Below are 60,327 nucleotides of genomic sequence, written 5' to 3'. Positions count from 1 at the left end.
AATAACTCCTCACCCAGTTGCCCACTATACCCCTGATGCCGTAACGTTCCAGTTTTTTTATTAATATGTCATGATTTATTGTGTCAAATGCTTTTTTTAGATCTAGGAATATCCCTATTGATTGTTGTTTTTTGTCCATAGAATTTGTGATTTCTTCAAGTGATTCTAATAAGGCCATTGATGTAGATCTATTTGCTCTGAATCCGTATTGATTATCATTGAGCAGTTTGTGTTTATCTATGAAATTGTCCAGTCGATTATTGAATAGTTTTTCAAGAATTTTGGAGAATTGTGGCAGTAACGAGACCGGTCTGTAATTTGTGAAGTGGTGTTTGTTTCCAGATTTGTACAAAGGTATGACTTTAGCTATTTTCATTTTGTTTGGAAATGTACCCGTTTGGAATGAAAGGTTACAGATGTATGTGAATGGTTTTGTTATTCCTTCAATCACTTTTTTTACCACAGTCATATCTATCTCATCACAATCATTTGATTTTTTACCCATAAAATTCAAAACAATATCAACAATTTCCCTTTCGTCCACTGCTGTGAGAAACATAGAGAACTCATTTCTACTAATTAATTTTTCCATATTTTGCTCAGATGATCCTTGATCTGGAATTTTTTCCGCTAGGTCCGAACCAATATTCACAAAATAATTATTAAAGCAGTTGGCCACAACATCCATATTGTACTCCTCCTTATCATCAACCAAAAAATACTTAGGATAATTTCTGAGTCCAGAACCATTTTTTATAACACTGGTCAGTATGTTCCATATTCCTCTCATATAGTTTTTGTTTTTTTCCAATAAATTCCTATAGTAATCTGTTCTCAGCATCTTCAGTTTTCAGCCTTATAAAATTCAGGTACAGTGTATTTTTCTTTTTACAGGCATTTTGTAGGCCCTTCGTGATCCATGGACATTCAGAGTATTTAATTTTTCTTGTATATTTCCTTATTGGACAGTTTTTATTGTATAATGTTTTAAATATCCTGAGAAATTCTTCATATGCACTGTTAATGTCTATTTTCTCATATATTTCATTCCAATTCTGTGCCTGCAGTTCATTTTTAAAAGCTATCATCGATTCTTCAGTTCTAACTCGTCTGTAATCATTATTATTGACTGGCTTATTGATCTTATAGTTCCTGTCATAAACTGTAAAAACTGGTAGATGGTCGCTTATATCATTTATCAATAGTCCGCTTAGTGTATTGTTTTCAATGTCATTGGTGAATATATTGTCTATGAGAGTGGCACAATGTGATGTGATTCTGCTAGGTCTGGTAATGATGGGATAGTAGCTCATGCTGTACATTGTGTTTATAAATTCCTCTGTCATTTTATGTTTATTTGGATTAAGAAGGTCAATATTGAAGTCTCCACAGATGAAAATGGTTTTGTTACCCTTGTTGGAGAAAATGTCTTCCATCCAATCTTTGAACACCTCAATATTAGAGCCAGGTGCCCTATATAAACAGCTAATGATCAAATTCTTTCTCTTTTCTTTGCAGATTTCTATTGATATACATTCCAAAACATTGTCCACCACTGTTGTCATTTTGTCCAGCACCTTGAAATGTAATGTCTTGTCCACATATATGGCTACACCTCCTCCTCCTTTATTTTGTCTATTTATATAACTAAATTCATAACCATCCATGTCAAAGTCCAGTTCTCTATCCTTATTGAGCCAGGTTTCAGATATTGCGATGATATTGAATGGTTGTGAAAATGTATCCAAGTAATCCCTGATAGAAGTGAAATTTGCATACAGGCTTCTGCTGTTGAAGTGAATAATTGATAATTTGCCAACGGTCTTAATGCTCCGGTTGAACTGCTCCCCAGTGTACAACCCGGTATCACGCAATTGCGTGCTCCTGCGCACGAACGTTAATCTATTGAAGCGTGTTCCCGAGCACGATAGTCCGACTTTTTGCGTGTTACACAAAACGAAATGTAAACCAATGCATTCTGAATGGGAGTGTTCTAAGACAATTAACGTGCTCCACAAAACGGTACGAGAGAGAGAGAAAGAGAGAGCGGGAGGGACAGAGAGAGAGAGAGAGAGAGAGAGAGAGAGAGAGAGAGAGAGAGAGAGAGAGAGCGAGAGAGAGGCTTCAGAAAGGGTGTGCGCAGATAGTACAGTGCACCCTAGTTATGTTTATGCCAAAACCTATATATATAATTAGGCTGTGGTAATTGCAATAAGTTAAGAACACAACTTCGCACGTTCAGCACACAGCCGTGTGACTCGTTTATTTTGTAAAAAAGAAAACCGGAAAACAAAGCGTGCTGAAGGTAAACAAATCCAGCATGGTCTGTGACGTCATGAGACGCACGTAATCCTTAGGGACCGCGATCCCTGAACCACCAAGAACGTAAATGACATGCAGTAAACAACAACACAATTGAAAGAACAACACATAACGAAATACTGTAGGTGAATTATGTTACGGTCACTACAAGGCTATAATTATATTATTTAGCGTGTAATGAGACAATCTATAGCCAAATTGTCGAAGATGCCCGAGAATCTTCGGGGATATCAGCATGGGAAATCGGCGAATCAGACCCATGAAGGGGGGGGGGGGGGGGGGGGGGGACACGTTAGTTGAAGGGGGGGGGGGACGGGGGACGGACACGTTTGTTGAGGGGGGGGGAGACACGTTTGTAGGGGGGGGGCACGCTCGACAACGAGAGTTGGTTTTTATTGAACGCTCGACAACGAGAGTTGGTTTTTATTGAACGAGACTTCAACACGGAACAGCTGCACGAAACGATGGTCACGTCACTCTCGGTGACGGTGTCGACAATAATGAACACACGAACAATGTTAATAGAACAACACACAACCACATAACATCCCGAACCCATTAACCCCACTTAATCCTAACAACAAAACAAGTTAACAAAAGCCCCATTTGTCAACTGAGAACCCCAATTCCCAGAATCCCCCGCGGCTCCGGAACACGGCGTAGCTTATATTAATCTTTATTATCTGAATGGGAAATGCAATATTTTAGGACAGATACACCATTAAACGCGTTTCTAATGACATTTCTAGCGAGAAATGTACATTTTCCTTACATAATCTTCAGTCAGTGAATGTGTATGATCTTTATTAATCTTTATTATCTGAATGGGAAATGCAATATTTTAGGACCGATTCACCGTTAAACGTGTTTCTAATAACATTTCTAGCGAGAAATATACTTTTTACTTGCATAATCTTCAGTCAGTGATTGTGTCTGATCTTTAGTTTTATAGTTATTAGGATTTGATCGGCTCGCTCGCATGTTTCAACGACGTCAGGTTGCTTTCGCTAAACTAGCAGCTCACGTGCTTCCTGCGTTTGTGTTATTAAACTGTTACTTTATGTAACTTTTAATGATATCATCTTGTTAGAAACACGTATATCTGAGAGCCAACCCAGTCGCCAAAAGCATACGTTGACAGTGTACTTTTCGTGAACACTGGATTACGCCGCATTTCAACATAAAATAGCGTGTTATACACACACACACGCACGCACACGCACAGACACACACACACAAGCACACACACGCACGCACAGACACAGACACAGACACACACACACACACACACACACACACACACACACACACACACACACACGCACACACGCACACGGTGCATTTCGCTGCTAAAACAACAACAAAAAAATATTCCCTCAAATATTATTACTTTCAAAACGTTGGCCAAAATGGCCAATAATATCATTTTTTATTTGGGATGCTTCTAGGACATTTTGGGTGGATTTTGAACGGTATGTGGGGGGCACGTTTTGCAGGACCCGGCAACCCTGCGCTGTTGCCCGAGATCTGGTTCCACCCCGGCGTGGTGCAGTCTCCTTTTGACCTTTTGACCCCAGACTTCTGGGGGAATAGCTGAATCAATTCATTAGTCAATCAGAAGCATGTAAATATCGTCCCGGTGGCGTAAGAAGACGAACAAGGTGTCCTTCAACATCTACGCTTCCAGGAGATTGCAACGGTGCCACACATGAGCATATTCGAACATGTTTAATGGTAGTAATTAGCTGTCGAAATTGGAGGCCTTAATCAATACTGAGCAGCTATTGATTTGCTTCCCGATAAAGATTTGTCACAAATGACATGTTATTTAGCATCTACACGTTGAGCTGAGTCCAATGACACCAAGAACGACACTCTAGCTAATGGTAACATGTGTTTTACATGGTACACCTAGGTCTAGGACATGATCTCGGTGTAGCAAGAGGCCGAGCTTGATCTCATTGGACTCAGCTTAACGTGTAGATGCTAATTAACATGTAATTTGTCAAAAATCTCCATCGGGAAGCAAATCTATAGCTGGTCATTATTGATAAAGGCCTCCAAAATCGACAGCTAATTACTACCCCGAAACATATTCAAATATGATCATGTGTGGCACTGTTGCAATCGTCTCGAAACGTAGATGTCAAAGGACACCTTGTTTGCTCTGTTGCACTACCGGGAAGATATTTTCATACTTCTAATGGATTGATTCATATTTTAAGGTTCTCGGAGTGAGACTTTAAGTGGCTGCAGCAGAAGTGTTGAGACGAAAGATGATATCAAGAGATTTATAGAATATTCCCATTCACATTATGATTCTTCGTCGTAACATCCGACCAAACATCCTTTACATTCACAGAGCGAAGATTATGAAAGTCCAGGCTCAGCAAGTGCTCCATCTCGTTGCACCTGCACCCAGCGGCTCGCTTGCAAGATTTTGGCCTGAAGTTCTTCCCAGACCAACACCCTAGCCATCCAACATGCATATCTGAGAATCAGGCCTCTCTTTAATAATGACAAAAAGTTATGAGAGAAACACACATTAACTTTTTGTTATCTCATAAGCGGCGTGGTGCCGGCTCCTTTTGACCTTTTGACCCCCGACTTCAAAAACGTGGCCACAGGCCAGCTGTGTCTACACACCTTTAGCCACAAATGTACACCTCCATCCCACAAAAAATGGGGACTAGAAACTAACCTCTGTCTTATGTACATTTACTGTACTGTTGGAGGTCACGCCCCTTTGCCGACCTTTTCGAGATAGCTAGGGATGCTAAAATGTTTACACACATTTCCCGGGGCCCCGTGTACGACATATCCGAGATTTGGAGTTCTAGCCCTTAGAGAAAAAAGGTTTTCCCAAATGGAGTGTCATTTGGACAAAGCCCCTCAGAAGTGTAGCCTGCAAGACCCAATGGTTCAGAATGTGGTGGAAAAACAGTTTTTGAGATAGGAAGGTCCTACCGCCCTGAAATTTTAATACCTTATTCTAGGGCCTAACTGGGACCTCCGCACCGAAACTTGGCCCGGTCGGACCCCGAGGGCAGGAAGGGGGGGCCTGCCCTCGGGGTCTGACCGGGCCAAGTCTAGGGCAGGCCCCCCCCCCTACAAATACAAATATCTTCCCGGTAGTGCAACAGAGCAAACAAGGTGTCCTTTGACATCTACGTTTCGAGACGATTGCAACAGTGCCACACATGATCATATTTGAATATGTTTCGGGGTAGTAATTAGCTGTCGATTTTGGAGGCCTTTATCAATAATGACCAGCTATAGATTTGCTTCCCGATGGAGATTTTTGACAAATTACATGTTAATTAGCATCTACACGTTAAGCTGAGTCCAATGAGATCAAGCTCGGCCTCTTGCTACACCGAGATCATGTCCTAGACCTAGGTGTACCATGTAAAATACATGTTACCATTAGCTAGAGTGTCGTTCTTGGTGTCATTGGACTCAGCTCAACGTGTAGATGCTAAATAACATGTCATTTGTGACAAATCTTTATCGGGAAGCAAATCAATAGCTGCTCAGTATTGATTAAGGCCTCCAATTTCGACAGCTAATTACTACCATTAAACATGTTCGAATATGCTCATGTGTGGCACCGTTGCAATCTCCTGGAAGCGTAGATGTTGAAGGACACCTTGTTCGTCTTCTTACGCCACCGGGACGATATTTACATGCTTCTGATTGACTAATGAATTGATTCAGCTATTCCCCCAGAAGTCTGGGGTCAAAAGGTCAAAAGGAGACTGCACCACGCCGGGGTGGAACCAGATCTCGGGCAACAGCGCAGGGTTGCCGGGTCCTGCAAAACGTGCCCCCCACATACCGTTCAAAATCCACCCAAAATGTCCTAGAAGCATCCCAAATAAAAAATGATATTATTGGCCATTTTGGCCAACGTTTTGAAAGTAATAATATTTGAGGGAATATTTTTTTGTTGTTGTTTTAGCAGCGAAATGCACCGTGTGCGTGTGTGCGTGTGTGTGTGTGTGTGTGTGTGTGTGTGTGTGTGTGTGTGTGTGTGTGTGTGTGTGTGTGTGTGTGTGTGTCTGTGTCTGTGTGTCTGTGCGTGCGTGTGTGTGCTTGTGTGTGTGTGTGTGTCTGTGCGTGTGCGTGCGTGTGTGTGTGTGTATAACACGCTATTTTATGTTGAAATGCGACGTAATCCAGTGTTCACGAAAAGTACACTGTCAACGTATGCTTTTGGCGACTGGGTTGGCTCTCAGATATACGTGTTTCTAACAAGATGATATCATTAAAAGTTACATAAAGTAACAGTTTAATAACACAAACGCAGGAAGCACGTGAGCTGCTAGTTTAGCGAAAGCAACCTGACGTCGTTGAAACATGCGAGCGAGCCGATCAAATCCTAATAACTATAAAACTAAAGATCAGACACAATCACTGACTGAAGATTATGCAAGTAAAAAGTATATTTCTCGCTAGAAATGTTATTAGAAACACGTTTAACGGTGAATCGGTCCTAAAATATTGCATTTCCCATTCAGATAATAAAGATTAATAAAGATCATACACATTCACTGACTGAAGATTATGTAAGGAAAATGTACATTTCTCGCTAGAAAAGTCATTAGAAACGCGTTTAATGGTGTATCTGTCCTAAAATATTGCATTTCCCATTCAGATAATAAAGATTAATAAAGATCATACACATTCACTGACTGAAGATTATGTAAGGAAAATGTACATTTCTCGCTAGAAATGTCATTAGAAACGCGTTTAATGGTGTATCTATCCTAAAATATTGCATTTCCCATTCAGATAATAAAGATTAATATAAGCTACGCCGTGTTCCGGAGCCGCGGGGGATTCTGGGAATTGGGGTTCTCAGTTGACAAATGGGGCTTTTGTTAACTTGTTTTGTTGTTAGGATTAAGTGGGGTTAATGGGTTTGGGATGTTATGTGGTTGTGTGTTGTTCCATTAACATTGTTCGTGTGTTCATTATTGTCGACACCGTCACCGAGAGTGACGTGACCATCGTTTCGTGCAGCTGTTCCGTGTTGAAGTCTCGTTCAATAAAAACCAACTCTCGTTGTCGAGCGTTCAATAAAAACCAACTCTCGTTGTCGAGCGTGCCCCCCCCCCTACAAACGTGTCTCCCCCCCCCTCAACAAACGTGTCCTCCCCCCCCCCCCCCCCCCCCTTCAACTAACGTGTCCCCCCCCCCCCCTTCATGGGTCTGATTCGCCGATTTCCCATGCTGATATCCCCGAAGATTCTCGGGCATCTTCGACAATTTGGCTATAGATTGTCTCATTACACGCTAAATAATATAATTATAGCCTTGTAGTGACCGTAACATAATTCACCTACAGTATTTCGTTATGTGTTGTTCTTTCAATTGTGTTGTTGTTTACTGCATGTCATTTACGTTCTTGGTGGTTCAGGGATCGCGGTCCCTAAGGATTACGTGCGTCTCATGACGTCACAGACCATGCTGGATTTGTTTACCTTCAGCACGCTTTGTTTTCCGGTTTTCTTTTTTACAAAATAAACGAGTCACACGGCTGTGTGCTCAACGTGCGAAGTTGTGTTCTTAACTTATTGCAATTTCCCCAGCCTAATTATATATATAGGTTTTGGCATAAACATAACTAGGGTGCACTGTACTATCTGCGCACACCCTTTCTGAAGCCTCTCTCTCGCTCTCTCTCTCTCTCTGTCCCTCCCGCTCTCTCTTTCTCTCTCTCTCGTACCGTTTTGTGGAGCACGTTAATTGTCTTAGTACACTCCCATTCAGAATGCATTGGTTTACATTTCGTTTTGTGTAACACGCAAAAAGTCGGACTATCGTGCTCGGGAACACGCTTCAATAGATTAACGTTCGTGCGCAGGAGCACGCAATTGCGTGACTAACCCTAACCCTAACCCTAATTAAATGACCAAAATCGTGAGGACTAGGCTTGCGACCCGCACACACATGTGGAGCTCGCGCGGCCGTAGCTCATTGGCGCCACCTATTGATCATTATGTGCCAATGCACAGCCTCTCATTCAAATGACTTAGGGGTCATTTGACCCCTCTGTGGCGCTAGTAGTAAGTAAAAATGGCCCGGCGTTCCTAGTGTTAAATACACAATACACAGTGTGTTGGAATCATGTTAATGTGTATTTAAAGGCATTTCAATTTGTGGAAGAAATTGCGGGGGGGGGAATATAAAACAAATGTCTATCTACCAAAACTTTCGCGACCCCCCTGCAGTACCTCCGCGGACCCCCTAGGGGTCGCGGACCCCCTGTTGAAGACCTCTGGTCTAGCGTGCAATGGACGGTTCGTATCCAATTAGCCTGTCGTGGCGGGCTTTGGCCGCTGTCGTCACGTCTTTACAATTGAGGCCTAGCGTGCTAGCATTGTTCCCCGCGGTAGCAGATGGGCGAATGGATGTTTAGGATAATATGATTCAAATATGTATGATATAACCACTTACATTCACACCTGACCACTCTGACCCTGGTTCCATTAAATGTTGTGAACGAGACTGGACGGTTGATGACGGGATTCTGATGGGTTGCCAGATACTCCTTAATTGTGTTTCCGTAGTGTAGTGGTTATCATGTTCGCCTCACACGTGATAGGTCCCCAGTTCGAAACCGGGCGGAAACAGCATTACTTTTTTGAGATCAACAAAGTTAATGTTTAAATTCTCCAGCTTTACTATCAAGCAGCTATTCGGGAAAAGTCTATCTGGAAGAGAGCCTTCAGCAGTGTCTACTGGGCACCACGCCACCTCTTCAACCGATAGCCTCATCATATTATTAAGTGTTTAAACCTGCGCTGAAAACCTGTTCATGCGGGAGCTTCTGCTGACAAACTTTTCTAGGGTTTTGCTCAGTCTAACAGGTTTGCGTAGTGTAGTGGTTATCACGTTCGCCTAACACGCGAAAGGTCCCCGGTTCGAGACCGGGCGGAAACATGGTGAAAGTATTTGTATTTAGCGCTGTTGAGAGCATAGACTGTATGAAAGTTAAACTCTATCTCTAGTTGTGAGAAGTTCTTAGGAGTGTCTGGGTGTCAACCTCCTTTCCTGATTTGCCTAGCGTTACTGAGTCTTCTACGTGCACCTCTCTAGCATGGACTTCTGGGACTTTACAATTGAGGCCGAGCGTGCTAGCATTGTTCCCCGCTGTAGCAGATAGGATAATATGTTTCAAACATGTATGATATAACCACTTACATTCACACCTGACCACTCTGACCCTGGTTCCATTAAATGTTGTGAACGAGACTGGACGGTTGATGACCGGATTCTGATGGGTTGCCAGATTTACTGTGTATGTGTTTCCGTAGTGTAGTGGTTATCACGTTCGCCTCACACGCGAAAGGTCCCCGGTTCGAAATCGGGCGGAAACAGCAAAACGGTTTTGAGGTATACAAAGTTAATGTTTATTCTCCTGCTTTACTATCAAGTAGCTATTCGTGAAGAGTCTATCTTGAACAGAACCTTCAGCAGCGTCTACTTGGCACCACGCCACCTCTTGAACCGATAGCCTCGTCATATTATTAAGTATTTAAACCAACGCGGAAAAGCTGTTCATGCGGGAGCTTCTGATGACAACATTTTCTAGTTTTTTTTAAAATCTCACAGGTTTCCTTAATATAGTGGTTATCACGTTCGACTGACATGCAAAAGGTCCCCGGTTCGAAACCGAGCGGAAACAGAAAATTGTTTTGAGACATACAAAGTTAATGTTTAAATTCTCCTGCTTTACTATCAAGCAGCTATTCGAGCAAAGTCTTTCTGCAACACAACCTTCAGCAGTGTCTACTGGGCACCACGCCACCTCTTCAACCAATAGCCTCGTCATATTATTAAGTATTTAAACCTGCGCGGAAAACCTGTTCATGCGGGTGCTTCTGATGACAATTTTTTCTAGGTTTTTTTTCAATCTAACAGGTTTCAGTAGTGTAGTGGTTATCACGTTTGACTATCACGCGAAAGGTCCCAGGTTCGAGACCGGGCGGAAACATGGTCAAAGTATTTGTATTTAGTGCTCGCAGTTGAGAGCATAGACTGTATGAAAGTTAAACTCTAACTCTAGTTGTGAGAAGTTCTTAGGAGTGTCTGGGTGTCAACCTCCTTTCCTGTTTTGCCTAGCGTTACTGAGTCTTCTACGTGCACCTCTCCAGCATGGACTGCTGGGGTAACCGTCTCATCCTGGATCGTCTAGCGCAGGGGTCTTCAACGTTTTTCAGGCCACGGACCCCCAAACTGATGGAGAGATGGAGCGGGGACCCCCTACTTATATATTATATAAAATTGTGTTTTATATTAAACTGGTCCTATGGTGCCATGTACAAAATTAACCTTGTTATTGTGCATTCAATACTAAGATATTCAAATAATACGTAGGTTCATATGTTCATGTTTTTATTTTAAACATGTGCAAGGTACAGTAAGTAAACTGTAAACATAACAGACATTTTTAAAACATAAATGTGGAAAGGAAAATTGGTGATGCTTGTTAGTGCCACTGGCATGCATAAACATACCTGCTATCTTGCATTAAATACTGAGACAATTAGAAGTGGAAGAACAGCTCATCGGAATAGAAAAGGATCATAGATACGCCTCAATCGGAATACAATTCTCTCTCGGTTTGGGGTGGGTGCGGCTATTTTTTAACCTAGAGATGGCATAAGCAGCTTCAGTAGTTCGCAATTGGTCGGCCTATAGGCTACTTTTATGCACATCGACCGCTTTCAAGGAAAGTCGATTTTTTGCCTCATTCACGTCTTTCTTATCACTCTGCAGTCCGGTAACTTATCAACCCTGGCGAGTGACGTCAAGGTCTTTGGCGGAATATTTCTCTGCTTTCACTACGAATGGTAAAAATAAAAAAATAAAAAAAGACACACCGTGTGAAGATATATTTTCATTTTTGCAAATAAGCGGTATAATAGAACGTCGCCGGTCATTATCGAAAGTAATACCGTTCAGGGCGAAGCAAGACACCTCCGCTTCGCGTCAGGGTCCGGTTCGCCCTGTCGGGGCTTATTTTTCAGATAATGACCGGCGTTCTGTACATTATCCGCTGACATAACAGCACTCTCTCTCTACCAACAGTCTTGGCTGCGCACTCTCATCCAAATACGTATTGGTTGCGGCGGAGAAAGGGGTAGGCCTAGATATAAAGACCAGACGAGAAACTGACGTTGCTTTGCTGTCCTCCTTCTTCTTAATTGAAGGAGCAGGCAGAGAAAAGCTCTCTCCTGCTGGGCTTTCATCAAAATCAAATACATCAAAATGTCACCAAAACTTGAAAGCCGACGGCCAGAATTAAATGAGAATTAAATGACCAAAATCGTGAGGACTAAGCTTGCGACCCGCACACACATGTGGCGCTCGCGCGGTCGTAGCTCATTGGCGCCACCTATTGATCATTATGTGCCAATGCACAGCCTCTCATTCAAATGACTTAGGGGTCATTTGACCCCTCTGTGGCGCTAGTAGTAAGTAAAAATGGCCCGGCGTTCCTAGTGTTAAATACACAATACACAGTGTGTTGGAATCATGTTAATGTGTATTTAAAGGCATTTCAATTTGTGGAAGAAATTGCGGGGGGGGGAATATAAAACAAATGTCTATCTACCAAAACTTTCGCGACCCCCCTGCAGTACCTCCGCGGACCCCCTAGGGGTCGCGGACCCCCTGTTGAAGACCTCTGGTCTAGCGTGCAATGGACGGTTCGTATCCAATTAGCCTGTCGTGGCGGGCTTTGGCCGCTGTCGTCACGTCTTTACAATTGAGGCCTAGCGTGCTTGCATTGTTCCCTGCGGTAGCAGATGGGCGAATGGATGTTTAGGATAATATGATTCAAATATGTATGATATAACCACTTACATTCACACCTGACCACTCTGACCCTGGTTCCATTAAATGTTGTGAACTAGACTGGACGGTTGATGACGGGATTCTGATGGGTTGCCAGATTTTCCTTATTTATGTTTTCGTAGTGTAGTGGTTATCACGTTCGCCTCACACGCGAAAGGTCCCTGGTTCGAAACCGGGCGGAAACAGCATTACTTTTTTGAGATCAACAAAGTTAATGTTTAAATTCTCCAGCTTTACTATCAAGCAGCTATTCGGGAAAAGTCTATCTGGAACAGAACCTTCAGCAGCGTCTACTTGGCACCACGCCACCTCTTCAACCGATAGCCTCGTCATATTATTAAGTGTTTAAACCTGCGCTGAAAACCTGTTCATGAGGGAGCTTCTGCTGACAAAATTTTCTAGGGTTTTGCTCAGTCTAACAGGTTTCCGTAGTGTAGTGGTTATCACGTTCGCCTAACACGCGAAAGGTCCCCGGTTCGAGACCGGGCGGAAACATGGTGAAAGTATTTGTATTAAGCGCTCGCAGTTGAGAGCATAGACTGTATGAAAGTTAAACTCTATCTCTAGTTGTGAGAAGTTCTTAGGGGTGTCTGGGTGTCAACCACCTTTCCTGATTTGCCTAGCGTTACTGAGTCTTCTACGTGCACCTCTCTAGCATGGACTTCTGGGACTTTACAATTGAGGCCGAGCGTGCTAGCATTGTTCCCCGCTGTAGCAGATAGGATAATATGTTTCAAACATGTATGATATAACCACTTACATTCACACCTGACCACTCTGACCCTGGTTCCATTAAATGTTGTGAACGAGACTGGACGGTTGATGACGGGATTCTGATGGGTTGCCAGATTTGCCGTGTTTGTGTTTCCGTAGTGTAGTGGTTATCACGTTCGCCTCACACGCGAAAGGTCCCCGGTTCGAAACCGGGCGGAAACAGCAAAACGGTTTTGAGGTATACAAAGTTAATGTTTATTCTCCTGCTTTACTATCAAGTAGCTATTCGTGAAGAGTCTATCTTGAACAGAACCTTCAGCAGCGTCTACTTGGCACCACGCCACCTCTTGAACCGATAGCCTCGTCATATTATTAAGTATTTAAACCAACGCGGAAAAGCTGTTCATGCGGGAGCTTCTGATGACAACATTTTCTAGTTTTTTTTTAAATCTCACAGGTTTCCTTAATATAGTGGTTATCACGTTCGACTGACATGCAAAAGGTCCCCGGTTCGAAACCGAGCGGAAACAGAAAATTGTTTTGAGATATACAAAGTTAATGTTTAAATTCTCCTGCTTTACTATCAAGCAGCTATTCGAGCAAAGTCTTTCTGCAACACAACCTTCAGCAGTGTCTACTGGGCACCACGCCACCTCTTCAACCGATAGCCTCGTCATATTATTAAGTGTTTAAACCTGCGCTGAAAACCTCTTCATGTGGGAGCTTCTAATGACAACATTTTGATGACAACATTTTCTAAGGTTTTGCCCATTCTAACAGGTTTCCGTAATATAGTGGTTATCACGTTCGCCTGACATGCAAAAGGTCCCCGGTTCGAAACCGAGCGGAAACAGTTTCATTGTTTTGAGATATACAAAGTTAATGTTTAAATTCTCCTGCTTTACTATCAAGCAGCTATTCGAGAAAAGTCTTTCTGCAACACAACCTTCAGCAGCGTCAACTTGGCAACACGCCACCTCTTCAACCGATAGCCTCGTCATATTATTAAGTGTTTAAACCTGCGCTGAAAACCTGTCCATGCAGGAGCATCTGATGAGAAAAATTTCTAGGGTTTTGCTCTACCAGGTTTCCGTAGTGTAGTGGTTATCAAGTTCGCCTAACACGCGAAAAGTCCCCGGTTCGAGACCAGGCGGTAACATGGTCAAAATGTATGTGTTTAGGGCTCGCAGTTGAGAGCAAGGACTGTATGAAAGTTAAACTCTAACTCTAGTTGTGAGAAGTTCTTAGGAGTGTCTGGGTGTCAACCTCCTTTCCTGTTTTGCCTAGCGTTACTGAGTCTTCTACGTGCACCTCTCCAGCATGGACTGCTGGGGTAACCGTCTCATCCTGGATCGTCTAGCGCAGGGGTCTTCAACGTTTTTCAGGCCACGGACCCCCAAACTGATGGAGAGATGGAGCGGGGACCCCCTACTTATATATTATATAAAATTGTGTTTTATATTAAACTGGTCCTATGGTGCCATGTACAAAATTAACCTTGTTATTGTGCATTCAATACTAAGATATTCAAATAATACGTAGGTTCATATGTTCATGTTTTTATTTTAAACATGTGCAAGGTACAGTAAGTAAACTGTAAACATAACAGACATTTTTAAAACATAAATGTGGAAAGGAAAATTGGTGATGCTTGTTAGTGCCACTGGCATGCATAAACATACCTGCTATCTTGCATTAAATACTGAGACAATTAGAAGTGGAAGAACAGCTCATCGGAATAGAAAAGGATCATATATACGCCTCAATCGGAATACAATTCTCTCTCGGTTTGGGGTGGGTGCGGCTATTTTTTAACCTAGAGATGGCATAAGCAGCTTCAGTAGTTGGCAATTGGTCGGCCTATAGGCTACTTTTATGCACATCGACCGCTTTCAAGGAAAGTCGATTTTTTGCCTCATTCACGTCTTTCTTATCACTCTGCAGTCCGGTAACTTATCAACCCTGGCGAGTGACGTCAAGGTCTTTGGCGGAATATTTCTCTGCTTTCACTACGAATGGTAAAAATAGAAAAATAAAAAAAGACACACCGTGTGAAGATATATTTTCGTTTTTGCAAATAAGCGGTATAATAGAACGTCGCCGGTCATTATCGAAAGTAATACCGTTCAGGGCGAAGCAAGACACCTCCGCTTCGCGTCAGGGTCCGGTTCGCCCTGTCGGGGCTTATTTTTCAGATAATGACCGGCGTTCTGTACATTATCCGCTTACATAACAGCACTCTCTCTCTACCAACAGTCTTGGCTGCGCACTCTCATCCAAATACGTATTGTTTGCGGCGGAGAAAAGGGTAGGCCTAGATATAAAGACCAGACGAGAAACTGACGTTGCTTTGCTGTCCTCCTTCTTCTTAATTGAAGGAGCAGGCAGAGAAAAGCTCTCTCCTGCAGGGCTTTCATTAAAATCAAATACATCAAAATGTCACCAAAACTTGAAAGCCGACGGCCAGAATTAAATGAGAATTAAATGACCAAAATCGTGAGGACTAGGCTTGCGACCCGCACACACATGTGGAGCTCGCGCGGTCGTAGCTCATTGGCGCCACCTATTGATCATTATGTGCCAATGCACAGCCTCTCATTCAAATGACTTAGGGGTCATTTGACCCCTCTGTGGCGCTAGTAGTAAGTAAAAATGGCCCGGCGTTCCTAGTGTTAAATACACAATACACAGTGTGTTGGAATCATGTTAATGTGTATTTAAAGGCATTTCAATTTGTGGAAGAAATTGCGGGGGGGGGAATATAAAACAAATGTCTATCTACCAAAACTTTCGCGACCCCCCTGCAGTACCTCCGCGGACCCCCTAGGGGTCGCGGACCCCCTGTTGAAGACCTCTGGTCTAGCGTGCAATGGACGGTTCGTATCCAATTAGCCTGTCGTGGCGGGCTTTGGCCGCTGTCGTCACGTCTTTACAATTGAGGCCTAGCGTGCTAGCATTGTTCCCCGCGGTAGCAGATGGGCGAATGGATGTTTAGGATAATATGATTCAAATATGTATGATATAACCACTTACATTCACACCTGACCACTCTGACCCTGGTTCCATTAAATGTTGTGAACTAGACTGGACGGTTGATGACGGGATTCTGATGGGTTGCCAGATTCTCCTTAAATGTGTTTCCGTAGTGTAGTGGTTATCACGTTCGCCTCACACGCGATAGGTCCCCAGTTCGAAACCGGGCGGAAACAGCATTACTTTTTTGAGATCAACAAAGTTAATGTTTAAATTCTCCAGCTTTACTATCAAGCAGCTATTCGGGAAAAGTCTATCTGGAACAGAACCTTCAGCAGCTTCTACTTGGCACCACGCCACCTCTTCAACCGATAGCCTCATCATATTATTAAGTGTTTAAACCTGCGCTGAAAACCTGTTCATGCGGGAGCTTCTGCTGACAAACTTTTCTAGGGTTTTGCTCAGTCTAACAGGTTTGCGTAGTGTAGTGGTTATCACGTTCGCCTAACACGCGAAAGGTCCCCGGTTCGAGACCGGGCGGAAACATGGTGAAAGTATTTGTATTTAGCGCTCGCAGTTGAGAGCATAGACTGTATGAAAGTTAAACTCTATCTCTAGTTGTGAGAAGTTCTTAGGAGTGTCTGGGGGTCAACCTCCTTTCCTGATTTGCCTAGCGTTACTGAGTCTTCTACGTGCACCTCTCTAGCATGGACTTCTGGGACTTTACAATTGAGGCCGAGCGTGCTAGCATTGTTCCCCGCTGTAGCAGATAGGATAATATGTTTCAAACATGTATGATATAACCACTTACATTCACACCTGACCACTCTGACCCTGGTTCCATTAAATGTTGTGAACGAGACTGGACGGTTGATGACGGGATTCTGATGGGTTGCCAGATTTACCGTGTTTGTTTCCGTAGTGTAGTGGTTATCACGTTCGCCTCACACGCGAAAGGTCCCCGGTTTGAAATCGGGCGGAAACAGCAAAACGGTTTTGAGGTATACAAAGTTAATGTTTATTCTCCTGCTTTACTATCAAGTAGCTATTCGTGAAGAGTCTATCTTCAACAGAACCTTCAGCAGCGTCTACTTGGCACCACGCCACCTCTTGAACCGATAGCCTCGTCATATTATTAAGTATTTAAACCAACGCGGAAAAGCTGTTCATGCGGGAGCTTCTGATGACAACATTTTCTAGTTTTTTTTTAAATCTCACAGGTTTCCTTAATATAGTGGTTATCACGTTCGACTGACATGCAAAAGGTCCCCGGTTCGAAACCGAGCAGAAACAGAAAATTGTTTTGAGATATACAAAATTAATGTTTAAATTCTCCTGCTTTACTATCAAGCAGCTATTCGAGCAAAGTCTTTCTGCAACACAACCTTCAGCAGCGTCTACTGGGCACCACGCCACCTCTTCAACCAATAGCCTCGTCATATTATTAAGTATTTAAACCTGCGCGGAAAACCTGTTCATGCGGGTGCTTCTGATGACAATTTTTTCTAGGTTTTTTTTCAATCTCACAGGTTTCAGTAGTGTAGTGGTTATCACGTTTGACTATCACGCGAAAGGTCCCAGGTTCGAGACCGGGCGGAAACATGGTCAAAGTATTTGTATTTAGGGCTCGCAGTTGAGAGCATAGACTGTATGAAAGTTAAACTCTAACTCTAGTTGTGAGAAGTTCATAGGAGTGTCTGGGTGTCAACCTCCTTTCCTGTTTTGCCTAGCGTTACTGAGTCTTCTACGTGCACCTCTCCAGCATGGACTGCTGGGGTAAACGTCTCATCCTGGATCGTCTAGCGTGCAATGGACGGTTCGTATCCCATTAGCATTTCATGGCGGGCTTTGGCCGCTGTCGTCACGATTTTACAATTGAGGCCTAGCGTGCTAGCATTGTTCTCCACGGTAGCAGATGGTCGAATGGATGTTTAGGATAATATGGTTCAAATATGTATGATATAACCACTTACATTTACACCTGACCACTCTGACCCTGGTTCCATTAAATGTTGTGAACGAGACTGGACGGTTGATGACGGGATTCTGATGGGTTGCCAGATTTAACGTGTTTGTTTCCGTAGTGTAGTGGTTATCACGTTCGCCTCACACGCGAAAGGTCCCCGGTTCGAAATCGGGCGGAAACAGCAAAACGGTTTTGAGGTATACAAAGTTAATGTTTATTCTCCTGCTTTACTATCAAGTAGCTATTCGTGAAGAGTCTATCTTGAACAGAACCTTCAGCAGCGTCTACTTGGCACCACGCCACCTCTTGAACCGATAGCCTCGTCATATTATTAAGTATTTAAACCAACGCGGAAAAGCTGTTCATGCGGGAGCTTCTGATGACAACATTTTCTAGTTTTTTTTTAAATCTCACAGGTTTCCTTAATATAGTGGTTATCACGTTCGACTGACATGCAAAAGGTCCCCGGTTCGAAACCGAGCAGAAACAGAAAATTGTTTTGAGATATACAAAATTAATGTTTAAATTCTCCTGCTTTACTATCAAGCAGCTATTCGAGCAAAGTCTTTCTGCAACACAACCTTCAGCAGCGTCTACTGGGCACCACGCCACCTCTTCAACCAATAGCCTCGTCATATTATTAAGTATTTAAACCTGCGCGGAAAACCTGTTCATGCGGGTGCTTCTGATGACAATTTTTTCTAGTTTTTTTTTCAATCTCACAGGTTTCAGTAGTGTAGTGGTTATCACGTTTGACTATCACGCGAAAGGTCCCAGGTTCGAGACCGGGCGGAAACATGGTCAAAGTATTTGTATTTAGGGCTCGCAGTTGAGAGCATAGACTGTATGAAAGTTAAACTCTAACTCTAGTTGTGAGAAGTTCATAGGAGTGTCTGGGTGTCAACCTCCTTTCCTGTTTTGCCTAGCGTTACTGAGTCTTCTACGTGCACCTCTCCAGCATGGACTGCTGGGGTAAACGTCTCATCCTGGATCGTCTAGCGTGCAATGGACGGTTCGTATCCCATTAGCATGTCATGGCGGGCTTTGGCCGCTGTCGTCACGATTTTACAATTGAGGCCTAGCGTGCTAGCATTGTTCTCCACGGTAGCAGATGGTCGAATGGATGTTTAGGATAATATGGTTCAAATATGTATGATATAACCACTTACATTCACACCTGACCACTCTGACCCTGGTTCCATTAAATGTTGTGAATTTGACTGGACGGTTGATGACGGGATTCTGATGGGTTGCCAGTTTTTTCTTGTATGTGTTTCCGCAGTGTAGTGGTTATCACGTTCGCCTCACACGCGAAAGGTTCCCGGTTCGAAACCGGGTGGAAACAGCATAACGTTTTTGAGGTATACAAAGTTAATGTTTGTATTCTCCTGCTTTACTATCAAGTAGCTATTCGTGAAGAGTCTATCTTGAACAGAACCTTCAGCAGCGTCTACTTGGCACCACGCCACCTCTTGAACCGATAGCCTCTTCATATTATTAAGTATTTAAACCAATGCGGAAAAGCTGTTCATTTCTAGGTTTTTTTTCAATCTCACAGGTTTACGTAGTGTAGTTGTTATCACGTTCGTCTTACACGCAAAACGTCCCTGGTTCAAGACCGGGCGGAAACAGCATGACTTACAAATGTAATGTTTAAATTCTCCTGCTTTACTATCAAGCAGCTATTCGAGCAAAGTCTTTCTGCAACACAACCTTCAGCAGTGTCTACTGGGCACCACGCCACCTCTTCAACCAATAGCCTCGTCATATTATTAAGTATTTAAACCTGCGCGGAAAACCTGTTCATGCGGGTGCTTCTGATGACAATTTTTTCTAGTTTTTTTTTCAATCTCGCAGGTTTCAGTAGTGTAGTGGTTATCACGTTTGACTATCACGCGAAAGGTCCCAGGTTCGAGACCGGGCGGAAACATGGTCAAAGTATTTGTATTTAGGGCTCGCAGTTGAGAGCATAGACTGTATGAAAGTTAAACTCTAACTCTAGTTGTGAGAAGTTCATAGGAGTGTCTGGGTGTCAACCTCCTTTCCTGTTTTGCCTAGCGTTACTGAGTCTTCTACGTGCACCTCTCCAGCATGGACTGCTGGGGTAAACGTCTCATCCTGGATCGTCTAGCGTGCAATGGACGGTTCGTATCCCATTAGCATGTCATGGCGGGCTTTGGCCGCTGTCGTCACGATTTTACAATTGAGGCCTAGCGTGCTAGCATTGTTCTCCGCGGTAGCAGATGGGCGAATGGATGTTTAGGATAATATGGTTCAAATATGTATGATATAACCACTTACATTCACACCTGACCACTCTGACCCTGGTTCCATTAAATGTTGTGAATTTGACTGGACGGTTGATGACGGGATTCTGATGGGTTGCCAGTTTTTTCGTGTATGTGTTTCCGCAGTGTAGTGGTTATCACGTTCGCCTCACACGCGAAAGGTTCCCGGTTCGAAACCGGGTGGAAACAGCATAACGTTTTTGAGGTATACAAAGTTAATGTTTGTATTCTCCTGCTTTACTATCAAGTAGCTATTCGTGAAGAGTCTATCTTGAACAGAACCTTCAGCAGCGTCTACTTGGCACCACGCCTCCTCTTGAACCGATAGCCTCTTCATATTATTAAGTATTTAAACCAATGCGGAAAAGCTGTTCATTTCTAGGTTTTTTTTCAATCTCACAGGTTTACGTAGTGTAGTTGTTATCACGTTCGTCTTACACGCAAAACGTCCCTGGTTCAAGACCGGGCGGAAACAGCATGACTTACAAATGTAATGTTTAAATTCTCCTGCTTTACTATCAAGCAGCTATTCGAGCAAAGTCTTTCTGCAACACAACCTTCAGCAGTGTCTACTTGGCACCACGCCACCTCTTCAACCAATAGCCTCGTCATATTATTAAGTATTTAAACCTGCGCGGAAAACCTGTTCATGCGGGTGCTTCTGATGACAATATTTTCTAGGTTTTTTTTCAATCAAACAGGTTTCAGTAGTGTAGTGGTTATCATGTTTGACTGTCTCGCGAAAGGTCCCAGGTTCGAGACCGGGCGGAAACATGGTGAAAGTATTTGTATTTAGCGCTCGCAGTTGAGAGCATAGACTGTATGAAAGTTAAACTCTAACTCTAGTTGGGAGAAGTTCATAGGAGTGTCTGGGTGTCAACCTCCTTTCCTGATTTGCCTAGCGTTACTGAATCTTCTACGTGCACCTCTCTAGCATGGACTTCTGGGACTTTACAATTGAGGCCGAGCGTGCTAGCATTGTTCCCCGCTGTAGCAGATGGGCGAATGGATGTTTAGGATAATATGTTTCAAACATGTATGATATAACCACTTACATTCACACCTGACCACTCTGACCCTGGTTCCATTAAATGTTGTGAACGAGACTGGACAGTTGATGACGGGGTTCTGATGGGTTGCCAGATTATCAGGTATGTGTTTCCGTAGTGTAGTGGTTATCACATATGCCTCACACGAGAAAGGTCCCCGGTTCGAAACCGGGCGGAAACAGCATTACAATTTTGAGATCAACAAAGTTAATGTTTAAATTCTCCTGCTTTACTATCAAGCAGCTATTCGGGAAAAGTCTATCTGGAACAGAACCTTCAGCAGCGTGTACTTGGCACCACGCCACCTCTTCAACCGATAGCCTCGTCATATTATTAAGTATTTAAACCTGCGCGGAAAACCTGTTCATGCGGGTGCTTCTGATGACAATATTTTCTAGTTTTTTTTTTCAATCTAACAGGTTTCAGTAGTGTAGTGGTTATCATGTTTGACTGTCTCGCGAAAGGTCCCAGGTTCGAGACCGGGCGGAAACATGGTGAAAGTATTTGTATTTAGCGCTCGCAGTTGAGAGCATAGACTGTATGAAAGATAAACTCTAACCCTAGTTGGGAGAAGTTCTTAGGAGTGTCTGGGTGTCAACCTCCTTTCCTGATTTGCCTAGCGTTACTGAATCTTCTACGTGCACCTCTCTAGCATGGACTTCTGGGACTTTACAATTGAGGCCGAGCGTGCTAGCATTGTTCCCCGCTGTAGCAGATGGGCGAATGGATGTTTAGGATAATATGTTTCAAACATGTATGATATAACCACTTACATTCACACCTTACCACTCTGACCCTGGTTCCATTAAATGTTGTGAACGAGACTGGAAGGTTGATGACGGGATTCTGATGGGTTGCCAGATTTTCTGTGTATGTGTTTCCGTAGTGTAGTGGTTATCACGTTCGCCTCACAGGCGAAAGGTCCCTGGTTCGAAACCGGGTGGAAACAGCATAACGGTTTTGAGGTATACAAAGTTAATGTTTGTATTCTCCTGCTTTACTATCAAGTAGCTATTCGTGAAGAGTCTATCTTGAACAGAACCTTCAGCAGCGTCTACTTGGCACCACGCCTCCTCTTGAACCGATAGCCTCTTCATATTATTAAGTATTTAAACCAATGCGGAAAAGCTGTTCATTTCTAGGGTTTTTTTCAATCTCACAGGTTTCCGTAGTGTAGTTGTTATCACGTTCGTCTTACACGCAAAAGGTCCCCGGTTCAAGACCGGGCGGAAACAGCATGACTTACAAATTTAATGTTTAAATTCTCCTGCTTTACTATCAAGCAGCTATTCGAGAAATGTCTTTCTGGAACACAACCTTCAGCAGTGTCTACTTGGCACCACGCCACCTCTTCAACCGATAGCCTCGTCATATTATTAAGTATTTAAACCTGCGCGGAAAACCTGTTCATGCGGGTGCTTCTGATGACAATATTTTCTAGGTTTTTTTTCAATCTAACAGGTTTCAGTAGTGTAGTGGTTATCATGTTTGACTGTCTAGTGAAAGGTCCCAGGTTCGAGACCGGGCGGAAACATGGTGAAAGTATTTGTAATTAGCGCTCGCAGTTGAGAGCATAGACTGTATGAAAGTTAAACTCTAACTCTAGTTGGGAGAAGTTCTTAGGAGTGTCTGGGTGTCAACCTCCTTTCCTGATTTGCCTAGTGTTACTGAATCTTCTACGTGCACCTCTCTAGCATGGACTTCTGGGACTTTACAATTGAGGCCGAGCGTGCTAGCATTGTTCCCCGCTGTAGCAGATGGGCGAATGGATGTTTAGGATAATATGTTTCAAACATGTATGATATAACCACTTACATTCACACCTGACCACTCTGACCCTGGTTCCATTAAATGTTGTGAACGAGACTGGACGGTTGATGACGGGATTCTGATGGGTTGCCAGATTCGCCGTGTATGTATTTCCGTAGTGTAGTGGTTATCACGTTCGCCTCACACGCGAAAGGTCCCTGGTTCGAAACCGGGTGGAAATAGCATAACGGTTTTGAGGTATACAAAGTTAATGTTTAAATTCTCCTGTTTTACTATCACGTAGCTATTCGTGAAGAGTCTATCTTGAACAGAACCTTCAGCAGCGTCTACTTGGCACCACGCCACCTCTTGAACCGATAGCCTCTTCATATTATTAAGTATTTAAACCAATGCTTTCCGCATTGGTTTAAATACTTAATAATATGAATGAGCTGTTCATGTGGGAGCTTCTGATGACAATATTTTCTAGGTTTTTTTTCAATCTCATAGGTTTCCGTAGTGTAGTTGTTATCACGTTCGTCTTACACGCGATAGGTCCCCGGTTCAAGACCGGGCGGAAACAGCATGACTTACAAATGTAATGTTTAAATTCTCCTGCTTTACTATCAAGCATCTATTCGGGAAAAGTCTGTCTGGAACAGGACCTTCAGCAGTGACGACTGGGCACCACGCCACCTCTTCAACCGATAGCCTCGTCATATTATTAAGTGTTTAAACCTGCGCTGAAAACCTGTTCCTACGGGAGCTTATGATGACAACATTTTGATGACGTAATTTTCTAAGGTTTTGCCCAATCTAACAGGTTTCCGTAATATAGTGGTTATCACGTCCGCCTGAAATGCAAAAGGTCCCCGGTTCGAAACCGAGCGGAAACAGTTTCATTGTTTTGAGGTATACAAAGTTAATGTTTAGATTCTCCTGCTTTACTATCAAGCAGCTATTCGAGAAAAGTCTTTCTGGAACACAACCTTCAGCAGTGTCTACTGGGCACCACGCCACCTCTTCAACCGATAGCCTTGTCATATTATTAAGTGTTTAAACCTGCACTGAAAACCTGTTCATTCGGGAGCTTCTGATGACAATATTTTCTAGTTTTTTTTTCAAACTCACAGGTTTCAGTAGTGTAGTGGTTATCACGTTTGACTAACACGCGAAAGTTCCCAGGTTCGAGTTCGGGCGGAAACATGGTCAAAGTATTTGTATTTAGGGCTCGCAGTTGAGAGCATAGACTGCATGAAAGTTAAACTCGAACTCTAGTTGTGAGAAGTTCTTAGAAGTGTCTGTCTCTCAACCTCCTTTTCTGTTTTGCCTAGTGTTAGTTTAGTAGCCCATAGAGAAAAAAAGTTTTCCCAAATGGACTGTCATTTGGACAAAGCCCCTCAGAAGTGTGGCCTGCAAGACCTAATGGTTCAGAATGTGGTGGAAAAACAGTTTTTGAGATAGGAAGGTCCTACCGCCCTGAAATTCGAATACCATATTCTAGGGCCTAAATGGGACCCCCGCACCGAAACTTGGCCCGGTCGGACCCCCGAGGGCAGGAAGGGGGGGCCCTTCCTGCCCGAAACTTGCCCAGTCGACCCCGAGTGCAGGAAGGTGGGGCCTGGACTTTCATAATCTTCGCTCGGTGAATGTAAAGGATATTTGGTCGGATGTTATGACGAAGAATCATAATGTGAATGGGAATATTTTATAAATGTCTTGATATCATCTTTCGTCTCAACACTTCTGCTGCAGCCGCTTAAAGTTTCACTCCGTGGACCTTAAAATATGAATCAATCCATTAGAAGTATGAAAATATCTTCCCGGTGGAGTAACGGGACAAACAAGGTGTCCTTTGACATCTACGTTTCGAGGCAATTGCAACAGTGCCACACATGATCATATTTGAATATGTTTTGGGGTAGTAATTAGCTATCGATTTTGGAGGCCTTTATCAATAATAACCAGCTACAGATTTGCTTCCCGATGGAGATTTTTGACAAATTACATGTTATTTAGCATCTACACGTTAAGCTGAGTCCAATGAGATCAAGCTCGCCCTCTTGCTACACCGAGATCATGTCCTAGACCTAGGTGTACCATGTAAAATACATGTTACCATTTGCTTGAGTGTCATGCTTGGTGTCATTGGACTCAGCTCAACGTGTAGATGCTAAATAACATCATTTCTCACAAATTTCTATCGGGAAGCAAATTAATAGCTGCTCATTATTGATTAAGGCCTCCAATTTCGACAGCTAATTACTACCATTAAACATGTTCGAATATGCTCATGTGTGGCACCGTTGATGTTGAAGGACACCTTGAAGGACACCTTGTTCGCCCTCTTACGCCACCGGGAAGATATTTACATGCTTCTGATTGACCAATGAATTGATTCAGCTATTCCCCCAGAAGTATGGGGTCAAAAGGTCAAAAGGAGACGGCACCACGCCGCTTATGAGACAAAAGTTAATGTGTATTTCTCTCATAACTTTTTGTCATTATTAAAGAGAGGCCTGATTCTCAGATATGCAGGTTGGATGGCTATGGTGTAGGTCTGGGAAGAACTTCAGGCCAAAATCTTGCAAGCGAGCCGCTGGGTGCAGGTGCAACGAGATGGAGCACTTGCTCATTTCCTGTAGGGCTGGAGCCACAAGTTGAAGCTTATGAAGCTCATCATTTGAGACCCCCTTTGATAAAAGGGGGTCACCCCGCTATTTTACAGGGTTGGAACTAGGCCCTCTCGGATGCCATTTGTTTCACTACGACTTCTTTCAGCTGCACACCCCTCTTCCCCAACGAGATTACGGCTAATAAAACGCTTGAGGTGGCGTTTTGGAAAGAAAAAACTTAATTTTTTTAGGACATGGCATGAAGGTAATTATGAGCCTTCACTCGAAAAAAATAATACTGCACGTTACTTAATTCAATCAGTGCAGCATTTTTACACTTAAAAATATTGAGTTGAAATGAAAGCTCTCAAATCAGTTCCACAAAACATGAGTAATGAGTAAATCCAAGTAATATTTTTAAGTACATCTGAATGAATTGACTTGGCTCAATTACCACATAAATTTAGTAAATGTAACTGAAATTATGTGTTAACCATATGGAAAACCTGAGTAGAAATCACTAATCAAATTCAGTTAATTTAATTTAATCCAAGTAATATTTTTAAGTACATCTGAATGAATTGACTTGGCTCAATTACCACATAAATTGAGTAAATGTAACTGAAATTATGTGTTAACCATATATTATATATTTGAGGATATTTACTATAAACCAAAATGGAGAAGAGCTCACAAAACATGAAAGCTTTATTTTAAAACATTTTTCCAATTTTTTAACATTTCCAACAGATTTATTTAACATTAACAGCCAACTGCACTGTTGATGGGAGGGTTGAACTGCTTTAAAACTCTAAAAAAAATGAAGCCTTATGCCTCACTGGAATGATTAAAAAAGAAAAGAAAAGAAAAGACATAAATGCAAAACGGAAATGTCACAGACTGGACACACTGGAAAAAGCCTTCTGTTGAACCAATTAAAAAAAACAAGGGTAATGGTTCACATCTATATTACATAACTTGAGCCAATGACAAATATATAGCTTGCCTCAAACAATATTTCCTATGGTCGTAAAAACAAAATAATACAACTTGGCACCAAGTATAATTCTATTCTTTGAATGAAGTTAATACATTTAAATCGTATGTTAAATCCTAAACAAAAAAATATTGATTCACTCCAACAATTGTTTCTCATTTAAGAAATATCTATCAGAAATAATTTGTTTTATCCAATCAAAAAGATTACAATTTAATCAAACAATTGTTTCTCATTTAAACATGAACATATTTTTGTATACATCATCATTTTTTCCCGCTCGGCGCTTCATGGCCTTCGGGTGCTTCTGCTGGAGAGTTGAAAGTCTCTGTTCCAGCATCAGCAGTGTCAAAGACACCTCGATACTCCGCTTGGTGAAGCCGGGGATCGAAGAAACAACCTTCAGGTTACCAGCCAACCCGCTCTACCACCTGAGCTACTGCCGCCACACAATAATTATATTAACAATGTAAATCCCACAGTTAGGCCTACTCCAGACCTCCCTCCAGACACAGACAGACTGTCCTAGCTCACAGAACCAGTGAGTCATCGTCACTCTGGTCAAGGCTCTCTACTGCAGGTTCAGCTGTAGGTGCTACCTTGAATGAATAAGCAGCTGATGTTCCAAAAAGCTTCAAAACATGATCAGGCAGCTGGTGCTCAAAGCAAGCATCACCTGACAGCTTTAATCCACTCTGCTTTAATCCATATCGGATGTATAGGATGGAGTTTAAGGTCTGCAAGGACATCCGGTTCCTGAGTTTGCTTTTTACCACCAGGACTGAGCTGAGTCTGAAAAAATATTTCTAAATTGAGCTCCTAATCAAATATAACAGTGTTTTAGGAAGAAAACAAAAAAAAAATATTTGGATTGAATGACAAAATTATTAATCAGTTGAATACACAACCTTAAAATTTTACATTTGTCAAAATTGATATTTCTTAATTGAGCTCCTAATTAAAAATATCTATATTTCACAGTATTTGGAAATAAAAAAAGGTTATTTTAAAAATAAAACAAAAAATGTTTATTTGAATTGAATTACAAAATAATAATCAGATGAAGTACGGCTTAAAACCCTTTTTCCAGTGCACAGACTGATCTCAGACTGTTCACAGAACACAGACTGGAATGGAATTCCAACTATATCAGCACAATGTTTTTCAGTCTTTGCACCTTTGTTGACAGGTTTCCAGCATCGACTTCAACAAGCATCTTTTGAAAAACTTCAAAAGTGTACTTTAGAGTGTTGGGGTACTATAGGTCCAAGGCATAAGTTAGCCCAAGCAAGTAGCAGCAGGCTCTGCTGAGATCCCCAAGGTGGTTGAGTACGATGGAACCCTCAATGATGATCCCTACATCCCTGACATTTTCATTGCGCACAACGTACAGAGCCATCATCTCTGCTGCCAGCTCTTCTTCCACACTGATGGCTGAATCATCAGAAGTCTGTGGACATTGTAAAGCAAAGTGGTTAGAGCAGGCAGAATATCACCAGAATAAAATAAATTACCATACAACATAAATAGGATATACAATATGTTTAAGTTTTCTATTATTTTGACTAGCATACAACAAATTGGAATGATATCAACAGACTGCAAATAACAATAATGATAACTAGAACATTTCCTCTGAGAAATTTTGATAGGGCCACGGGAGCTACGGCCGGTTTTGCCATCTTTGTCAACATGGGAATCAAACCCACAACCTTAAGATCAAGACAGAGCTGATCACACAGACATAATCATCCGTCTACAAGCACTGATATGAGAAGCTGTAGGCTAATCATATTAAGTTACCTGTGTGTGTGTGTGTGTGTGTAACTGTAATCACATAAAGTTACCTGTGTGCTGGTGTTCGTTGTGTCTGTGCGTGTCTTTAATCACATAAGTGTGTGTGCGGGGGAGTGTGGGAAAGGACTGCGCGCATGTGTAATGTATGTGTATGGGATAATGTGTAGTTTGGAGGTTGTTATGGAGAATTACTCCCAACAGGATAAAATGGAACTGTCATAAACTGTATGGAGAACAGTGAAAGCCATTTCTTTTCATTGCACTCACCTCAAATTCCTTGATTAAGGCACCCACATCTTCTCCCAAGTGATCAATTAGACACCTGATGACAACTTCTCTAGTTTTCTCAATGGGAATTCCACTCTGTTAAGAAAAAAAAAAAACGAAACAGTTGGCAAAAATACACTAGTCACTTTCTATTAAAATGTATCATGAGAATGATAATAAAGACAGCATGAGGTATGTGATCTTGTGTTGAATGTTTGAGTACAGAGATAGTTAAAAAAAACTGTGGTGACAACACAGGTGGGGGAAAGAATTACCGGTATATAAACAGGGGAGCAAACTAAAATACCTGGGGCCGTATTCACAAAGGATCTTAGGGCTAAAAGTAGGTCCTAACTGGCGAATTTAGGAGTAACTCCTAAAAATAATGGGCGTGTCACTCTTAAATTTAGGACTCCTAACTTTTTTCACTAAGAGCAATTCACAAAGTATTTTAGGACTAAAAGTAGCACCTAAGTCTAGGAGAGCTTAAAAGTCCTCAAGAGGACTCCTAACTCAGTAAGACCGATTCACAAAGAATCTTAAAATGCCTGCGAGACGAAATGTTAGGGTATTCAATTTATTGTGGAGTTAATGCGCGATACAATAACATCCCCGACTAACAGGAATAATCAGATTAGTCCCGAAATAAAATGTTATAAAAATTATAAATTATAAAAAAATATATATAACTTATAAAAATAAAAATAATTGCGCCATCAAAAGACGAGGACGTGTTCGTCAATAGGGAGAAAGTGCATTCCATCAACACGCAGGTTGTTTTCGATGCAAATTTTAACATAGCCTACTGGATGTTGTTGCAAAGTGGCCTGGATCTTTAGCTACCCATGATTCGCGCATTTTAATGGTCAGCGGTCTGAGGCAGCTTTTGAGATGTAGCCTACCAGTTGGGTGTCACTTGCTGGCTGACAGTGACTATCCATGCAAGACGTGGCTCTAGAACCCTACCTCAATCCACAACCGGGAGCACAGTTAAAGTGTAAGATGTAAGTGATTACGCAGATTACGTATAGTCCTATGCGTAAAACACATCGTATTGGCTCTTTGCGAGCACACAAACATACACGAAATGTTGTGGAGAGAGGAATTGGGCAGATGAAACGTCGGTTTCATGTCCTCCACGGCGAAATACGCCTCACCCCAGAGAGGGCAAGCACAGTAATCACTGTATGTGCCATTCTACACAACCTCTGCAAGCGGAGGAACATTCCACAGCCAGACGATGATGATGATGATGATGATGATGATGGGGATCAACATTACAAGGAATTTGGCCGTGTGGAACCGAGTGGACGGGCATTTAGGGATCACTTTGAAAACACATTTTAGGTAAACACCTTGGCACAAATCAGTCAACACTTGGGTAGTTCGTAACATTTATTTTCTTTTAGATTTTACGTATATTTATTGTTTGCTTTCTCTCTCTCTTGAACGTGCAGGCTACAACGTCATTATCGTGGTCTGCACAAAATTGTCATCATGCGTGTATTCTGCTAACTGCACTATAACTACTTGATAGGAATTAATTTCTAGCCTAGGCTATTTCCTTGTTTTTTGGTGATTCAGTGGGCTCGTCTGAACAACCAATCACCGAACTGACCGCTTCTAAACTCGTGCACGAGAATTGACGTAATCCATAGCAACGGCGCGTCACTCTTAGTTCACTCTTTGTGATTTATCCTTGGTAAGAGTAGGTCTCAGCGGCTTTGTGAATAACTTTTAAGAAAAAACTCCTACGTAAAATGTTTTAGCGCGAGTTAGGAGCACTCCTAGCGGTAAGATAAAATGCTTTGTGAATACGGCCCCTGGAGTACAATATTCATCTCTGCACGATGCCTCTGTCCAGCAGCACCTTTCTTGGCTTGGTAGATACCAAGCAGTTTAGGGGTGTAGTGGTCCAACATGGACATGAATTTGGCCTCAAGATTTACAGTGGCAATTCAATGGAACTCAGCGTTGACCTGAAAAAAGCAGAAAAACACAAACAGGGACAGAGCACAGTTTACATACTTAGATTTAAACAAGCTCCCCAAGTAAGGTGCATTTGTGGTAAACTGTGTTGTTTTTTTTCTAACCTGTGGCGCATCAAACAGGGCAGGCCACCTTTCTTTGATCTCGGTGATGCTCAGTTGAAGACTGACGACATCCGGTCTTCTATGAGCAAAAGTGTTGGACATCAATGCACTGACAGTCGCCCTCTCCTTCTTCTTTAATTCAGACAGGATTTTGAGTCGTTGTTGCTCTTGTTGTTCACTGTTTTCTCCTGATGGATAATGTGGGCGATACATCACTTCCCCTTTGCGTGCGTTTTTTACATTTTGGGCTGGTTTCCTCTCACCAGGACGCTTGTTTTTAAGAGAATTGCATGTGAATTCAGGAAATCCAAGATTTCTTAACTTGGACCTATAATTCCCCATTTTGTACTTTAGGGAGTACATCCATCCAATCCACCCGTTGCGACTTCCAGGTTCCGTTAGACATGGGTGTTTTTGGACCAAGGCTTCTGCAATCTGTCCAACCTGAAGGCCTGTGGGATAGGCTGTGTAACTGTACATGTAATCTGCCAGCTTCTCCATTATTTCAGACTTGACCCGGGTGTTGTTGAGGACAGTGCCATCTTTCAAAAACTGTTCATTCGCATTCCTGAGTACTGCCTCTGCTGCAACTGAAAAAGGTGGAATCTCAACTTCACTTGGCCACATTGCTCTACCAGTGTCTTGTGATGACAGTGATGATGTATCTGACTGGTAGTCTGCAGAACCAGAGGATGACTGTGAAGACAACATTCTTGAACTTCCACATTTTCAGTCTCTGGTGTGGTCAATGTGAGCACTACGGATGGAATAATGACCACTTTTATTGTCCCCTTATGTTTAACCTCGTTTGGTGAATGAATGGTGAAGAAATCCAAAAGTCTTCATCCAAGTAATGAAGGGGTGGATTTTCTGCACGGATCTGAAAAGTGTCTTTCACAGTCTCATGCCAATTGCTCCACTGTATTTGGGACCCCCAGATGACCAGTGTGAGCCTTCTCACTATGATGATCAATGTCACCTTTCACAACAACCGGGTCCATCTGTACAAAAACAAATACAGTTTAGTCTTTTAACTGACCTAAGACTGGACAATAATGTGTCGTTTCAAACTGACCATGCGTTTCCCTCCAACCCAGTATGGTGCACCGGGGGTATGTATCACTAAGTTGCTGTATGTTCAACAGTGTCACCTTCACACGATGTGCTCCAAACAAACCCCCTAAACTGTTCATAATACCAGCTGTTGAGAACTTACACAATGAAATTAGATCACTGTCTACAATCACACATTTGTGAAATCTCCCACAAAATTGGGCAGGACACCAGTTAGACCCATGAGGGAGATCATCCCTACTGCATATCTGGTTCCATGATATGACAGTTATACTTGTTTAAAAGACTCCTGAATGTCCTCATGCAGCAATGCCAATGGAATATTGGTTACTTTACTCACACACAATGAAGGTTTCACAGCATCAGCATGTAAATGATATGCTACCATCATCTGGTGCTTTGTGGTGAGAGAAAGTAGAATGTTTCTGAAACAGTTTGCGTGTCTGACAACGCGTTTGAAAAAACTATGCTTCGCCTCGAAGCGCATGGTCCAGACACAAACCAAAGGTCCAAAGCATTTTATCAGGTCTGGATAATGTTTCCAAAAAATGGAACTTAGGAGTTAACTTAAAGTCAGGAAAGTCTTCCAAAAGTCTGTGGCGATGTTCAGAAATCAATTTATCGAGATAACTAATACTGTCCTCTGTATGAATAGGGGATACCATGAGTTCAGTAATGTATTTTAAAGTCAAGAGGACTTGCCATGCAGGTTCATCGAGTGGCACCTTTGCACCAATTATAAATGGTAATAATCTTAGTAATGTCCAATTCTCATGTGCGTTTCCGCCGATAGATCTGCGAGAAGAAAGATTAAGTGGGACAGGTTGAGGGCGGTCAGTTTTGTCAGTCCAATTATACGGAAAACTCTTTAATTAAACTGTTCAGTTGTGACAGAGTGAAATACTTCTTCTTTACAAACAGTTTAAAACACAGTGCCAACTCCAATGGTATTAGACCTCTAAAGGTCTTGAGCACATCCGGAGGGGAGCCCTGTCCACGAATGGAAATACTTCAACTTTTCTGTTCAGGGACAAACCTTCTTACACCGTAACAATGTACTAGGTCTGGGTTTTCCTTTACAGACTGAACATGAGAAGCATAGTTCTCCTTAGTTCTTTGAGGAAAAAATCCAGAATGGACCTCTTTTTTCTTTGGTAGTCTGAGTGGTCCCCGATACAAAATCTACAGACGTAATGCCCAGTAAAACTTTCCACCAGGCCACTCAAAGAATGAGCTCCAAGGTTATCTGCCGAAACACAAAAAAACTGTCCCCTGATATTCTTACCAATGGCTGGGAAAAAAAAAAATGCCTTCTTCCTCTAACGTAGCCAGGTCAGTCAAGACAGGCTCCAGGACAGTTTCATAGCCATATTTCTTTACATCAACAGCTTTGCAAAGAAGTGCCAAATTAATTGTTGTTAATTCGGACTCAATTCTGATGGCACGTCTGCAAGTACCCAATATACGGCAGTCATTCCTTCCTGACGGTTTGGGATATTCTGAGAAAGCGGGCGGGAATGGCCATACTGACGACGGGCACGGCACAGCCGATTGAACTGACCTTCAACCTGACCGTAAGTCAGGTTGAGTGAAATTCTTAGCTCTCCATCTCTATGAAATTAATTTAATTTAAAATGTTGACCATCTTTAAAGGATGAAAGGTGTGACCCACTGCTGAATGTCTTGTCAGTATAGTTATTTACAATATCTTTATTGTTTAGCAGTTGCTGTAAAGATTCTAAGATGGGCACGTATTGAAAGGTAGCACTGTCGAGTGGATCTAATACATATTCAACTGGCTGAATAAAACGGAAGTTTTCTTTAAAGTATTTACCCCTCTGGTACTTAGAATGAAAAGGACCATCAGGACCAAAGGCTATAGTTAGAGGATTACAGAGTTGTACTTATTCTACTAACTCACTAATAACACTTTCGTCAACAGTGCAGTTATTCTTTGCCAGAATGTTTCTCACTAAATTTGGAATGTATTGAGATGACGATGCACATATAAACTGGAGCTGTTCCACCAAGTCATCTAAACATTTACCTGTGACATTATAAATGCTTTCTAACTTTAACAAGAGAGCACCAATTATTTCCTCATATGCACCGGTTTGTTCTTCGCAATCCAAATCTGCAGTAGGATCGAACTCAACATCATCAATTGATTCCAGTGAGGAAGTATGGCTTCCATTCTGTTGAACACTGGTAGAAAGTTTTACAATCACATCAGCCTTGAAGTCATCCACACGAGTGAGATTGGTGCTTTCGACTTCTGTGAGTAGCATAAGTGCCATATATGTTTGTTTTAAACTCACAGCCATCAAACACACACACTATTGTTTCTAGCCTTTTAAGATGAGAATTGATGTGATGAAAATAATCTTTAGTATTTGGAAATTGGAGTCACAGATTTTACATTTGAAGGCTATCACATTTTGTTGACTTTCAGTTTCCTCTGATTTGTGAGCTCTGGCCAAGTGTGAACGCAGGCTACTCCAAGATTTAAAGGAACATGAACAGTTCAAATGAATACAGGGCAGCAAATGTCCACAGCCAAAATGTCCATGTCTCAGTCTATAGCAGAGGTCTTCAACAGGGGGTCCGCGACCCCTAGGGGGTCCGCGGAAGGTACTGCAGGGGGGTCGCAAAAGTTTTGGTAGATAGACATTTGTTTTATATTCCCCCCCCCCGCAATTTCTTCCACAAATTGAAATGCCTTTAAAATACACATAACATGATTCCAACACACTGTGTATGTGTATTTAACACTAGGAACGCCGGGCCATTGTTTACTTACTACTAGCGCCACAGAGGGGTCAAATGACCCCTAAGTCATTTGAATGAGAGGCTGTGCATTGGCACATAATGATCAATAGGTGGCGCCAATGAGCTACGACCACGCGAGCGCCACATGTGTGTGTGGGTCGCAAGCCTAGTCCTCACGATTTTGGTAATTTAATTCTCATTTAATTCTTGCCGTCGGCTTTCAAGTTTTGGTGACATATTTATGTATTTGATTTTAATGAAAGCCCAGCAGGAGAGAGCTTTTCTCTGCCTGCTCCTCATTAAGAAGAAGGAGCGACAGCAAAGCAACGTCAGTTTCTCGTCTGGTCTTTATATCTAGGCCTACCCCTTTCTCCGCCGCAAACAATACGTATTTGGATGAGAGGGCGCAGCCAAGACTGTTGGTAGAGAGAGAGTGCTGTTATGTAAGCGGATAATGTACAGAACGCCGGGCATTATCTGAAAAAATAAGCCCCGAACAGGGCGAACCGGACCCTGACGCGAAGCGGAGGTGTCTTGCTTCGCCCTGAAGGGTATTACTTTCGATAATGACCGGCGACGTTCTATTATCCCGCTTATTACACGGCTATTTGCAAAAACGAAAATGTATCTTCACACGGTGTGCCTTTTTTTATTTTTTTTATTTTTACCATTCGTAGTGAAAGCAGAGAAATATTCCGCCAAAGACCTTGACGTCACTCGCCAGGGTTGATAAGTTACCGGACTGCAGAGTGATAAGAAAGACGTGAATGAGGCAAAAATCGACTTTCCTTGAAAGCGGTCGATGTGCATAAAAGTAGCCTATAGGCCGACCAATTGCGAACTACTGAAGCTGCTTATGCCATCTCTAGGTTAAAAAATAGCCGCACCCACCCCAAACCGAGAGAGAATTGTATTCCGATTGAGGCGTATCTATGATCCTTTTCTATTCCGATGAGCTGTTCTTCCACTTCTAATTGTCTCAGTATTTAATGCAAGATAGCAGGTATGTTTATGCATGCCAGTGGCACTAACAAGCATCACTAATTTTCCTTTCCACATTTTATGTTTTAAAAATGTCTGTTATGTTTACAGTTTACTTACTGTACCGTGCACATGTTTAAAAAAAACATGAACATATGAACCTACGTAATATTTGAGTATCTTAGTATTGAATGCACAATAACAAGGTTAATTTTGTACATGGCACCATAGGACCAGTTTAATATAAAACACAATTTTATATAATATAAGTAGGGGGTCCCCGCTCCATCTCTCCATCGGTTTGGGGGTCCGTGGCCTGAAAAACGTTGAAGACCCCTGGTCTATAGTGTTTAAGAAATCCCCCCTTTGATGATGCCACAAATTTGCAGAGCTTGCATTGCCATTCCATTAACGGTTACCTTTGTTAAATGGGGGGCAGCAGTAGCTCACAGGGCAAGGATCTTGCAACAAGCTGGTGGTGGTCTGGGTTCAAGTGTGCATTTCTGCGGCTCCAACAGTCATGCACTGTAACGTACAGAAAAAAACCTCAGTGAGCACAATGAAAATCTCAGACAGCAAGCTGAGAGTTATAGTCAATATTTATAACTTTAGGTATGCTTTGCTACTATTACAGTTTTTCTCAGTCGCTTTGGGGCATTTCTCACATCACTATTAAGATTTGCACAAAAGTTTATGCATTTCTCTAAACAATTTGTTCAAACTGCAAAACCTAGTGGATAACCTGCAAAAGCGTGTCACTTGCTCAAAATGGATAGTTCATTCCTCAAAAGCAAGTATTCATGTCAATGAAAGTGTCAGTGTCGTCAAAATGAAAAGTCCTGACACCATTGTTTTGAACAAGATAGTCAAATGGCTTTGTCATGCTTTCATTATGACGTTTACTCGTTTACTCTGTAAATGTTTTCCAATGCAAAAGGGTCAGATCTTGGTGACACTACCTTAAAACAGCACTATATACTATTTACACAGCCATTTGAAAACTACAGTACACTTGCACATTACTGTATTTAGTGAGGTAACTGACTACAAGACACTGAATATGTATGTTTCACATTTTTACTGCATATGCTCTTTGCAATTGTAATTTGTTCACAGCATTGTGCAAAAGAAAAAAATACACCCTTATTTACAACAAACGTAAATTCCCTTTGGGTAGAGCTGTGCACAACTGTAAACAATATTGCAGTACATATTGGAACAGATGGTTTGACAACTAGTTCAACATTTTTGCATGTAATGACTCAAGCAATGAAATGAGGACTATTAGTTTTATAGGGAATGACTATTCAGCCTACACAAGTATAGTTCATTTTCACTGACATGACATAAGCAAATGATAATGTTATAAAACAACAGAGAATTGTATGAAAGCAATTGATGCATGGACAAACCATCTCGAATTTGTTCGAAGGAATGAGAAACTGCTACTATGATGTGCACAAATGACTAAAACTAAAGCGACTGACAAAAACTGTAAAGAAAAACAACTTACCTCTCCACTCTTCTTGAACAGTTGTTTTCAATTCTGTAAAGCAGATTTTGAAAATATGATGAATGCATGATAAAACTCATAACCCCATGCCATTTAATTCCATAACAACCAAACATACAAGTCACTATGAATCGCACGACGATAAGCATGTGGCAACTTATCTTTGCCATTACATTCCTTATTTCTCTGCTGATCAACACTAGGAATGGTAACTAATACATTGTAAAAAGACACACTGTGTTAAAGGCACCCAGTGCAACTTTCGAGGCTTAAAAATAAACATTCAATTTCTAGTCTTTTTTACACGTAGTAAGTTTCAATAACTCCATACCATTACATACCGACATTTAAGCAGCAAAGATGAGACGTCGTTGTGTGGTGAGAACTGATACAAAATCGATAACAACAACAATGCCGCCATTTTCTTTATTTTTTGTAACCTACAATAAATAAAGCAGGCTTCCAGTCAATGGAAAAATGGCTTCTCCCCACCGGCGATTGTTGTTGTTTACGATTTTATATCAGTTCTCACCACACAACGACGTCTCATCTTTGCTCCTTGAATGTCGATATGTAATGGTATGGAGTTATTGAAACTTACTACGTGTAAAAAAGACTAGAAATTGAATGTTTATTTTTCATTGAATGTTTACATAAAGTTGCACTGGGTGCCTTTAAGTTATTTTTTCGTTTTGGCAAGTAGCCGTGTAATTCGCTCCATGCACAATATGGCGACCGTTGGCGTTCTGATCTGAGTAAACGCGCGAGCACTTACGGTCTAATCATCTGCAGCCCTTTGCACCAATAGAACGTAAGTTCCAACTTAGGCTACGATGGACGTAAATTGCCCCTACGTTCGACTTTACACTCTACTAAAAAAATAGCAGTTGCACCAAGCAGATAGTTTCTACGTAACGCTAAGTTCTAACTTATATTTTACACCTCCCCACTAGTTGGTGTAAGTTCCATCTTATGCGTAAAGACCGCTAAATACGTTAAAAGATGGCTATTCGTTTCAGGGGCACTCCATGGTATAATTTTCTAAATTCCCTGTCCATAACGACAATACAATTCCTTCTATTTTCTTAATCCTACAACATTTGGCTAAAATGATTGTAATACCTCATAAGATAGGTAATGCACTTGATCTAGATGCAATTTGATGTATCTCACTACCTACGTTAACTAACGTTAGCTGCACAAGCTAAGCTATCTAGTGTGTATATAAAAGACAGCCTGGCGGCAGTGCATTTCTTTTAAGAAATTTTAAGTTTTTAATTTTACATTTAAGTGTTACAAAGGGAATTCTCCTCTCTCCCTCTGCATAGCAAAGTTTATTCTTCTTATAAATCTCATACCACTTTCAAAATTATGATTGGCATCGCACCTCATGGTGCAGCCAACAGCTAACCGCAGCATGAAGGAGCTAGCGTGGCTGGATAACCAAACAAAACTCTACAGACGCTTGCCTCACGGATGTAATACCAAATGAAAAGATGCGGTCCGAACCACAAACTCACAACCAACTGATATTTCATGCTTATGTCTGGCTTCTGTGACTAAGAAGGCTTATTGTCAAATATGCATTTGTACAGAATTACTTACGGTCAGGTTGAAGGTCAGTTCAATCGGCTGTGCCGTGCCCGTCGTCAGTATGGCCATTCCCGCCCGCTTTCTCAGAATATCCCAAACCGTCAAGGAAGGAATGATGTCAGATCCGCTCTGTTTACTTGATTTTTTTAAGTTGTTAGTTTCGTCACCAATATAATTGAGTTGACTTCTTTAATAATTGCACTTATTAAAACTAATTGATATTTGTAGTGTATTCTCAATTTTTTTTTTGGAAATGTACACATATTATTACAAATGATTTAAACCATTTAGGGCCCTATCTTGCATCCGGCGCAAGTGACTTAGTCACTGGCGCATGTGTCGTTGCCACCTGCGCCACTCGCCGGTAAATTAGGGAATGATCTTGCGCCCCAAGGGGCGGCTCGGCGGAAGGAGGAGGCGTGTTCTGGCGCAAACGGTATTTTGAAGTTTCTGAAAACCATTGCGCTAATGACCAGGAAATACCTGGTTTAAAGTCAGTGGCGCGTTGTTCAGACGCTATTTTAAGGGCGCATGCCTACATGCGCATGCGATGCATACGGATTGCTTGTGCACCTCGCGCATACACTTTGCTTCTCTCATCTACACGGACAGCAGTTCCCATTTTTGCAAACCATACATAATTACAAGGACAATAAAATATTACCACACAAGGAAAATCATTGAGGTGTCCATAAAGATAAAATAAATAGGCATAAATCTAGCGTACACATTTACCCAAATTATTCACGCGAATAGTAGCAGGCGTAATGACGGATCAAATTAACCTGGTTGACCAATAGTGGCAAGAGACACATGTATATAAGGAATGGACACCTGTCAAAGTGGGTTGTCCGTCAAGAATCAGGAACCACAATTCTGAAGACTGCGAAATCACCTTCTGTAAGTCCATTTAAAACCTTACTCTGGCAACTTACCAGGTAAGTTGAGGTTACTCATAATTTTTTCTATTGCACAGTGGAAGGGATACGTCTTGGGACAGAGGATCAGACGGCAAAGGGAGAGGGTCTACCGGCCCAGACACACTATCTCTCCCTGAGTGAGAGAGGAATGCAGGCGGTAAGCTACGCCTGACCCGTCAGGCTGTCACCGACATCTGTCATCTCCTGGCAGATGAGCTGGGGACTGATGCACGCTGTCCCTATGCCCTCCCCGTTGCAGTGAAAATTACAGCGGCAATGCATTTCTATGCATCTGGGTCGTTCCAGCATCCCCTTAGTTGTATTGAACGCATTTCACAATCGGCAGTAAGTTCGGCTATACATGCAGTTACGTCAGGTCTAGTCCAACATGCTGGGGAATACATCAAATTCCCCGTTACACCTGACAGCCAGGAAAGAACTAAGCAGGAGTTTTGGACCAAGTATGGGTTCCCTGGCGTCCTTGGTGCTATAGACTGCACCCATGTGCAGCTACGTGCCCCATCACTAAACGCACTCACATACATAAACCGGAAGGGAACTCATTCAATTAACATCCAAGTAATTTCCGATGCTAATTGTCGAATAAATCATGTCTTTGCCAATTACCCTGGCTCAAGCCATGAATCCTTCATATTGGCAAACTCGACCATTCCTGCCATATTCGAGGGGAATCCTCCCTTGGATGGGTGGCTGTTGGGGGACAACGGCTATCCGTTGAAGACATGGCTCATGACCCCATTTTCTTATGCCAGCAACAGTGCGCGAAATGGCATTCAACAGGAAAGACACACAAACACGCAGTGTAATTGAACGTACTTTCGGGATTCTGAAAATGCGCTTCAGGTGTTTGGATAGGTCAGGTGGTACTTTACAGTATGGTCCTCAAAAAGTCGGAGCATTCTTTGTGGCATGTTGTGTTTTACACAACATGCCACACAACATTTTACACAACATTGCCATGAATCATGGATGTGTCGATGACATTAATGAGGATAGATTAGAGGACTTAATGAGACGTGATGCTGAACTGCATGTGCCGATGCCATTAAGTCCAAATGCCCCAGCAGCATCACGGGAGAGGAGAGCTCATCTGTCAGAGGAGCTGCATCGTATATAGTGAGGTAAGCAAACTAATGACATCTCCGCTCTATTGTTTAGCATTGTACAAATATTACCATGCATTCATAACCTTGTGAGTCAGAGAAAGTGAGCCCAAAACATCGGAAAGTATAGTATGTCCTTGAGACATTTTTTATTCGGCTTGTCCAAATGTTAGGCGTAAATGAAAAAAAAAAATGCAAAACGAAAAATGAAAAGTTGCAAAGATTTGAAGGAAAAAATATTTATTTTCTCCCTCCTCTGTAAGGCCTTTTACGCAGCCTGCCTCGGCGGGATCCAACAAATGAGGGTCCGGGAGTGGCGACGCTGGATGTGCTCCTGGTGGAGAAGGTGGACGGAGATGGAATGGGGGAGGAAGGGGCACAACAGGGGGAGGAGGGGCACAACAGGGGGAGGAAGGGGCACAACAGGGGGGGGGAAAGGGGCACAACAGTGGGAGGAAGGGGCACAACAGGGGGAGGAAGGGGCACAACAGGGGGAGAAGGGGCACAACCGGGGGAGGAAGGGGCACAACAGTGGGAGGAAGGGGCACAACAGGGGAGGAAGGGACACAACAGGGGGAGGAAGGGGCACAACACGGGGAGGAAGGGGCACAACAGGGGGAGGAAGGGACACAACAGGGGGAGGAGGTGGGTCGTTTGGGGGCCATGCACGTTCCATTGCTGTCGCAATCCGGTCCAAACTTGAGGCGATGCGCCCGAGAGGCCGCAGCAACATCGCCACCGGTCCAGACGGGTGTTGGTGTTTCGCCGCATCCCGGCACAGCTCCCGCTCCAGCATGTGAACCGGTTTGTGGAGCTGCAGGAACGTGGTTGGCTCCTGCGGTCCATGCTGCTGCTGCCTGTCCACGGGGGTCTTGCTTGAGGGCGCCGCGCGGCTCCCTCAGCTGCCCCCGTGCGCGCTGGTCCCGAGGCCAGTGTCTTCTTCCTGAGAAGCTACGTGACATTGTTTTGATTTATTTTATGGCTGTGTTACATTATTAAATGTCAAAAATGATTAACTTTATTTATGTACCTTGGGGTTGGACAGCTGGTGCATCGGGTTGGGTGCCGACCTCTAAGCCCCCAAAACCCTCAACACTTTCAGCGGTCAGTGTTGACGCAGCGATATCCTCTGCTGGCGTGAGGTCCTGGTAACTGCCAGATCCTCCTCCAGTCTTTTGACATGCTTTCAGGTTGGCCGCAAGCTTGGCCTTTCCTCTTCTCCTGACGTTGTTGTATCGCTTACGGCAATGGTGAGATGTCCTATTTTGTCCAGCTGCTGAAACAATTATGGCGATTTCCTCCCAAGCCGCTTTCACGGAAGCAATTTTGGGTGGGTTTCTCTCATCCCCATATAAAGCCAACTCGCGTTCTTTGACTGCTCTGACAAGCACATCGGTATCTTCTGTGGTGAACCTTTCATTGCGTGCGCCTGGCAAACCCGTCATCATAATAGCAATCCGCCATGGAACATGCGCCGATCGTTCTTAAATGGGATGCGAGAAAACGCTCTGATTGGTTCATTGCACGTTACGCCCAAACCACACCTACGGGTAATTAGGCTGCTTCAGACCAACCCTTTTGGACACTTGCGCCGCGGCGCAAGTGTCATTATCCGCCTGTAAACTAGCGATAGCGCCGTAGAACCGCCCACAAAGCTACTTGCGCTTTGCGCTTTCCCACTTGCGTTTCAGACCGTTAAAATAGGGCCCTTAATCTGTGAGTCAAGTAGGGATGGGAATCGAGAACCGGTTCTTGTTCAGAACCGGTTCCGAGTCAACCGATTCCTTGGAATCGTTAGCAAGCCTGCTTAACGATTCCGCTTATCGGTTCCGGTCGCGGTAAATGCGTGTGACGTCACACACACGCTGCTTTGATTTGGTTCAGAAGGCAGCAAAACATGTCGCATTGTGCGTTCACACCAAACGCGACGGGGCGACAAGATCCCATACAAAGTGAACGTAGAGGACGCGGATAAGGGCGAGTTTTTCGCGGGAGAAAACCGATGACAAGCTTTTGTCGTGATGACAGCCAATCAGCGTTCAACAGCGTGATAACTGAGTGACATGTGTAACGTAACAGCCAATCCGCGTTCAGCCGTCAAACTCAGTGCAGCAGTCCGGGTGAACCGCGGAATGGAGGAGAAAGTGATTGTTGCAGTTTTGCGACTCCCGGAGCTCTATATATAATAGTATATAATATATATATACTATATTATAATTGTATATATAATATACGGCCAACAGCTCTGTCGCATCCGGATGGCCGTAGCGTGGGGTGCTCTCATAGGGATTGGGCTTCTCGGGGTTGTTTACCGGCATTGCTATGGTTCCGGTCTTATGTGTTCCAACGGTTTATTAGGTAGGCCCATCTAATACATCTCTGTCTAATTCAATGCTTCATTTGTTTATGTCAGTTTAATTTTGTTACAAGTTGAATGCAAATGAGCACTTTTAGAATTCCAAAAGGCACAAGCTCTTACTTGGCTGTTTTCAGTCTGTGTTTTTAGTTGTATGGCACATAATGATGGCATTTGGGCTTAAAAAGCGAAACATATATTTTTTCTTCTAGACCAATTGATTTGAAAATGTAAAATTTCCTAATACTAGAAGCACTTCTGATCAGATATAAAGAGATGTAATGCAAATAAACACATTTATACTTATTTTCTCACCCAATGAGAATCGATAAGAGAATCGATAAGGAATCGGATCGATAAGCAGAATCGGAATCGGAATCGGAATCGTGAAATTCTTATCAATTCCCATCCCTAGAGTCAAGTATTCATTTATTTTGGTGAAGTAAACTTAATGTTTATATGGATATTTTACAGAAATATTCATGCTGGAAGTATACTCATGAATTTTGATGTAGTCAACTCAAATACTCTTAATGATGATATTCAACATTTTTATTAAATATTATTGTCACATTTACTGGCTCCCTGAATAATTTTTTAGAGTGTTTGATTGGATATCCAGGAAATTTTTTGCGGAGACACAATCCTATTCCCCACTTTTATTGGAGTGTATGGCGATATCTACTTCTGGGCCACATGAAATGACGGACCCCCGTCCACAGCCAGCTTAAACAGCTGCAATACCAGGCTTGGCCTCTGAGCACTGGTGGATTGCGTAAGTATGCGTCGCTCCTGGGGAGTAGGGTCTATCTGCATCCGGAGCCACTTGCCAAACACGCCGATTGCTCTGCCAGACACGCCCATTGCTCTGCCAAACACACCCATTGCCAAACACGCCCATTGCTCGTTCAATGGTGGCATTAAGGATGAGTCGGTCGCGACCATGGTCGCGACCGATTCGTTCACGACCATGGTCGCGACCGATTCGTTCACGACCATGGTCGCGACCGATTCGTTCACAACGAACGAATCCCGAACGTGAACGACAAGAACTGGTTCCCCAAACAAGAGAACTGGTTCTTTGATTCCTTTTTTTTAACATAACACAAAAATATGGTCACGTAAATAAAATATACAAACGAACAGAGCTTCGTCTCCCCGCGACCTTATATTGATTGAGTCTACACCGTTCTCAAGATTCAGCCAATGAGAGGTAGCAATGGTGTTGCTATGGCACCTGGGTAAACAAATGACAAGGTTAACTAATGATCGCTGTAGGCTTCAATATCATGCAAGCACTTCATACGTTTTATTTTTATTTTGTTGTACAACACGCATGCTTTAATAAAGTATTGTTTTACCTACCATTACGAGTCTTTTTTGGTCTAATATTAATAAGCAGTGCTTAGAGCTACTTGGAAGACGTCATTTAATTCTTACTGCACCGCTTTATGTATTAAGGATATTTATGAAAAAAGGCTTATATATGCTTAATATTTACACTTAACCTGGGTAATTTTGCCAGAAGATTAGAAAGTCAAAGTAGTAGGCTACATGCATGCATGTTGAACATTTATTTAATCATTTTTATTGACCAACAATATCCCGTCACACTTGATATGGGCCGAGTTGTTCGGCGCCAAACTTAAAGGAGAAAGAGGGGGGGGGGGGCCGGGGGGTCTTGAAGTCTATAACCCAAGCAACCATGTAAATCCTTTCACTGTCAAACATATTTTGCTCGAATATGCACGCTTTCTCTGTCTGACGTATCTTGGGTCATGCCATTCGACGTGGGGCCACTCATATATCCCCCTACATTTCCGAAAATAGACTTGACCTGTTTGGCAGAGCAACGGGCGTTTCTGGCAAGTGGCTCCGGCTGCAGATAGACATACTTGGCATAGGGCGCTCATATGACGTTAAGCATTTCCTGGCGCATAATGTGACGCTTCAGAACCTAAAACCCTGCTTCCCCCCGTTGACACGACAACACATAACCAGCGTTTTCAGAAATCTCCACTTTGGCCGGAGTTTTTAGAAATTATCGTTTTCTGTGACAAAAACTGCGTTTTCGTGTAAATGAGAGGCCAAACCGCGTGGAAATATCTGCGTTTTCCCCATTCGTGTAAACAGGGCTTCAGAATCTCAATTTTGTTCAATGAGGGCTTTCATCAGGGGGCGGGGCGGGCCGATTGATCATGTCAATCCAAATGGGACGCGGACGCAGGTTAAGGGCACGCCCACCAACAAGAAAAAATGCAACTCAGGTCAAACTGCCTTCAGCACAAGACGGAGGAAAGCACGACTCGTACGGCTAAGAACAGGAATGCAGCTACAATAAAGACTGGGAAACAATCTTTCCCTCGGTGAAACGAGTGCAAGGCGAGTCTGGTAAAGTTTTGTGTGAAGTTTGCTTGAGGTCATTTTTCCATTTCACGGTGAATACGACGTGAAACGACACAGACAATGCGGTGACAATTGCTGTGCCTACTCTTTGTCTCTGTCTCTCTGTCTCTGTTGCTCTTTCCTCTCTTTCTCTCTCTCGCTCTCTGTGTGTGTGTGTTATTGTCAAAGTTCCAATAAATCTCAAATCGGAAAACATTTATTGGTTTGCTTTTTTTATTAACAATACTTGTACTTTTAATTTCCATGCTCAAGTACATATAATATCAGAAAATTACCTTGATACTTAAGTGCATTTAATATCAGATAGTGGAAGACTTTTACTCAAGTCGTAATCTATTGGGGGCCTTTTACTTTTACCAGGGCCCTTTTCTGGGAAGACTCATGGCTTTCAGGTTCTTCTTCCACCACCTGCTATTGTTGTGTGTGTGTGCACTCACACACGTGTGTGTCATAGAGTGTGTGTCTGCCACCAAGTATAAGACATACGCATACATCTATAAAAGACACAAGAGGATGAAGATTTTGGCAAACATATTTCTTTTTTTCTTTTTTACTAAGATCTTTATTGACAGTTTTTCACAGTAACATGACAACATTATATCAACATCAACAAATGGAATGGCAATAGAAATAATATAAAAATTAAATAAAACAAGAAAGAAAAACAAAAAACAAGAAAACGTGGACGAGTGATGTGCCCTCCACATATCATGCCAATCTTCATCTGAAATTTGTACATTGAGTTATTTTTTCCCATTTCGTCTTAATATATTTAGTTGAATGTTTGTCGTTAGTATTCAAACCTCTTACATTGCCGAAATTATTCTTATGTTACTTTCCTGATATGCTTTTATTATGATTTGGATGACACCGTTCACCTCCTTGGGAGAATCTGACCCGATTTCCCTTTTGAAATAGTCCCTCATTTGAAGGTATCTATAGTATTCATGAGCTTCATATTTTCTTCTTATATTTTCAAAACCCTCCAGCCTCCCGTCTTTTACCAAAACACACCAAGTTGTTATTCCCTTTGTTACCCAGTGCTTGAATCCTGGATCATACAATGCAGGTTTTAAATTTATATCATGTGCTACCCATTTTAATATATTAATGTCATTCTGAATCTTATATACTTTCAAAATTTTAAACTATAGACCTAGCGTGTGTACTGTTGTTCGGTCCATTTTATTTTTTAGTTCTTGTATAGTTTGTTATCTCCACTGAAATGTTGAATTGGAATTTGGTTTACTTCTCTTTCTATGTCTTTCCATTTTGCTCTAAAATCTGACCTACACCAACAGTACACAGGTCTCAATTGAGCAGCATAATAGTATTCCTTTAATTTTGGAAGACCCATACCTCCTCTCTCTTTCCTTAGCTGAAGAGTTTTGTATCTGACTCTATGTCTTTTGCCCCCCCAGACAAATCTGGAAATCATTCTGTCCCAATTAGCAATTGACCCCTGGGGACCTCTTTTGGTAAAGATTGGAATAGATAGAGAAATCTGGGCAATATATTAAGCTTAACTCTCTCAATTCTTGAGTTTAGATCAAGTGGGAGGTTAGACCATCTGGCTATATCTTTTTTTATTTCTTGATCTAAATTGTTATAACTTGCTTTATATAGGTCGGTGGAGTTTTTAGTGATCGTAACGCCCAAATATTGAATTGACTTTAGGTTCCACTTAAGATCATATATTTCCATGATCTCTTTTGGTGGGGTATAATTAAACGATAAAATCTGTGTTTTGGAAACATTAATTTTATATCCTGACAGATGGCCATACGTGTGTAGTAGCTTCATCAAATTAGGGAGCGACGTGTTGGGTTGATCGAGGAAAGCTATTAAATCATCAGCAAAAAGTCCCAATTTATGTTCTATACCCTTAATCGTGACCCCTTTAAGTTCTTTATTTTGTCGGATTGCTTGAGCTAAGGATCGGCGACATACAGCATCCTTGTCTTGTCGATCTCTGTAGATATATTTTCTTGGACAAACTTCCATTAATTTTAATTCTAGCAGAGGGTTTTTGATGAAGTGTTTTAATCAATTGTACTGATTTAGTATTAAATCCGAATCGTTCCAACACCTGATAAAGGAATTTCCAATTCACACAGTCGAATGCCTTCTCCGCGTCAATGCTAACCAGTGCAGTGCTTTGTTTCTCTCTTCTTGCATTGTCAATTATTTGTAGAGTTCGGCGTATACTATCTTGGGTTTGGCGGCCCGATATGAATCCCGTTTGATCTTCGTCAATTAATTCTGTAATGAAGGTATTTATTCTTTTAGAGATAATTGACGTATATAGTTTATAATCTAAATGTAGTATTGAGATCGGTCTATAATTTTCACATCTATCCTTATCTTCGCCTGGTTTTGGAATGACTGATATAATTGCTTCTGCCCATGTTGGTGGTGTTTTGTTTTCTTTTAGAGTTCAATTAAAGGAAGTCTGGAGAGCTGGTAGCAGTTCCTCCATAAAAATCTTGTACCACTCTGCAGGATAACCATCGCTCCCTGGAGATTTATCGTTTTTCAATGGTTTTATAGCATAAATAATCTCTTCCCTTGTAATGTCTGCTGTTAATCTTTTATTTTGGTAAGTGCCAATCGACGGTAAATCCAATTTGTTTAAAAAGGTTCTAATTTCTTCCTCGTTCGCAGCAGCCGGTTGTGTATATAATTTTTCATAGAACCCCCTAAATACTCTTCCTATATTTTCCGGCTCGTCTATCGTCTCATTGGTGCATGGATCCTTAATTGTATGAATGGTATTAACTGCTTGTTGTTTTCGTATACGTTTTGCTAGGAGTTTAGTTGCTCTTGGGCCAATTTCATACTAATTTTGTTTCATAAATATGTTCTTTTTTCCATATTCGTCCATTAATATATAATTTATCAAATTTTTTACATATATTCGGGTTGTTTGTCTTTTGATATTGCTGTTCCAGTTCTCTTAATCTTAAAGAGTGGTTCTGGTACGCCTCTGCTTTAAGTTTCTTTATTTTAGAGGTTTTAGCTATTACTTTCCCTCGAACAACCGCCGGCAAACATATTTTTATTCGATTTTATATGCAAGAATTGGCATTTGGGCCCAGGCGAATTGAAACAAAGTGTGTACGTCCAACATCGGATGGGACCCGACCAAGTCCACATCGATGACTTCACACTGGAGAGAAACCGCAGCTGGGTCCAAGCGCAGGTGAATTTAAACAAAGCATTACACACCTCAGTGTGATGCAACACCGATGAGGACTTGGTTGAGTCCCATCAGATGTTTGACTACTTTGTTTAAATTCACCCGGGCTCCGACAGGGCTGGGGTTTCCCTCCTGTGTGATGTCACATTGATGTCGACCTGGTCGGGTGCCATCAGATGTTGACGTACATACTTTTTATAAATTCACCTGGGCCCAGACAAAGTATGGACCTCAAACATCGGATGGGTCCCGCCCAAGTCCACATTGATGATCGGTTGGGTGCCATCAGATGTTTGACGTACATACTTTGTCTGTACAATGGTGCAGTAATACATTTTATGGGGCTTTTATTTTTTTGTTTTTTTTGTATGCTATTATAATTATTATATACATATATATATATTATTTTTTTACAGGACATGCATCCAAGACCTGAGGCCCTTCCCCTCAGCCTGCTGTGTGGCCATCTTAATGTCTCCCAAGGGGTTCAGGACTGAAGGGCGGCCCAACGGCTTCTCCTTCTGATCAGTCTGGACTTGGTCCGGGGCGGTCTGGCCCTGGTGCGGGGCGGCCTGGCGGTCTGGCCCTGGTCCGGGGCGGTCTGGTCTTGGTCCTGGGCGGTCTGGCCTCGGTCCGGGGCGGTCTGGCCAGGGACGGGGTTCAGGCCTGAAGGGCGGCCCAAAGGCTTCTCCTCCTCCTGATCCAGCAGGGCGATGGTAAGGGTTTCAGCCCAGAGCTCCCTCAGTCCCCTCAACCGGGTCCTCGTGTTCCCCGTGACCTGGGACAGGTCACAGGTCCTTTCTGAGGGCCCTGTCTGCTGTCGGAGACAGTGAGTCGCTCAGTCAATGTTTTGTGATTATGCTGACACATTAAACTCAAAAGATAAATGCAAACAATACTGTACACACACACATGTGCGCACACACATACACAGACACACACTAGAGCCCGACCGATAAAGGATTTTTAAGGCCGATACCGATACAAATATTTGGCGATTTAAAAATCCGATATTCCGATATATCGGCCGATATATATAAAAAAAAGAAATTCCAGAAAACATAAACAGATTTCCCTAACATTGGTTATTTGAAGTCATTTATGAGTCCTCACTAAAATAATAAGGTAATGCGGTTTAAAAATAAACTTTATTTTATTCTTTTATTGTCACAACAGAAAAGTCTAAATCAAAATTCATTAAATTTCTGATGAATAAAATGTATAAAAATACAAACTTGAGATATGAAAATCAATCTCCTTTGAACAAAAACACAATAACTAAAAAACAATATATATATTTTATTTTCTTACAATTAATTAATCGGCCGATACCGATAGTTTGAAAAATGCCTAATATCGACCGATAATATCGGATCGCCGATATATTAGTCGGGCTCTAACACACACACACACACACACACACACACACACGCACGCACGCACGCACGCACGCACGCACGCACGCACGCACGCACGCACGCACGCACGCACGCACGCACGCACACACACACACACGCGTGCGCGCGCGCACGCACGCACGCACGCACACACACACACACACACACACGCACGCACGCACGCACGCACGCACGCACGCACGCACACACACACACAGATTAAAAAAAACTGCAGCGAACTCACCAGGTTCATCGGGGGTCTGGCCTCGGTCCGGGGCGGTCTGGCCTCGGTCCGGGGCGGCCTGGCCTCGGTCCGGGGCGGCCTGGCCTCGGTCCGGGGCGGTCTGGCCTCGGTCCGGGGCGGCCTGGCCTCGGTCCGGGGCGGTCTCGACTCGGTCCGGGGCGGTCTGGACTCGGTCCGGGGCGGTCTGGACTCGGTCCGGTGCGGTCTGGACTCGGTCCGGGGCGGTCTGGCCTCGGTCCGGGGCGGTCTGGCCAGGGAAGGGGTTCAGGCCTGAAGGGCGGCCCAAAGGCTTCTCCTCCTGCTGATCCAGCAGGGCGATGGTAAGGGTCTCAGCCCAGAGCTCCCTGAGTCCCCTCAACCGGGTCCTCGTGTTCCCCGTGACCTGGGACAGGTCCTTTCTGATGGCCCTGTCTGCTGTCGGAGACAGTGAGTCGCTCAGTCAATGTTTCGTGAATATGCTGACACATAAAGCTCAAAAGATAAATGCAAACAATACCGTACGCACACGCGCGTGCGCACACACACACACACACAGACACACACTAGAGCCCGACCGATAAGGGATTTTTAAGGCCGTTACCGATACAAATATTTGGTGATTTAAAAATCTGATATTCCGATATATCGGACGATATATATAAAAAAAGGGAAATCCATAAACGCGTAACAAAACATAAACAGATTTACCTAACATTGGTTATTTGGAGTCATTTATGAGTCCTCACTAAAATAATAAGGTTATGCAGTTCAAAAATAAACTTTATTTTGTTATTTTATTGTCACAATAGAAAAGTCAAAATCCAAATGTATTAAATTTCTCATATATAAAATGTATAAAAATACAAACTTAAGGTATGAAAATCAATGTCCTTTGAACAAAACCACAATAACTAAAAAATTTTATTAATTAATCGGCCGATACCGATAGTTTGGAGAATGTCTAATATTGGCCGATAATGTCGGATCGCCGATATATTTGTCTGGCTCTAAAAACTGCAGCGAACTCACCAGGTTCATCGGGGGTCTGGCCTTGGTCCGGGGCGGTCTGGCCTCGGTCCGGGGCGGTCTGGCCTCGGTCCGGGGCGGTCTAGACTCGGTCCGGGGCGTTCTGGACTCGGTCCGGGGCGGTCTGGCCTCGGTCCGGGGCGGTCTGGACTCGGTCCGGGGCGTTCTGGCCTCGGTCCGGGGCGGCCTGGCCTCGGCCCGGGGCGGTTTGGCCGTGGTCCGGGGCGGTCTGGCCTCGGTCCGGGGCGGTCTGGCCAGGGAAGGGGTTCAGGCCTGAAGGGCGGCCCAAAGGCTTCTCCTCCTCCTGATCCAGCAGGGCGATGGTAAGGGTCTCAGCCCAGAGCTCCCTGAGTCCCCTCAACCGGGTCCTCGTGTTCCCCGTGACCTGGGACAGGTCCTTTCTGAGGCCCTGTCTGCTGTCGGAGACAGTGAATCGCTCATTTAATGTTTCGTTATTATGCAGACACATAAAACTCAAAAGATAAATGCAAACCATACCGTACGCAAACGCGCGTGTGCACACACACACACACACACACACACGCAGACACACGCCCGACCGATAAAGGATTTTTAAGGCCGATTCGGATACAAATATTTGGTGATTTAAAAATCTGATATTCCGATATATCGGCCGATATATATTAAAAAAAGAAATCCCAGGAACGCGTAACAAAACATAAACAGATTTCCCTAACATTGGTTATTTGTAGTCATTTATGAGTCCTCACTAAAATAATAAGGTAATGCAGTTTGAAAAATAAACTTTATTTTATTGTTTTATTGTCACAACAGAAAAATCAAAATTCATTACATTTCTGGTAAATAAAATGTATCTAAATACAAAGTTAAGATATGAAAATCAATCTCCTTTGAACAAAAACACAATAACTAAAAACAATATATATATTTTATTTTTTTAATATTGATTAATCGGCCGATACGATAATTTGGAAAATGCCTAATATCGACCGGTTATATCGGACCGCCGATATATTAGTCTGGCTCTAACACACACACACACACACACACACACACACACACACACACACAAACACACACACACACACACACGCACGCACCCAGGTACACAAACAGATTAAAAAAACTGCAGCGAACTCACCAGGTTCATCGGGGGTCTGGCCGTGGTCCGGGGCGGTCTGGCCTCGGTCCGGGGCGGTCTGGCCTCGGTCCGGGGCGCTCCGGCCTCGGTCCTGGGCGGTCTGGCCGTGGTCCGGGGCGGTCTGGCCGTGGTCCGGGGCGGTCTGGCCTCGGTCCGGGGCGGTCTGGCCAGGGAAGGGGTTCAGGCCTGAAGGGCGGCCCAAAGGCGTCTCCTCCTGCTGATCCGGCAGGGCGATGGTAAGGGTCTCAGCCCAGAGCTCCCTGAGTCCCCTCAACCGGGTCCTCGTGTTCCCCGTGACCTGGGACAGGTCCTTTCTGTTGGCCCTGTCTGCTGTCGGAGACAGTGAGTTGCTCAGTCAATGTTTTGTGATTAGGCTGACACATCAAACTCAAAAGATAAATGCATACAATACAGCACGCACGTACGCGCGCACACACACACACACACACACTAGAGCCCGACCAATAAAGGTATAAATATATATCGGCCGATATATCGGCCGATATTTATTAAAAAAAGGAATTCCAGAAACGCGTAACAAAACATAAACGGATTTCCCTAACATTGGTTATTTGTAGTTATTTATGAGTCCTTACTAAAATAATGAGGTAATGCAGTTTAAAAATAAACTTTATTTTATTATTTTATCGTCACAATAGAAAAGTCAAAATCAAAATGTATTAAATTTCTCATCATTAAAATGTATTACAAACTTAAGATATGAAAATCAATGTCCTTTGAACAAAAACACAATAACTACAAAAATATATACATATTTTATTTTTTTTAATATTGATTAATCTTATTTTATTTTCAAAACAGAAAAGTCAAGCTCAAAATTCATTTAATTTCTCATAAATAAAATGTATAAAAATACAAACTTAAGATACGAAAATCAATGTCCTTTGAACAAACCACAATAACTTAAAACAATATATATATTTTTAATTTTTTTAATATTTATTAATCGGCCGATACCGATAGTTTGGAAAATGCCTAATATCAGCCGATAATATCTGACCGCCGAAATATATGTTGGGCTCTAACACACACACACACACACACACACACACACACACACACACACACACACACACACACACACACACACACACACACACACACACACACACACACACACACACACACACACGCACCCAGGTACACAAACAGATTAAAAAAACTGCAGCGAACTCACCAGGTTCATCGGGGGTCTGGCCGTGGACCGGGGCGGTCTGGCCTCGGTCCGGGGCGCTCCGGCCTCGGTCCTGGGCGGTCTGGCCGTGGTCCGGGGCGGTCTGGCCAGGGACGGGGTTCAGGCCTGAAGGGCGGCCCAAAGGCGTCTCCTCCTCCTGATTCAGCAGGGCGATGGTAAGGGTCTCAGCCCAGAGCTCCCTGAGTCCCCTTAACCGGGTCCTCGTGTTCCCCGTGACCTGGGACAGGTCCTTTCTGAGGGCCCTGTCTGCTGTCGGAGACAGTGAGTCGCTCAGTCAATGTTTCGTGATTATGCTGACACATCAAACTCAAAAGATAAATGCATACAATACAGCACGCACGTACGCGCGCACACACACACACACACTAGAGCCCGACCAATAAAGGTATAAATATATATCGGCCGATATATCGGCCGATATTTATTAAAAAAAGGAATTCCAGAAACGCGTAACAAAACATAAACGGATTTCCCTAACATTGGTAATTTGTAGTTATTTATGAGTCCTTACTAAAATAATGAGGTAATGCAGTTTAAAAATAAACTTTATTTTATTATTTTATCGTCACAATAGAAAAGTCAAAATCAAAATGTATTAAATTTCTCATCATTAAAATGTATTACAAACTTAAGATATGAAAATCAATGTCCTTTGAACAAAAACACAATAACTACAAAAATATATACATATTTTATTTTTTTTAATATTGATTAATCTTATTTTATTTTCAAAACAGAAAAGTCAAGCTCAAAATTCATTTAATTTCTCATAAATAAAATGTATAAAAATACAAACTTAAGATACGAAAATCAATGTCCTTTGAACAAACCACAATAACTTAAAACAATATATATATTTTTAATTTTTTTAATATTTATTAATCGGCCGATACCGATAGTTTAAAAAATGCCTAATATCGACCGATAATATCGGACCGCCGATATATTAGTCGGGCTCTAACACACACACACACACACACACACACACACACACACACACACACACACACACACACACACACACACACACACACACACACACACACACACACACACACACACACACACACACACACACACACACACACACACACACGCACCCAGGTACACAAACAGATTAAAAAAACTGCAGCGAACTCACCAGGTTCATCGGGGGTCTGGCCGTGGACCGGGGCGGTCTGGCCTCGGTCCGGGGCGCTCCGGCCTCGGTCCTGGGCGGTCTGGCCGTGGTCCGGGGCGGTCTGGCCAGGGACGGGGTTCAGGCCTGAAGGGCGGCCCAAAGGCGTCTCCTCCTCCTGATTCAGCAGGGCGATGGTAAGGGTCTCAGCCCAGAGCTCCCTGAGTCCCCTTAACCGGGTCCTCGTGTTCCCCGTGACCTGGGACAGGTCCTTTCTGAGGGCCCTGTCTGCTGTCGGAGACAGTGAGTCGCTCAGTCAATGTTTCGTGATTATGCTGACACATCAAACTCAAAAGATAAATGCATACAATACAGCACGCACGTACGCGCGCACACACACACACACACTAGAGCCCGACCAATAAAGGTATAAATATATATCGGCCGATATATCGGCCGATATTTATTAAAAAAAGGAATTCCAGAAACGCGTAACAAAACATAAACGGATTTCCCTAACATTGGTAATTTGTAGTTATTTATGAGTCCTTACTAAAATAATGAGGTAATGCAGTTTAAAAATAAACTTTATTTTATTATTTTATCGTCACAATAGAAAAGTCAAAATCAAAATGTATTAAATTTCTCATCATTAAAATGTATTACAAACTTAAGATATGAAAATCAATGTCCTTTGAACAAAAACACAATAACTACAAAAATATATACATATTTTATTTTTTTTAATATTGATTAATCTTATTTTATTTTCAAAACAGAAAAGTCAAGCTCAAAATTCATTTAATTTCTCATAAATAAAATGTATAAAAATACAAACTTAAGATACGAAAATCAATGTCCTTTGAACAAACCACAATAACTTAAAACAATATATATATTTTTAATTTTTTTAATATTTATTAATCGGCCGATACCGATAGTTTAAAAAATGCCTAATATCGACCGATAATATCGGACCGCCGATATATTAGTCGGGCTCTAACACACACACACACACACACACACACACACACACACACACACACACACACACACACACACACACACACACACACACACACACACACACACACACACACACACACGCAGGTACAAACACAAATACAAACATATTAAAAAAACTGCAGCGAACTCACCTGGTTCATCGGGGGTCTGGCCTCGGTCCGGGGAGGTCTGGCCCTGGTCCGGGGCGGTCTGGACTCGGTCCGGGGCGGTCTGGCCCTGGTCCGGGGCGGTCTGGACTCGGTCCGGGGCGGTCTGGCCCTGGTCCGGGGTGGTCTGGTCTTGGTCCGGGACGGTCTGGCCAGGGACGGGGTTCAGGCCTGAGGGGCGGCCCAGAGGCTTCTCCTCCTCCTGATCCAGCAGGGCGATGGTAAGGGTCTCAGCCCAGAGCTCCCTGAGTCCCCTCAACCGGGTCCTCGTGTTCCCCGTGACCTGGGACAGGTCCTTTCTGAGGGCCCTGTCTGCTGTCGGAGACAGTGAGTCGCTCAGTCAATGTTTCGTGATTATGCAGACACATAAAACTCAAAAGATAAATGCATACAATACAGCACGCACGTACGCGCACGCACACACACACACAGACACACACTAGAGCCCGACCGATAAAGGATTTTTAAGGCCGATACCGATACAAATATTTGGCGATTTAAAAATCCGATGTTCCGATATATCGGCCGATATATATAAAAAAAAGAAATTCCAGAAAACATAAAGAGATTTACCTAACATTGGTTATTTGAAGTCATTTATGAGTCCTCACTAAAATAATAAGGTAATGCGGTTTAAAAATAAACTTTATTTTATTCTTTTATTGTCACAACAGAAAAGTCTAAATCAAAATTAATTAAATTTCTGATGAATAAAATGTATAAAAATACAAACTTGAGATATGAAAATCAATCTCCTTTGAACAAAAACACAATAACTAAAAAACAATATATATATTTTATTTTCTTACAATTAATTAATCGGCCGATACCGATAGTTTGAAAAATGCCTAATATCGACCGATAATATCGGACCGCCGATATATTAGTCGGGCTCTAACACACACACACACACACACACACACACACACACACACACACACACACACACACACACACACACACACACACACACACACACACACACACAGAGATTAAAAAAAACTGCAGCGAACTCACCAGGTTCATCGGGGGTCTGGCCTCGGTCCGGGGCGGTCTGGCCTCGGTCCGGGGCGGTCTGGCCTCGGTCCGGGGCGGTCTGGCCTCGGTCCGGGGCGGTCTGGCCTCGGTCCGGGTCGGTCTGGCCTCGGTCCGGGGCGGCCTGGCCTCGGTCCGGGGCGGCCTGGCCTCGGTCCGGGGCGGCCTGGCCTCGGTCCGGGGCGGCCTGGCCTCGGTCCGGGGCGGCCTGGCCTCGGTCCGGGGCGGCCTGGCCTCGGTCCGGGACGGCCTGGCCTCGGTCCGGGGCGGTCTGGACTCGGTCCGGGGCGGTCTGGACTCGGTCCGGGGCGGTCTGGCCTCGGTCCGGGGCGGTCTGGCCAGGGAAGGGGTTCAGGCCTGAAGGGCGGCCCAAAGGCTTCTCCTCCTCCTGATCCAGCAGGGCGATGGTAAGGGTCTCAGCCCAGAGCTCCCTGAGTCCCCTCAACCCGGTCCTCGTGTTCCCCGTGACCTGGGACAGGTCCTTTCTGAGGGCCCTGTCTGCTGTGGGAGACAGTGAGTTGCTCAGTCAATGTTTCGTGATTATGCTGACACATTAAACTCAAAAGATAAATGCAAACAATACTGTACACTAGGCCTGCAGCGGATTCGAATTGTATCCGAATCCGTTCGGTTCGTTTACCACAGTTCGGAGCATTCTGGAGATCCGCGGATTTCGGTTTCATGAAGGCATTGCCTTATGTAGCGTATTTTGCCTACTGTAGCCTACGTCCGATACAAAAGGGTGTTTAGGACCCAGCGGAATGCATTCTCTCCAGTGCTGCCCGAGCCAATGAGACTTTTCCCGCCCCTCCCTTCAGCCTGTCAGCGTTCAAAACAAACTGGGCTTTAAACTTCGTTGCGCTCGTCGCCAGAGTTCTAAGCCTCGTCGGCCGTTATCCCTTACATGTTACACTCAGTGCACCATGTTTTCAAATGCATTTAGGGGAACATTTATTGCACAAAAAAGCCTTGCAAGTTGTCTGATTGCAGTCAATTAACACATTGCAAATAGCCTGTGGGTCTCATTCATTTTTGTGTTTCTCCCCTCCGTCAAAAAAAAGTCCGCCTTTTTACTATCACGGACATGATCCTAATCCGAACCGTATCCGAAACCGAGGCCCAAAACGGTTATCTGAACCGAACCGTGGACACACTGATCCGTTTCACCACTACTGTACACACACACGTGTGCGCACACACACACTAGAGCCGACCGATAATATCTGACCGCCGAAATATATGTTTGGCTCTAACACACACACACACACACACACACACACACACACACACACACACACACACACACACACACACACACACACACACACACACACACACACACACACACACACACACAAGCAGGTAAACACACACACAAACAGGTAAAAACAACAATGCTGCGAACTCACCAGGTTCATCGGGGGTCTGGCCTTGGTGCGGGGCAGTCTGGCCGTGGTCCGGGGCGGTCTGGCCTCGGTCCGGGGCGGTCTCGTCTCGGTCCGGGGTGGTCTGGCCTTGGTCCGGGGGGGTCTGGCCTTGGTCCGGGGCGGTCTGGCCATGGTCCGGGGCGGTCTGGCCCTGGTCCGGGGCGGTCTGGCCTTGGTCCGGGGCGGTCTGGCCTCGGTCCGGGGCGGTCTGGCCTCGGTCCGGGGTGGTCTCGTCTCGGTCCGGGGTGGTCTGGCCTTGGTCCGGGGGGGTCTGGCCTTGGTCCGGGGCGGTCTGGCCGTGGTCCGGGGGGGTCTGGCCGTGGTCCGGGGCGGTCTGGCCTTGGTCCGGGGTGGTCTGGCCGTGGTCCGGGGGGGTCTGGCCTTGGTCCGGGTCATTCGCCTCTTCATTTGTCTCCATCCATCTGATCACCACCTAGGACACAAACACACGGCATCAGGAACTCTTCGGGTCAAACCGACACTGAAGACCCACGACAGGAAACACAAAGACGTCTCAGTCGCTCCGTGTTGGTGTTGGTGTCCTCTCCTCCCTCACCTGTCTCAGACGTTCTTTGTTTTGCGACGAGGTGGAGACCTGATGGGGCGGGGCGGGGGGGGGGGGGGGGGGGCGGCGAGGGGGAGGAGGAGTCCGGATCGGCGGTGGCCTCTTCCTCCTGTCGGAGCTGATCGTCACCGTTAATGCTTCCTCGCCCCTCTCTTCTCCATAGTTCCCTCGCTGATTGCTAACTTGGCTCACTGGCCGCTGTGCTCGCTCTCTGATCACCAGGTAACGCTCATCGCTCCGCTCTCTGATCACGGCACTGAGGAGCGGTGTCTTATATTTTACTCACTATTCCTGAGTCCCGGCTAGCTGCTAAAGGGGACGCGTCTTTTTCTGTGATAGCCCCAAAGCTTTGGAATGCATTGCCTGAGAAAATAAGGTTAGCTGATTCTGTGACATCTTTTAAGTCCCTCCTTAAAGGGACACTGTGTAAAAATTACTCCCATCTGGTGGTACAATTGTATATTGCATTCAAACTAATAGTGCTCGCTTGTCCAAAAACTACGGTGGGCAGTATGTGCCAAGAAGCTGTGACATGACACCTACTAGGCTACCTCATCGAGTCATTCGAGTGATGATGAGGTTCGTGGACAACTGGACAATAGATGGACAAATCAGATCAGGTTTATTGACCAAGCATTCTTACAGACAAGGAACTTGACTCCAGCAGTTGTGGACTTTCCAACATGACAAATAACTATACAGATGATAAATAACAGTAGGTCATTTAATGTCAGATTGCATAAAATGTCAGATAACATAAAAGTTGACATAGCCTTTGGTAGTCTTGGAGTTACCGATAATCAAAACAATAATTCCCATAATGCGTGCGGCTGAGCACGCATCCTAATCAACACATTGTAATCCGTTGATTTCAACAATGTAACAGTATTCTAAATACCAACAATTTACATTGTAACAAACGGAATCAAATCGAAATCAAATCAAATTTATTGTCATTTTGTCATCGAGGGTAGGAGCTGAAAGAAGCTGTTCAGTTTGTTTACGTCCACCCCGTCTCTGCTGCTTCCTCCTCCGGGCAGTTGCGGGCACGGTGTCACAGTGTCCGTTAGTATTCTGTGTTTGCGTAGTATGTCCAGATGCCAGCGAATGCCAGTGATGTTACTCGCTCTCAATGTCCTAATGTTTAATATTGTTTCCCTGTCATAAACTACGTTCGTAGGACGTCTCACACTCAAACATTCAATCTCAATCTCAATCTCACAGATCTCAAGAGGGGCCGCTGCGACTGTACGCGCCGCCAGTTAGACGCCCTGGCAACGAGTTTACTTCCTCGTCTCCTATCCTGTTCCTAATTCCTCCTCTCGATCTTCTTTTCCTCCGTATTGTCTTCTTTATCAGAGTTGTTGGTATGAAATCCAGTTGTTCGGGTGATA

The 60,327-nt window shown here is 43.4% G+C and overlaps 1 long non-coding RNA gene and 9 other non-coding genes across 10 annotated transcripts; 9 read left to right on the top strand and 1 right to left on the bottom strand.

The window, feature by feature from the left end:
* Positions 1-9,197: 9,197 nt before the first annotated feature.
* Positions 9,198-9,270, top strand: trnav-aac (transfer RNA valine (anticodon AAC)). The gene has a single exon. It is a non-coding gene; the product is annotated as a tRNA-Val (tRNA).
* Positions 9,271-9,634: 364 nt separating this feature from the next.
* trnav-cac (transfer RNA valine (anticodon CAC)) lies at positions 9,635-9,707 on the top strand. The gene has a single exon. It is a non-coding gene; the product is annotated as a tRNA-Val (tRNA).
* A 2,594-nt stretch (positions 9,708-12,301) lies between these two features.
* trnav-cac (transfer RNA valine (anticodon CAC)) lies at positions 12,302-12,374 on the top strand. The gene has a single exon. It is a non-coding gene; the product is annotated as a tRNA-Val (tRNA).
* Positions 12,375-12,611: 237 nt separating this feature from the next.
* Positions 12,612-12,684, top strand: trnav-aac (transfer RNA valine (anticodon AAC)). The gene has a single exon. It is a non-coding gene; the product is annotated as a tRNA-Val (tRNA).
* Positions 12,685-13,052: 368 nt separating this feature from the next.
* Positions 13,053-13,125, top strand: trnav-cac (transfer RNA valine (anticodon CAC)). Its single transcript has one exon. It is a non-coding gene; the product is annotated as a tRNA-Val (tRNA).
* Positions 13,126-16,349: 3,224 nt separating this feature from the next.
* On the top strand, positions 16,350-16,422 carry trnav-aac (transfer RNA valine (anticodon AAC)). Its single transcript has one exon. It is a non-coding gene; the product is annotated as a tRNA-Val (tRNA).
* A 1,528-nt stretch (positions 16,423-17,950) lies between these two features.
* Positions 17,951-18,023, top strand: trnav-cac (transfer RNA valine (anticodon CAC)). Its single transcript has one exon. It is a non-coding gene; the product is annotated as a tRNA-Val (tRNA).
* A 4,032-nt stretch (positions 18,024-22,055) lies between these two features.
* Positions 22,056-22,128, top strand: trnav-cac (transfer RNA valine (anticodon CAC)). The gene has a single exon. It is a non-coding gene; the product is annotated as a tRNA-Val (tRNA).
* A 969-nt stretch (positions 22,129-23,097) lies between these two features.
* On the top strand, positions 23,098-23,170 carry trnav-cac (transfer RNA valine (anticodon CAC)). Its single transcript has one exon. It is a non-coding gene; the product is annotated as a tRNA-Val (tRNA).
* Positions 23,171-35,945: 12,775 nt separating this feature from the next.
* On the bottom strand, positions 35,946-38,901 carry LOC130378327 (uncharacterized). The gene is made up of 3 exons (XR_008894645.1): positions 38,640-38,901; positions 37,035-37,067; positions 35,946-36,046 (listed from the first exon to the last, which is right to left on the bottom strand). It is a non-coding gene; the product is annotated as an uncharacterized LOC130378327 (long non-coding RNA).
* Between the last annotated feature and the right edge of the window lie 21,426 nt (positions 38,902-60,327).

This window comes from Gadus chalcogrammus, unplaced genomic scaffold (genome assembly GCF_026213295.1).
Source record: "Gadus chalcogrammus isolate NIFS_2021 unplaced genomic scaffold, NIFS_Gcha_1.0 GACHA071, whole genome shotgun sequence".
NCBI lineage: Eukaryota > Metazoa > Chordata > Actinopteri > Gadiformes > Gadidae > Gadus > Gadus chalcogrammus.
This window is presented reverse-complemented; position numbering and strand designations above follow the sequence as displayed.